We start from the raw sequence: 70,326 nt of genomic DNA, 5'->3' as shown, positions 1-70,326 counted from the left end.
CATTTGAGTTTGCATGAAAGTCAGTAACAGGTGGATTTGTGTAGACTGCCGTCGAATTGTATGTGTTTTCCCTCCAGATGCGTAGCCTGCACCAGCTAATGGAGGGAAACAACGGAGTTGAGGTGCGCATCACCGTGTGTGTGTGTGTGTGTGTGTGTGTGTGTGTGTGTGTGTGTGTGTGTGTGTGTGTGTGTGTGTGTGTGTGTGTGTGTGTGTGTGTGTGTGTGTGTGTGTGTGTGTGTGTGTGTGTGTGCGTGTGCGTGTTATTACCCTTGAGCTTGGACAGGCCCAGAAACGTAATTTGCGTTGAATAGAACAGCATTACGCACACGGTAAATCGAGCTGCAATCAGTTTATTTTCCCTTCGAGAATAATAAAGAGACGAGGTAAATGTGACAAAACGTGTTGGTGTTCCCACTTTGGGCTTTATGTAAGGCACGGGTTCGGCTAGACCGTATACCTGTCAATGCGCCAGTGTCAAATTATAGACGGGCTGATTTACATTATCAGTGGATAAACAATTTACTGTTTTCTACAAACAAACAAAAATTCAATAATAATAATAACATAAATGGTATGATGATAAAGGGTTTTAATGTTGTTACCCCAGACATATCTAGATTAAAATATGCATCAGAAATTACAACTTGCAGGCCAGGCCTATGCATGAATTGATCTCATGTACAACCCAATCTCACACTCAATTCGTGCAAATATGTAAAACATGTAATATACACCAGCTTTGTGAAATTATTTCACAATTTTCGGAGATATATGTTTGCCTCTGGTATTTGTATCTCAGGCCCTGTAAAGATAAAACAATGTTATTTTTACCAACTTTAATTATTCCGTTATTACTATTATTATTATTATTGTTATCATTATTACAACAGCCTACTGCTACTTGCTGTTGATCTAGCCTACACGATTTATTTTAAGGGTAAAATAGAAACGTCTATCCAAATCATGTATTTACCGAAATGTTATGAGACTTGGTTGGGTTACATTGTTGTATGTACGTTGAATAAATGACGTCTCATATGAATAATTGAGTTTGTGCTGTAGCCTGGGTGACAGTGTGTTACTGTTCTCTTGCCGTACACGTTTGGCTTGACAATGACAACGGAGTAGGCAAAAACACAAAACAGCTATTGAACTGTGACTGTACCTGGTGAAGACGTCGGGGTAGTGTGTCTTCCGGAAAGCCTTCTCCAGCTCCTCCAGCTGATAGCTGGTGAAGGTAGTCCTGTATCTTCTTTGCTTGCGTTTTAGCATCCCTTCGTCCGAGTCACTGCCTGCCGACAGACACACGCTGTCTTCGCCGTCCCTCACGTCTCCATCCCCGGCGTGGATGCTCTCCCTCTCCTCGTCCTTCGGGGAGAGACCCATCGCCTCCCCACAGCTCTCCTCTTCTTTCCCCGCGTCCTCGAACTTCATCAGCCCTAGTCTCAGCCCGGGTCCATCCTCCGGCACACCAGCGGGGCTCTGACCTCCCTCTCCCCGGCTTAGGGACGCGTTCTCCCGGTATGACTTGCTCCGGCTGATGCTCACCTGTGGAGCCTGGTTGATTTTGAGACTCTCGCAGGCTTGGTCCACCAGAAGCCTTTCCCTATCCAATTTCTCCTCGAGGTCGTGAACTAAAACCCGTCCGTGGTCCAGGTACTTCCCGCCTGGTCCGTAGAGACGGCGCAGCTTTGGTGGAAGGTGCATGTCTGTGTCTGTTGATAGGTGGTCTTTAGTTGAGCCTACGGGGAGGGTGACAGAAGTATGGATAGGTTGAAGCGACATGTGTCAACAAGCCTGCGCATAGTTCAACGCAAAACTTCGCACAAGGCATCATTGATAATGTTCGAATAGACTTGAACATGTATTATTTCTGTCTACATTTTCATGATAAAGTTAACTTTTGGTCTCTGAAAAAGTGCTTAAAAGTGACAAATATCCTATCCTATCCAGACACTTTCGGTTCTGATGGATCATTATTTGCTAACTTTAACTTCCACTCGGCAGTCAGCTGAATGCTGTTGATGGTTTATTAACATGTTATAGACACACACCGTATTGCCTATATTCAACACCAAAAACGTTTTCCCGGAACATGTAGCAAACCTTTCCCCAGATGGAAAGCCATGCATGTTTTCATGAACGTTTAGCGGTGGTTGTCTTACCTTCGGTCTGCTTGTCGTCCTCCTGTCTCCCGGGTAGAGCTGTCAAACTTTGCGCCCCTATCAGCCTGACTTTACAGGGGCTCGGTCGGCCCAGAATACTGTCGATGCAGTAGGAGGAGAGCAGAGTGGGCGGTTTACTCTTACTGTCTCCCCGGTCGTGGATATCTTCTTCGAAATGACTAGTCATTTTTGATCCGTTTAGTGAAACGCTTATTTGGAAGTAGCATAAATGTGTTTCTCACTCCCTCACTCACTCAACCTCGCTCTCTCTTTTCTTCTCTCTGTCTGTCGCTCCGAGATCGTTCCTCTCTCTCACTCTCTCTCTCTCTCTCTCCCTACCCAACCTTTAATTAAAGACACCGTTGGCTGGCTCTCAAACTCCGCTATCTGCTTGCTCACATTGACGTGTGTTATAGCGTCCCTGATTGGTTCATTTGTAGGGGAAAGAGCAGCTTTATATATTTTTGTATATTAAGGTAATTTTGGAGAAACGGGGGGGGGGGGACAAAGCTCGCGATGAAACCCTGCTCCCATGGACTGAACTCATATTTGATTTTCCTTTAGGATTTCAGAAGGATAATAGTCAGGTGTGGCCCATACGGTTTAACTGCAATTAATGATAGGCTGCTAATAATGATCATAATAATTATATTTATAACAATATTAATAACAATAGTCATAATAATCATAATATTAATATTAGTGTAATAATAATATGCATACTAATACATATCTTCTTTTGAAATATGTATTATCTTGTTGAGTTAAATAATCACATATCACAATTCAGCGCTTCAGTTAAGTGGAACCCGTTTGGCAATGTCAAATCTAGTCCATAGTTTACTGTAAGTCTTTTTCCATACCTCTGTAAACTTCAGTGAGTCTTTTTCCATACCTCTGTAAACTTCAGTGAGTCTTTTTCTATACCTCTGTAAACTTCAATGAGTCTTTTTCTATACCTCTGTAAACTTCAATGAGTCTTTTTCTATACCTCTGTAAACTTCAGTGAGTCTTTTTCCATACCTCTGTAAACTTCAGTGAGTCTTTTTCTATACCTCTGTAAACTTCAGTGAGTCTTTTTCTATACCTCTGTAAACTTCAGTGAGTCTTTTTCCATACCTCTGTAAACTTCAGTGAGTCTTTTTCTATACCTCTGTAAACTTCAGTGAGTCTTTTTCCATACCTCTGTAAACTTCAGTGAGTCTTTTTCTATACCTCTGTAAACTTCAGTGAGTCTTTTCCCATTCCTCTGTAAACTTCAGTGAGTCTTTTTCCATTCCTCTGTAAACTTCAGTAAGTCTTTTTCCATACCTCTGTAAACTTCAGTAAGTCTTTTTCTATGCCTCTGTAAACTTCAGTGAGTCTTTTTCCATACCTCTGTAAACTTCAGTAAGTCTTTTTCTATGCCTCTGTAAACTTCAGTGAGTCTTTTTCCATACCTCTGTAAACTTCAGTAAGTCTTTTTCCATACCTCTGTAAACTTCAGTGAGTCTTTTTCCATACCTCTGTAAACTTCAGTGAGTCTTTTTCCATTCCTCTGTAAACTTCAGTGAGTCTTTTTCCATACCTCTGTAAACTTCAGTGAGTCTTTTTCCATTCCTCTGTAAACTTCAGTGAGTCTTTTTCCATTCCTCTGTAAACTTCAGTAAGTCTTTTTCTATGCCTCCGTAAACTTCAGTGAGTCTTTTTCTATACCTCTGTAAACTTCAGTGAGCCTTTTTCCATTCCTCTGTAAACTTCAGTGAGTCTTTTTCCTCTGTAAACTTCAGTAAGTCTTTTTCTATGCCTCTGTAAACTTCAGTGAGTCTTTTTCTATACCTCTGTAAACTTCAGTGAGCCTTTTTCCATACCTCTGTAAACTTCAGTGAGCCTTTTTCCATACCTCTGTAAACTTCAGTGAGCCTTTTTCCATACCTCTGTAAACTTCAGTGAGTCTTTTTCCATACCTTCCATAAGGCTTTTTACAGTATGTGCTTTTATAGGACTACACTCTTCCTTTCAACTAATAATTGCCTTAGATTAGCTGTAAATAGGACCAAACGATCCCTGCAATAACTACCAGAATTATCATAACAATTTGATAATTTGATTGCTATTGATTACCCAAAAACGCTCTCAAACACTTCTGTAAGCCTTGTCACCTTCCATCTCTCTCGCGCCACACACACACACACCCACACGCGCACCCCCCCCCCCCCCCCCCCCCCCCCCTCACACACACACACACACACACACACACACACACACACACACACACACACACACACACACTGCAACAGGCGAACACCGAACACTAATTGCCTGGCCTCTCTCTGGCATTTGCAGAGGCGATCAGATGGTCCGTGCGCCGGATGATTGATTTAAAAAGTGAAGGTGGCGATGATGAGAAGGCGTGAGGGGAGCCGGGACGCCGTGCAGGCTCGCTACAGAGAGGGGCAGATGGCTCGAGAATGTAATTTTAAATGAAAGTCTATTTAACCCGCTGCGAATAGCGTGACCCCATCCTTCGCCTAGCGAGCCCATCACTGTTAAAAATATCATTTTCAGAATTCAATCCCAAAACTTCAACAAGCTGCAATTTACACTTTTTTTCTGATGCTGCTTCTCTCCCTTTGTATAGCTGCCCAGTTACTAAGACTCAGCAGAACATGAAAAATAACAATAAAACATATCTTCAGAAACGTTTTTAAAGTGATAGGTTATAGTTTGAGCTCTCGGTCGTGGATTTCCACGAACGGCATTGATTTTTTTGTGAAAATAAAATGAATGTGTTTCTCTGTATAGGGCGCCAGGGTGATCGATCAAGATTAACGTCGAAATTTGACATCTATCCATGTCCTGAGGATGTCTGGAAATGAGCGCTATTACCATCATTTAGGATTCAGTTTTGCCAGAATGGTGTGGACAGGGATGGTAGATGGGCGTAATCAGAAGGTTACGTGTTCAAACCTGGTGGACAATCCTTGTTTTAACCCTGTCCCAAACTTTAACCATTACTTTAACCATGCTGAATGAGTGTCTAAACTTAAATGTTTTTCACCCTGTCCCAAACCCTTAACCCTTATTTTAACCATTCAGAATGAGTGTCTAAACGTAATGTTTTTAATCCTGTCTCAAACCTTAACCCTTACCTAACCATTCAGAATGAGTGCCCAAACTTAACCTTAACTTCGAAATGTGATGTTTGGAGAAATGGAACGATACAGAGCAGTAGGAGCAACAAAAACACGTTAAAAAGTATATTTCTGCAGTGAGACTGTGAGATCTTGTTGAGGGCGCACGGTAGATCCATGGGCAAGGTTGCCCAAGACTCAGTTCTGTCATAAGACAATATTCACAAGGCTATTTTGAATTCATTGAATTGAATACAATTCATGATGACATTATTTGTAGGCATAATCTTGGGCTATTTCAAAACGATTCAATCATCTTGGTGCAAATTGCAGGCAGCATATTATCATTAATTCATTCCAATCAGGCCTCTGACGCGTGGCCGTAACCAAAGGGCTCTAGCCAAATGCTCCTTACTTACTATTAGGCTACCAACAATTCACCGCGTTTATTGAGTCAGAAACATCAGGGCTCGTTTTCTGCTCTCAGATCAACACAATAATGAGATTTATTAACAATATAAAATGTTCTGTTTTTTCCCCCTGCGCTTCACAAACAGATGCTCGTAATGCAGACGGGTATTTAGCGTCGCTATGTAATTTGGGGGGCAAAATTTGATTCATTTATCCGCGCTCTGTTATTAACCCGTGAAAAGAGAGATGTCAGTCGCCATTTGAGCCAGCAGGACATCCGCGATTTGTATAAACGCACTAATTACGCCAGTACACATTCGCGAGGGAAGATATAAGCGCAATTTTCACCGTTTAAATGTTCCCTCTAATAAGAGCGTTGCATGCGGGTTGCAGAAGTTGGGGGAGGAGTGGAGGCAGTGCTGACCGTGGCTCGTGCTCTTTCCGTTCCCATCTCTCCCCCACTCAGTCACACTTTGCCACAGTGTGGGTTGTATTTTCATAACCCGCTAATTTGATACTTTTTACACCCCCATGCACTTGTGAATTGGGTTGTTTTACAGGTATGGTCCCAATTGGAATTTGTACAAGTGTAGCCTAATGTGCAACACAATACGTACTAGAAACCATTTTCGCCAGAGGGTCATTTTCAAGACCATTCGGGTCAGCAAGTATTCGGGTCAGTTTCAGCAGACTACTGATTTAGGGTCAGTTCTTCCACACCCCATCTCTAGTATGAGTTAAACAGAAACAGGTCCCGGGGCAGTGGTTAAGGACATGGCCTAACCAGGAGTGCCGTTCACAATGCTTAGATGTTGGAACGTTTCCAGCCATGGTTCCATGGGTCACCGCTTAGCCATGTGAGCTTTGTGTGTGTGTGTGTTTGAGTGCATGCCTCTCTATCTCTCCGTGTCTATAGCCTAGTCATACTGTGTCGTCCGCACAGATGCCGTAAAAGGTTGGACCAACCATCTCCATATCATTTCCATCCATTCCAAGGGCGCCATCTTCTGGACTAAACATCCTGTCTGTCATTGCATCTGGAGAGAGGGAGAAATAGATCTGCCTAATAACCCATTAATAATAATCAGAGATTATGAACTGGAGTAACATTTAACTGGCAAGTGCTCATTACGAAATGTGAGGGTTTACGTCTCGATTTTAATTAATTAACATATTTTATTCAGTTGGTTAAGGCTGAAAATTACGCATAATTGCATAATTAATCAACAAACCGATCTGGTGTTTTCCTTGGTAGTTAATGTGGTTTATCTTCTGCCATCAAACCACGTGATGATTCATGTCGCCTTCTACGAATGTTATGTTGGGGAAGAATGATTGTAGAATTTATGCGATTCAGGTCTCATGCTCATTCTATGCACTGTGACTGTCTGAGATATAGGCCCAAGTTTTACATTAATATTTTGTGTAGCCTATAAACTCAAATTGTTTGCATGTCCAAGCAAGCCATGTTTACTTCAGGGGTCATGGCTAAAAGGGATCCAGCTTTTGTCAAATTAAGGTCCAAAGTTTATATATTTTTTTGCCTTTTAGCTAACCCTAACCCTTTTCCAAACCGTAAACTAATGATCCTAACCTGCTACGTTAATTATCCTAACCTGCTACGTTAATTATGCTAACCTGCTACGTTAATTATCCTAACCTGCTACGTTAATTATCCTAACCTGCTACGTTAATTATCCTAACCTGCTACGTTAATTATCCTAACTTGCTACGTTAATTATCCTAACCTGCTACGTTAATTATGCTAACCTGCTACGTTAATTATCCTAACCTGCTACGTTAATTATCCTAACCTGCTACGTGAATTATCCTAACCTGCTACGTTAATTATCCTAACCTGCTACGTTAATTATCCTAAACTGCTACGAAAAGTCAAATCTGACCTTCAGTTGATGAAAGCTGGATCCCTTCCAACCATGACGACTTCAAGGGCTAAAGCCACGTAGCCGTCACAGTTCTATCAGGTCACAGCACACCATTGTAACCAACCAACCAACATCTCTCTCTCTCAATTCAATTCAATTCAAAGAGCTTTATTGACATGGGAAACACATGTTAACATTGCCAAAGCAAGTGAATTAGATAATAAACAAAAGTGAAATAAACAATAAAAATTAACAGTAAACATTACACTCATAAAAGTTCCAAAATAATAGAGACATTTCAAATATCATATTATGTATTTATTCAGTGTTGTAACGATGTGCAAATGGTTAAAAGTAAAAAAGGGAAAATAAATAAACATAAATATGGGTTGTATTTACAATGGTGTTTGTTCTTCACTTGTTGCCCTTTTCTTGTGGCAACAGGTCACAAATCTTGCTGCTGTGATGTCACACTGGGGTATTTCACCCAGTAGATATGGGAGTTTGTCAAAATTGGGTTTGTTTTCGAATTCTTTGTGGATCTGTGTAATCTGAGGGAAATATGTGTCTCTAATATGGTCATATATTTGGCAGGAGGTTAGGAAGTGCAGCTCAGTTTCCACCTCATTTTGTGGGCAGTGTGCACATAGCCTGTCTTCTCTTGAGAGCCAGGTCTGCCTATAGCGGCCTTTCTCAATAGCAAGGCAATGCTCACTGAGTCTGTACATAGTCAAAGCTTTCCTTAAATTTTGGTTATTCACAGTGGTCAGATATTCTGCCACTGTGTACTCTCTGTTTAGAGCCAAATAGCATTCTAGTTTGCTCAGTTTTTTTGTGAATTCTTTCCAATGTGTCAAGTATCTTTTTGTTTTCTCATGATTTGGTTTAGTCTAATATCTCTCTCTCTTAGTTGACTGACTGATTAGGCCTAATTGATTGTTTAAATCCTGACATTGACTGTGTTCAGTTTTAATCTGACAGAATATGAGCCGTTAGCGGAAGTTCCAGTCTCGTGGCCCCGCTGCGGGTGGTTTATCTCCATCCTCTCGCTGGTATAATTGGACGCTGCTCCGCCTGGGAACGCTAGCAGGAGTAGAGAAAGAGAGCGAGCGAAACGGAGGGGGCTTTAAAAGGCGCTCTAAGCAAAGTTAATTAGCGGTTATTAACAGCCCCGCATATTGAGAGCGCGAGGGAGTCAATTTAATGACTTTGTTGGTTCAGAACTACAGGCGATGATCGAAACAACAAAGGCGGCGGCGCACGCAGTCATCATCAAATCAGTAGGCCACATTTCCAACCATAATGCGGTCTGATAAAAAACAAAGGGATCTAATTTCACTCAACTGACTGGATAATTTGTCCCAATAATTGACGATTTAAATATTTCAAACCCAAGATTAGGCTTCATTCAAAGAAAAGCCTGTTAGCTGTATTTCCTAAAGAGGTGCCCATGCATGGTGGCCTTTAATTCGTTGCATATCTGTTTTGTCCTGCATGTGTATCTGGAGGTGAAAGAAACGCACAGCTGTTTAGGCGAGATGCTGGCTAGCGGAGTAAAACACTTGAATAAGAAAAGGAGCATACTAGGAGTTCAGATGCAATAATTTATAACCAACGTTTGGACAGACAAGCTGTCTTCATCAGGATATAATGATACACACTGCGGGTCTCTAGTTTATATAGTTTGAAAAGACACACAGGTGTCTGTAATCATGGTCGGGTGTGGCTTGATTTCATTGGTTAATTTACAGATATAGATAGAACATATACAAATAATGAATGGATAACACACGACCATAGATACAATTTGGCTACATAGACCTACACACATTTACAATGAATAGCAAAATCACAATAATCACAATAATGGCTTCAGATCACAGTCTACATTGGCCTGCATGTGTAAAATCAATTATTCATGGTTTCTTGATTTTAACACTTATTTTGCTTTCATTATTATTATATTTCAAGAACCATTGAGCATTAAAAAGGGGGACACCTAAATCCAGACGTGGGAATGAGTTGGGAATCATTTGTACCTTACCTTGCTGCGTGAGAGGTGATGTTTCTACAGCCTGTGTATTCCCTCTGTAAAGGATCCATCCCTAAGGCAGGGCTTCCAAACCTTTTTTTCACCAGGGTCCCCATTCTCACATTTGAAAATATGTCATTATATGAAAAACGTTATTGTGTATTGAGATAGCCTGTATTAAATACACCACCAATAGCTTGGCTTTGTTTAATTTGGAAAATGTTGATGTTCATTTCCTGCAATTCTGCGTTGTTTAACAAAACTCATTACATATTTTATGTATGCTATTTAATAATAATAATAATAATAATATGGAAAAGGAAAGTCTAGACCCAATTTCCCCAAATGTTATTCTGCTATCAAATAGGACTATTTTTTATTATTAAAATTGATTTGACCCCTCAATCTAATTATACATATTCTATTTTACAGAAAGTATATAGATACATTAATCACACATTAAATGATTACTTCCCAATTTCTTTGACTCCTCGAATTTAGGTCATAGCTCAGTTTCTGGATGCCATAGAGATAAACCTAAGATATCCCCCATGTGCATCAGAGTCACTTACTGTAGGTCGCAAGGGAGCCTACAGATGAGCCGGAGGAAAGAGGTCTGTGGGGTCTACCCAAGCTCCTCTTCCAATCGATGCCAAGGAATTTTAAATGAACTAGAGCCGTGCAATGGCCTGCTCTTAAATCCACTGCTGATGGATAGGTCGGGCACTTGAGCAGCAGAAATCAAATCACATTTTATTTGTCACATGCGCCGAATACAACAGGTTACAGTGAAATGCTTACTTACAATGCTTACAATGCTTACAAATGCTTACAATGCTTACTTACTCAACAATGCTTTAAGAAGTTAAGAAAATAAAGTGTTAAGTAAAACATAGATAAGTAAAAAAACAGAAATAAAAGTAACAAATAATTGTATTTATTTTTTGTGTATTTAACCTTTATTTAACGGGGCAAGACAGTTAAGAACAAATTCTTATTTACAGTGATGGCCTATCAAAAGGAAAAATACCTCCTGCGGGGATGGGGGCTGGGATATATATATATATATGTAACATATAAATATAGGACAAAAGACACATCACAACAAGAGAGACCACACAACACTACATAAAGAGAGACCTAAGACAATAGCATGGCAGCAACACATGACAACACAGCATGGTAGCAACACAACATGACAACAGCATGGTAGCAAAACAAAATGGTAGCAGCACAAAACATGGTACAAACATTATTGGGCACAGACAACAGCACAAAGGGCAAGAAGTTAGAGACAACAATACAACTGTCAGTGAGAGTGTCCATGATTGAGTCTTCGAATGAAGATATTGAGATAAAACTGTCCAGTTTGAGTGTTTGTTGCAGCTCGTTCCAGTCGCTAGCTGCAGCGAACTGAAAAGACAAGCGACCCAGGTGTCACGCCCTGACCTTAGATATCTCTGTTTTTCTATATATTTTGGTTAGGTCAGGGTGTGACTAGGGGGGATACGCTAGTTTTGTATGTCTAGAGTTTTTGTATGTCTAGGGTTTTTGTATGTCTAGCGGTGTTGTATGTCTAGGGGTTTTGTATGTCTATGTTGGCCTGATATGGTTCCCAATCAGAGACAGCTGTTTATCGTTGTCTCTGATTGGGGCTCATATTTAGGTAGCCATTTTCCTCGTTTGTGTTGTGGGATCTTATCTACATTGAGTTGCCTGAGTGCATATCAGTAGCTTCACGTTTCGTTTTTTTTGTTAGGTGAGTTTCAGTTGATTAAAATTATGTGGAACTCTACTCACGCTGCGCCTTGGTCTCGTCTTTACGACGAACGTGACACCAGGGATGTGTGTGCTTTGGGGACTTTTAACAGAATGTGACTGGCAGAACAGGTGTTGTATGTGGAGGATGAGGGCTGCAGTAGATATCTCAGATGGGGGGAGTGAGGCCTAAGAGGGTTTTATAAATAAGCATCAACCAGTGGGTCTTACCACGGGTATACAGAGATGACCAGTTTACGGAGGAGTATAGAGTGCAGTGATGTGTCCTATAAGGAACATTGGTGGCAAATCTGATGGCCGAATGGTAAAGAACATCTAGCCGCTCGAGAGCACCCTTACCTGCCAATCTATAAATTACGTGTCTGTAATCTAGCATGGGTAGGATGGTCATCTGAATCAGGGTTAGTTTGGCAGCTGGGGTGAAAGAGGAGCGATTACAATGGAGGAAACTAAGTCTAGATTTAACTTTAGTGTAACGGCTGTCCTCGCTGACAGACGGAGAGGACCAAAACGCAGAGTGGTTAGTGTTCATTATTTAATGAAAGTCAACAAAACACTTCAAAATACAAAACAACCAACAAACGTGACAAAACCGAAACAGTCCTGTGTGGCACAAACACTGACACAGGAACAAACACCCACAAACACACACGTGAAACCCCGGCTGCCTAAATATGATTCTCAATCAGGGACAACGATTGACAGCTGCCTCTGATTGAGAATCATACCAGGCCGAACGCACAAAACCCCAACATAGAAAACAACACATAGACAACCCACCCAACTCACGCCCTGACCATACTAAATAAATACAAAACAAGAGAAAACAGGTCAGGAACGTGACATTTAGTCTGCAGCTTTGATATGTGCTGAGAGAAGGACAGTGTACTGTCTAGCCATACTCCCAAGTACTTGTATGAGGTGACTACCTCAAGCTCTAAATCCTCAGAAGTAGTAATTACACCTGTGGGGAGAGGGGCATTCTTCTTACCAAACCACATGACCTTTGTTTTGGAGGTGTTCAGAACAAGGTTAAGGGTAGAGAAAGCTTGTTGAACACTAAGAAATCTTTGTTGTAGAGCATTTAACACAAAATCCAGGGGGGGGGGGGCATCTGAGTATAAGACTGTATCATCTGCATACAAATGGATGAGAGAGCTTCCTGCTGCCTGAGCTATGTTGTTGATGTAAATTGAGAAGAGCGTGGGGCCTAGGATTGAGCCTTGGGGTACTCCCTTGGTGACACGCAGTGGCTGAGACAGCAGATTTTCTGACTTTGTACACTGCACTCATTGAGAGAGCAAACCAGACCAAAGACCCCTCAGAGACACCAATACTCCTTAGCCGGCCCACAAGAATGGAATGGTCTACCGTATCAAAAGCTTTGGCCAAGTCAATAAAAATAGCACCACAACCTTTAAGGTTGCAGTGACACATACATAACCTGAGCGGAAACCAGATTCCATACCAGAGAGAATACTATTGACATCTAAAAACAAGTTTTTCCAACACTTTTGATAAACGGGGTAAAATAGAAATAGGCCTATAACAGTTAGGATCAGCTTGATCTCCCCCTTTAAATAAAGGACGAACCGTGGCTGCCTTCCAAGCAATTGGAACCTCCCCAGAAAGGAGAGACAGGTTAAAAAGGTTGGAGATAGGCTTGGCGATGATAGGGGCAGCAACCTTAAAGAAGAAAGGGTCTAAACCATCTGACCCAGATGTTTTTTGGGGGTCAAGTTTAAGGAGCTCCTTTAGCACCTCGGACTCAGTGACTGCCTGCAGGGAGAAACTTTGTAGCGGGACAGGGGAAAAGAGGGAGGAGCATCAGGGATAGTTGCATTAGAAGGGGTGGGAGATGAGGAAATGTTGGATGGGCAAGGAGGCATGGCTGAGTCAAATAGGAATCCTGACTTAACCGTTTTCCAGAATTTATTGGGGTTAGACCCACAGAGAGAGAACTGCTCCTTAAAGTAACTAACTTTGGCCTTCCGGATAGCATGAGTGCACTTATTTTTCATTTGCCTGAACGACAGCCAGTCTGCCTGAGTATGCATGTGCCGAGCCTTTCGCCAAATGCAATTCTTGAGGTGGAGTAACTCTGAAAGATCACGGTCGAACCAGGAGCTGAACCTGTTTTTAATTCCCGTTTTCTTTATGGGGGTGTCATGAGAATTATGTTCTCGATGTTCATAAACTAATTCAATTAAACGGCTGCCTCCGTTTCATTACCACCACCTCGTCGTCTGGATTTTCCCTCTCCCCCTGGTCTGCCAGGGAGGGGTATAATTTGGGTTTAGGTGATGTCTCTGTGGAAGACGTGGGAGTCCTCTCTGTCTGCTCCTGGCTACCTAATTCTTCCTCCTTAGTAGCTCTCTTTTTCTTTGCCCCCTCCGCTCCTTCTCTAGCTTCAGCCAGCCAAATACGAGCGGTGTCGAGCCATTCTGTCTGTTGCTTCTCTACCTTGTCCCCACAAACCCTATTTATTTGTTTAATCATTGATTCCAGTTTTTCTATATTTAAAAGTCCGTCAAATCTGTACTTTTTCCTCCATTTCGGGCCAAAATACGTGTTCCTCTTATCTTTTCCCTGCATATATTTCACTAACCTTTGATGATCTTCATCAGATGACACTCATAGGACTTCATGTTACACAATACACGTATGTTTTGTTCGGTAAAGTTCATATTTATATCCAAAAATCTGAGTTTACATTGGCGCCTTACGTTCAGAAGTCACAAACCATCCTTTGATTTTGCAGAGAGTCACATCAATTTACAGGAATACTCATAATAAAAATTGCTAAAAGATACAACTGTTATGCATGGAATTTTAGATGCACTTCTCCTTAATGCAACCGCTGTGTCAGATTTCAAAAAAGCTTTAAAAAAGCAAACCATGCAACAATCTGAGTTGGCGCTCAGAGCCCAATCAAGACACAAATATAGCCGCCATATTATGCAGTCAACAGAAGTCAGAAGTAACATTATAAACATTCACTTACCTTTGATGAGCTTCATCAGAATGCACTCCCAGGAATCCCAGTTCCACAATAAATGTTTGATTTGTTCGATAATGTCCGTCATTTATGTCCAAATTCCTCCTTGTTGTTCTAGCGTTCAGTACACTTTCCAAACTCACGACGCGCGGGCAGGTCCAGCGAAACTTTCCAAACTCACCTGCCCGCGCGTCGTGAGTTTGGAAAGTGTACTGAACGCTAGAACAACAAGGAGGAATTTGGACATAAATGACGGACATTATCGAACAAATCAAACATTTATTGTGGAACTGGGATTCCTGGGAGTGCATTCTGATGAAGCTCATAATAATATGCATATCTTAGCTTCTGGGCCTGAGTAGCAGGCAGTTTACTCTGGGCACCTTATTCTTCCAAGCTACTCAATACTGCCCCCAGCCAGAAGAAGTTAACAATACCACTGAAAATATCAAAAAAGAAGGTCCAAGCGTCTTCGACTGAGGGGATCAAGCTGATTCTATACCATTTTATAGAGGCCAGTTCATGAAGAAATGCTTGCTCATTAAAGTTTTTTAGCAAATGTCTATGACAAATCAGGACAGGTCGTTTCACTGAGCAGCCATTACGAACACAGGCTGTAAAACAGTGATCACTAAGGTCATGACAGAAAACACCAGACTGATTCCTATCAGGATTATTTGTCAGGATAACATCAAGAAGAATAGCCTTTTCTGGGTGTTTGGAGTCATACCTTGTGGGATTGGTAATAATCTGAGAACGATTTAGGGAGTCCTATTGCTTTAGGACTTGGTCAGGTGGTTTAGCATGTCCCAGTTTAGGTCACCTAGCAGGACACATTCAGACTTGGTGTAGGGGACCAGGAGAGAGCTCAGGGCAGATAGGGTACAGGCCGGTGCTGATGGAGGACGATAACACCCAGAAACAGTCAACAAAGAGCTATTTGAAAGTTTAATACTTAAAACCAGCAAATAATTAAACAGCAGGAGTAAAATAACAAGCGAGGCTATATACAGGGGGTACTGGTACAGAGTTAATGTGCGGGGCACTGGTTACTAATTTAGGTAATATGTACATGTAGGTAGAGTTAAAGTGACTATGCATAGATTATAAACAGAGAGAAGCAGCAGAGTAAAAGAGGGGTCTGGGTAGCCCTTTGATTAGCTGTTCAGGAGTCTTATGGCTTGGGGGTAGAAGCTGTTAAGAAGCCTTTTGGACCTCGACTTGGCGCTCCGGTACCTCTTGCTGTGCGGTAGCAGAGAGAACAGTCTATGACTGGGGTGGCTGGAGTCTTTGAAATTTTTTGGGGCCCCATTGTCTTCACTCCATTGACTGTTGCTTTGATAGCATGAATCAAGGCCAAGAGGTTTCGAGACACCTGCCAAAATACACTGAGTGTACAAAACATTAAGGTTATCTTCCTAATATTGAATTGCACCCCCCTTTTTTGCCCTCAGAACAGCCTCAATTCGTTGGGCCATGGACTCTCCAGAAAGCTTTCTACAGGGATGCTGGCTCATGTTGACTCTAATGCTTCCCGCAGTTGTGTTAAGTTGGCTATATGTCCTTTGGGTGGTCGACCATTCCTGATACACATGGGAAACTGTTGAGTGTGAAAAACCCAGCAGCGTTGCAGTTCTTGACACAAACCAGTGTGCCTGGCACCTACTACCATACCTCGTTCAAAGGCACTTAAGTATTGTGTCTTTCCCATTCCCCCTCTGAATGGCACACATACACAATCCATGTCTCAATTGTCCCAAGGCTTAAAAATCCTTCTTTAACCTGTCTCCTCCCTTTCATCTACACTGATTGAAGTGGATTTAACAAGGTACCTCAATAAGGGATCATAGCTTTAATCTGGATTCCCCTGTCAGTCTATGTCATGGAAAGAGCAGGTGTCCTTAATGTTTTGTACATTCAGTGTCAGTCCATAAACATTGTTTGCTGATATTGTCGTGTCTCTACTACGAGGCAAGCTCGAATCGGGGGGCGCAGGGGTGACTGAACTCACAAGTTTGGGCACATTTGCCCTTTTATTGATTGCGCCTTTGCGGGCGTTGGTTAATTTGACTGCGCGCAAGCAAGAGTGCCAAAAAATTCAGCTGAAGAATCACTTCTCCCCTTAATGAGATAATCAAAGTAATGTATGCAAATTAATTACCTCACAAGCTTATCAAAACGTACCTGCCCATTTAGTCCATTTATTCAGTTAGCGGCAACAACTCATGTGGATGGCGTGATGCAAATGATGGTTGATTTGATTAGGACAAATTAAGTACCTCACTGCTATCTGACCTTGTCTGAGTTTTATGTAAATTATAGAAACAATTGGTGTGATAGAATAAATTGCATTATAATCTGATTTAAAAAAAAAATGTTTTATAAGAAAATGGCTAATCATACATACTTAGAATTAGTGGTGACTCCAGGAACACGGGAGTCCCTCAAGAAATAATTTCTAGTCATTGGTTCATATTTGAACCTTCAGTTAGTTGAAGGGTTCTCCGAGGAACCTTCAACGGTTCAATGTAGCGACAAGTTCCTGGAGGAGTTCTGGAGTGGGGGGGCGTGACTTAGTGGCTTTAAGATTGATATTCTTTTGGGCACACTCGTTCCTATTTGTCTGTTCTGTTGTATTGTCGTCACATGTTAAGGTTGAAAACGGTCAGTTTTGTAGCTTCAATGAGTCTAACAGAGGTGTATGAGTTGGAATAGTTAGCACTTTACTACTGCATGTACCAGGGCTCCCGAGTGGTGCAGCGGTCTAAAGCACTGTATCTCAGTGCTAAAGGCGGCACTACATACCCTGGTTTGATTCCAGGCTGTATCACAACCGGCCGTGATTGGGAGTCCCATAGGGCTGCGCACAATTGGCCCAGCTTTGTCTGGGTTAGAGGTTGGCCGTCATTGTAAATAAGAATTTGTTCTGAACTGACTTGCCAAGTTAAATATGTAATCGTTAATGTTAGTAATTTTATATTTGAAAATGTAATATGCATAAATATTAATTTGCTGTGTACAAATTTAACATGATGAACAGGAAATACATTTACGCTAATAGGTGACCAAAAATAAGTAATATGAAAGCAACTCCTCCAATATGCCACGCCTCCAATAAGCAACTCCTCCAATCTGATAGGCTGCCACCTCTACAATATATTATTAAAAAGGGTCAAAATTGAACCCCTCCAATCAAAAAAAGAAGACCCTTTTCAGAGGGATTCCTCAAGGAAACCCAAAAGATTCTTCCAGACATATTTACTTCTAAGAGTGTACAATAGGCCTATTTTAAAGATTGAGATTTTTTCCAAGGTTTTCAGCTGCTTGGAATCAAGTTACACGGTCTGTCAGAGTCTGCACTGCAGATGCCACAAGATGAAAATGTGAGGTTCTTTTGAATCTGTGTTGAGCAGAGTGTGTGGATTAAAGTAGGCCTGTAGCCTTCTGTGGGCTTCTGTAGGCCTGTAGCCTTCTGTAGGCTTCTGTAGGCTTCTGGAGGCTTGTAGGCTTCTGTAGGCTTCTGTAGACTTGTAGACTTTTGTAGGCTTGTAGACTTCTGTAGGCTTGTAGGCTTCTGTAGGCTTGTAGGTTTCTGTAGCCTTCTGTAGACTTGTAAACTTCTGTAGACTTGTAGACTTCTGTAGGCTTGTAGGCTTCTGTAGGCTTGTAGGTTTCTGTAGCCTTCTGTAGACTTGTAAACTTCTGTAGACTTGTAGACTTCTGTAGGCCTGTAGCCTTCTGTAGCCTTCTGTAGACTTCTGTAGGCCTGTAGTCTTCTGTAGACTTATGTAGGCCTGCAGGCTTCTGTAGGCCTGTAGAATTCTGTAAGCCTGTGGGCTTCTGTAGGCTTCTGTAGACCTGTAGGATTCTGTAGACTTCTGTAGTCTTCTGTAGTCTTCTGTGGGCTTCTGTGGGCTTCTGTAGAATTATGTAGGATTCTGTAGGCCTGTAGGCCTGTAGGCTTCTGTAAGCTTGCAAAAACAAAGTGGTTGGAAATATAGCCTACCTTAGTAAAATAATGGACCATTTCCACTACAGTGAGTTAGCCTGGTGCTTGAACTAAAGCCTCAGACTTTTGTACTCTTTCCATAGCTGAGGCCAGGGCCAAACAAAACCTTCAGGGCTGGCTAGGCTCTACTCTAACAGATTTGTAGCACAAGGGCCCTGGGTGCTTTGTGTTCTCGCGCAGCCATGGGTTAGGGTTATATAGCAGGCCGTGGGTTAGGGTTATATAGAAGGCCATGGGTTAGGGTTATATAGCAGGCCATGGGTTAGGGTTATATAGCAGGCCGTGGGTTAGGGTTATATAGCAGGCCGTGGGTTAGGGTTATATAGCAGGCCATGGGTTAGGGTTATATAGCAGGCCGTGGGTTGGGGTTATATAGCAGGCTGTGGGTTAGGGTTATATAGCAGGCCGTGGGTTAGGGTTATATAGCAGGCCGTGGGTTAGGGTTATATAGCAGGCCGTGGGTTAGGGTTATATAGCAGGTCATGTGTTGGGGTTATATAGCAGGCCGTGGGCTGGGGTTATATAGCAGGTCATGTGTTAGGGTTATATAGCAGGCCGTGGGTTAGGGTTATATAGCAGGCCGTGGGTTAGGGTAATATAGCAGGCCGTGGGTTAGGGTTATATAGCAGGCCGTTGGTTAGGGTATTATAGCAGGCCGTGGGTTGGGGTTATATAGCAGGCCGTTGGTTAGGGTTATATAGCAGGCCGTGGGTTAGGGTTATATAGCAGGTCATGTGTTGGGGTTATATAGCAGGCCGTGGGCTGGGGTTATATAGCAGGCCGTGGGTTGGGGTTATATAGCAGGCCGTGGGTTAGGGTTATATAGCAGGCCGTGGGTTAGGGTTATATAGCAGGCCGTGGGTTAGGGTTATATAGCAGGCCGTTGGTTAGGGTATTATAGCAGGCCGTGGGTTAGGGTTATATAGCAGGCCGTGGGTTAGGGTTATATAGCAGGCCGTGGGTTAGGGTTATATAGCAGGCCGTGGGTTAGGGTAATATAGCAGGCCGTGGGTTAGGGTTATATAGCAGGCCGTTGGTTAGGGTATTATAGCAGGCCGTGGGTTGGGGTTATATAGCAGGCCGTGGGTTAGGCTTATATAGCAGGCCGTGGGTTAGGGTTATATAGCAGGCCGTTGGTTAGGGTATTATAGCAGGCCGTGGGTTAGGGTTATATAGCAGGCCGTGCGTGGGCTGGGGTTATATAGCAGGCCGTTGGTTAGGGTTATATAGCAGGCCGTGGGTTAGGGTTATATAGCAGGCCGTGGGCTGGGGTTATATAGCAGGCCGTGGGTTAGGGTTATATAGCAGGCCGTGGGTTAGGGTTATATAGCAGGCCGTGGGTTAGGGTTATATAGCAGGCCGTGGGTTAGGGTTATATAGCAGGCCGTGGGTTAGGGTTATATAGCAGGCCGTGGGTTAGGGTTATATAGCAGGCCGTGGGTTTGGGTTATATAGCAGGCCGTTGGTTAGGGTTATATAGCAGGCCGAGGGTTAGGGTTATATAGCAGGCCGTGGGTTAGGGTTATATAGCAGGCCGTGGGTTTGGGTTATATAGCAGGCCGTTGGTTAGGGTTATATAGCAGGCCGTGGGTTAGGGTTATATAGCAGGCCGTGGGTTAGGGTTATATAGCAGGTCATGGGTGGGGGTTATACAGCAGGTCATGGGTGGGGGTTATATAGCAGGTCATGGGTTGGGGTTATATAGCAGGCCGTGGGCTGGGGTTATATAGCAGGTCATGGGTTGGGGTTATATAGCAGGCCGTGGGTTAGGGTATTATAGCAGGCCGTGGGTTAGGGTTATACAGCAGGTCATGGGTGGGGGTTATACAGAAGTCTGTGGGTTTTCCGTGTGGCTCAGTGGGTAGAGCATAGTACTTGCAACATCAGGGAGGTGTGTTCGATTCCCAGTCGGTACCATTATGAAATTGTTAATTTAAGTCACTCTGGATAAGAGTGTCTGCTAAATGACAAAAACAATGTGAAAGGTTCGGGTTATATAGTATCGGTGTGGCCATGGGTTCAAGGCTCTCAGAACCTGATTGAATTGGGTGAATTTTGCGGAACCTTGTGGGCGAGGTCGGTACCATGTCAGCCAGATGAGTGAAATAGATGGTAAGGAGAATCAAGAGCCCGACAGTACGAGGCCTTGTAGCAGCATGAATCAAATCTCTGCCTGTAGGATGTCTTCTAAGCTGCCATTAGGATAAAAGAGACAAGTTTCAAAACATTTATGTGGCTCATGTCTGTATTTACTTCAGTAACCTCATAATATATTGTCCTCCAGAGAGAAAGAGGGTAGTAGACACATCACAGTTGGCACAAAATGGCCGCCGCAGTGAGCCCTGTGAGCTGGTAATGGAGGGTGTAGAGCCGCAATGTCTGGAATGGAGCGAATGGAATGGCTTCAAATACATGGAAAGCATTTGTTTGATGTTGGTGATATCTTTCCACTTATTCTACTCCAGCTATTACCACGAGCCCGTCCTCACCAATTAAGGTGCCACCAACCTCCTCTGCTTTGGATCCTGATCACAGTGGCTACCCTGCGGCTCGTCAGACACTTAATCTCAAATGGAATTAGCCCCTCGGGCCGCCACTAAATGGCTGGTGTGGGTGGGACACGTAATGGCATTGTCTGGGCTCTCTGTGTGTGTGTCTGGGCTCTCGGTGTGTGTGTGTCTGGGCTCTCTGTGTGTGTGTGTGTCTGGGCTCTCTGTGTGTGTGTGTGTCTGGGCTCTCTGTGTGTGTGTGTCTGGGATCTCTGTGTGTGTGTGTGTGTCTGGGCTCTCTGTGTGTGTCTGGGCTCTGTGTGTGTGTGTGTCTGGGCTCTCTGTATGTGTGTGTCTGGGCTCTCTGTGTATGTCTGGGCTCTCTGTGTGTGTCTGGGCTCTCTGTGTGTGTCTGGGCTCTCTCTCTGTGTGTGTGTGTGTGTGTGTGTGTGTGTGTGTGTGTGTGTGTGTGTGTGTGTGTGTGTGTGTGTGTGTGTGTGTGTGTGTGTGTGTGTGTGTGTGTGTGTGTGTGTGTGGGCTCTCTCTGTGTGTGTGTGTCTGGGCTCTCTCTGTGTGTGTGTCTGGGCTCTCTCTGTGTATGTCTGGGCTCTCTGTGTGTGTGTGTGTGTGTGTGTGTGTGTGTGTGTGTGTGTGTGTGTGTGTGTGTGTGTGTGTGTGTGTGTGTGTGTGTGTGTGTGTGTGTGTGTGTGTGTGTGTCTGGGCTCTCTGTGTGTGTGTGGAGGGGGGAGGGTTCTCTCCCTCTGTCTTTCTTCGTCTGTATTCCACAGTTATCATAACCTATTTGTAAACATTTGTGGACAATAGAGGGGTCAGGAGTTGCTGGCAGAGGAAAGTGTGTGTGTGTGTGTGTGTGTGTGTGTGTGTGTGTGTGTGTGTGTGTGTGTGTGTGTGTGTGTGTGTGTGTGTGTGTGTGTGTGTGTGTGTGTGTGGGCTCTCTCTGTGTGTGTGTGTCTGGGCTCTCTCTGTGTGTGTGTCTGGGCTCTCTCTGTGTATGTCTGGGCTCTGTGTGTGTGTGTGTGTGTGTGTGTGTGTCTGGGCTCTCTGTGTGTGTGTGGAGGGGGGAGGGTTCTCTCCCTCTGTCTTTCTTCGTCTGTATTCCACAGTTATCATAACCTATTTGTAAACATTTGTGGACAATAGAGGGGTCAGGGGTTGCTGGCAGAGGAAAGTGTGTGTGTGTGTGTGTGTGTGTGTGTGTGTGTGTGTGTGTGTGTGTGTGTGTGTGTGTGTGTGTGTGTGTGTGTGTGTGTGTGTGTGTGTGTGTGTGTGTGTGTGTGTGTGCGTGTGCAGTATCATTAGGTATTCTATCTCGACCTGCAGGTCTGGTGAGGGCCAGTGAGGGAACAGCCCCGACCTGCAGGTCTGGTGAGGGCTAGAAGGGGAACAGCCCCGACCTGCAGGTCTGGTGAGGGCCAGTGTGGGAACAGCCCCGACCTGCAGGTCTGGTGAGGGCTAGTGGGGGAACAGCCCCGACCTGCAGGTCTGGTGAGGGCTAGTGGGGGAACAGCCCCGACCTGCAGGTCTGGTGAGTGCCAGTGGGGGAACAGCCCCGACCTGCAGGTCTGGTGAGAGCCAGTGGGGGAACAGCCCCGACCTGCAGGTCTGGTGAGTGCCAGTGGGGGAACAGCCCCGACCTGCAGGTCTGGTGAGGGCCAGTAGGGGAACAGCCCCGACCTGCAGGTCTGGTGAGTGCCAGTGGGGGAACAGCCCCGACCTGCAGGTCTGGTGAGGGCCAGTAGGGGAACAGCCCCGACCTGCAGGTCTGGTGAGGGCCAGTGGGGGAACAGCCCCGACCTGCAGGTCTGGTGAGGGCTAGAAGGGGAACAGCCCCGACCTGCAGGTCTGGTGAGGGCCAGTGGGGGAACAGCCAGTCACACAGTCACACAGTCCAGTCCACAGTGAGGAATTCATAACTTTACACTCTCTGTCCCTGTGGGAGTCACCCAGGGGTCAAGAAAGGTGGAATTTAACAGACTCATAGACAGAGAAAGAGAGAGAGAGAGAGAGAGCGAGAGAGATATAGAGAGACAGAGAGAGAGATACAGAGAGACAGAGAGAGAGAGAAAGAGACAGACAGACAGACAGACAGACAGACAGACAGACAGACAGACAGACAGACAGACAGACAGACAGACAGACAGACAGACAGACAGACAGACAGACAGACAGACAGACAGACAGACAGACAGACAGACAGACAGACAGACAGACAGACAGACAGACAGACAGACAGACAGACAGACAGACAGACAGACAGACAGACAGACAGACAGACAGACAGACAGACAGACAGACAGACAGACAGACAGACAGACAGACAGACAGACAGACAGACAGACAGACAGACAGACAGACAGACAGACAGACAGACAGACAGACAGACAGACAGACAGACAGACAGACAGACAGACAGACAGACAGACAGACAGACAGACAGACAGACAGACAGACAGACAGACAGACAGACAGACAGACAGACAGACAGACAGACAGACAGACAGACAGACAGACAGACAGACAGACAGACAGACAGACAGACATGGTCCGGGCCTATATCACACAAAAACAACACTATGGAACACAAAGCTTTTACTATCTCATCCTGGAATACACAAGGTCTGAGGTCATCTGCCTTTGGCCAAAAGAACAGGAACCCAGATTTCATCAAAGAAATTGAAATACAGACATTGTCATCCTACAAGAAACATGGTATAAAGGAGACGGACTCACTGGTTGCCTTCTAGGTTACAGAGAGCTAGTAATCCTATCCACCAAACTACCAGGTGTGAAACAAGGAAGAGAGGGGTAACTGGTATGCTAGGGGTATGCTCATTTGGTATAGAGCCTGCTCTCTGTCCATCCCTGGATCCTCTCCCCAGTGTTCTCATTAAAGCCTGCCTGCCTGCTTTCTGTCCATATAGTATCACACACATTATCAACCTCTCCCTCGCCCACGGAAATTTCCCCTCCAACTACAAAACAGCTGCAGTCACCCACATCTTAAAAAAGACAGGACTAGCTACCATCATCCTCAATAACTTCCGCCCCATTTCCACCCTCCCCTTCCTTGCCAAGACTCTGGAATGTACTGGTGCCTTCCAATTACAAACCCACCTGCTAATCAACAACCTGTTTGAGCCCCTCCAGTCTGGTTTCCACCCCCTCCACAGTACTAAAATTGCACTTTTCAAAGTTATCAATGACCTCCTCCCCTCTGCTGATGCTGGTGCCCTGAACATTCTGATTCACCTTGACCTGAGTGCTGATATTGACACAGTGAGACATCAGATCCTCCTCACTAGGCTGGAGGGTCTGGGTGTTGAGGGCACTGCACTCTCCTGGCTACAATCCCACCTCACAAACCGGACCCACCACATCTCCCTCAATAGCCGCACCTCAGACTCAGCTGCAGTTGTACAGGGTGTTCCCCAGGGCTCTGTTCTGGGTCCCTTACTCTTCATCATCTACATCCTCCCCCTTGGTCAGATCCTCTGTCACTTTAACCTTGACTTCCACTGCTATATTCCTCAACCCACCTCTGACCCACATTGAATCCTGCCTCTCCGCAATAAAAACATGGATGCAACAAAACTTCTTCTAGATCAACAGTGATAAAACTGAACCTCATAGGCAACTTCTCCCTTCCTGAAGCTGAAACCCTCATACATGCATTCATCTCCTCCCGTCTTGACTACTGTAACTCACGACTCTCCGGCAGCAACTCAAGCTCCCTCCATAAGCTCCAAATGGTTCCAAACTCTGCAGCCCACCTCCTCACTTACACTAAGTCCTGGGAGCATATCACCGCTGTCCTCCGTGAACTCCCTGTCTCCCAACGCATTGATTACAAGATCCTTCTTCTGACCTACAAAGCGTTTCACCACCTCCCCCCCCCCCCCCCCCCCCCCCCTTACCTTTCAGACCTTCTTCTCCCCTACCAGCACTCAGTTCCACCACAGCAGGCCACCTTGTCATCTCCAGGTGGAAGCTCCAAAGCTTGGCGACAAGGGCCTTCTCAAGGGTTGCTCCTAGGCTCTAGAACTCCCTCCCTCCAGCCATCCATGACTCGGTGTCCATCACTATCTTTCAGTCCCTCCTAAAGCCCCACCTCTTTAACAAGGCCTACCCTTAACCCCCCCCACACACACACACACACACACACACCCTACCTCTTCCACTATAATGGGTTCGTTTCCAAATCCCAACCTGACCCTCCTCATACACTGATACATCACAACCTCTCCGTTCTTTCAGACCACCTCTCTCTTTACTCATGTTTTGTTTAGTCTGATGTTTTATTTTGACTCCTGTTTATTTTTTATAAAAAATAAAAAAAAAAATACAATTGTAAAGGGATTTTGGGTCCTTCGCACGGACACAACACACCGATCCACATATATATTCTGACGTAAATAATTGGTAAATCCAATGACTAACCAGCAGCACGAGTCGTCCACAAAGCGCTAAAGTCTGTTGTGTTTTTGTTGCATTACTTCTCTTTTTTTTTAAGTACATCTTTATAACCAAGCAATTCCAAAGCAATTTTCTCTGTGGGTGGAGAGTGTAATTTTGATTCTGTGACACAGTGATGTGTTAGAAACTGGGAGCCGGTACTAAGAGGCATGTGTAGAGAGTGTGTGTGTGTGTGTGTGTGTGTGTGTGTGTGTGTGTGTGTGTGTGTGTGTGTGTGTGTGTGTGTGTGTGTGTGTGTGTGTGTGTGTGTGTGTGTGTGTGTGTGTGTGTGTGTGTGTGTGTGTGTGTGTGTGTGTGTGTGTGTGTGTGTGTGTGTGTGAGAGAGTGCTTTAATGTGTGTGTGTGTAAGGAGCTGTAATATCCATTAAGCGTGTGTGTGTGTGTGTGTGTCTCAGAGAGGGCATCGTTTAATGACTCCTGAATAATGCGCTTCTCGTTAAAACTATCGTTGTGGAAACCTGAGGGCGTGAACCAGGAGAGAGCAATGCACGGCAACAGTCTTTATCTTCATAATAAGCCATTTGCATAACATTAGTGGAGTAGAACGCAGAAGAGACTCAACTCAGAGAAGGAGAGAGAGAGAGAGAGAGAGAGAGGCAGAGAGATAGAGAGAGACAGAGAGATAGAGAGACAGAGACAGAGACAAAGACAGAGAGAGGGAGAGAGAGAGAGAGAGAGGAGGGAGAGACAGAGAGATAGAGGAGGGAGAGAGAGAGAGAGAGAGAGAGAGAGAGAGAGAGAGAGAGAGAGAGAGAGAGAGAGAGAGAGAGAGAGAGAGAGACTGGCATAGAAGGGCCTTCTTGCCTTGTCTCTCAGCTCGTGCACAGCTTTGTGGAAAATATTTGTGGCGCTGATGTTTAGGCCGAGGTATGTATACTAGTACATGTGCCTGGAAATGGAAATGATTGATTTCCCCTCCAGGATATCCCATATCTACTGGGTGAAATACCACAGTGTGCCGTCACAGCAGCTCGATTTGTGACCTGTTGCAACAAGAAAAGGTCAACCAGTGAAGAACAAACACCATTGTAAATACAACCCGTATTTATGTTTATTTAATTTCCCCTTTGTACTTTAACTATTTGCACATCGTTACAACACTGTATATATACATAATATGACATTTGTAATGTCTTTATTCTTTTGGAACTTCTGTGAGTGTAATGTTTACTGTTCATTTTTATTGTTTATTTTACTTTTGTTTATTATCTATTTCACTTGCTTTGGCAATGTTAACATATGTTTCCCATGTTTCCCATGTTTCCCAATAAAGCCCTTAAATTTAAATTGAATTTGAATTGAAATTTAGAGAGAGAGAGAGAGCGAGAGAGAGACAGAGAGACATCGAGAGTGACACTTGATTTCAGAGCAGGAGAGACAGAGAGGGTATACCAGATGTCCTTGCAAATGTAATCAGCGTTATGTAGAGCTGCTGGGTGTGGATGTGTGTGTGTGTTAGTGTGTGTGTGTGTACAATGGACAATTCGTGTTGCTGGTTAATCAGTGGAGTTACCAATTATTTACATTAGAAGATATTTGTGGATCGGTGTGTTGTGTTTGTGTGTGTATAGCTGTGGATGTTTTCTGCATACATATGAGTAGAGATCCTGTCTTTGGGATAGCCTATGCCAAGGCCTTCTCAACACAAGTGTTTTGTTGTGATCACATTATATATTTTACTTTGTAATTTACATTTACAGTTACAGTTACATTTTAGTAATTTAGCAGACACTTATCCAGAGCAACTTAGGCCATATAACGGTTACGGACAACAAGGAAATGTGTTTCAATATTTTCAATGTTTCAACCATTCAGGTTAAAACGCAGACTTGTCCAGACAAGCTGATCCTGGGTGTGTGTTGGGTGCATTGGGGTTTGTAGCAGGTGAGTTAAGATATGCATGCCATTTCCCATCAATCCATTGAGTCCAGCAGGCCCCTAATAACAAACCATTTACTGCCCACTTACTCATGCATAGATACAACTGCATGATGCAATAGGTTACTTTCCTCCATTCTTCAGTCTTTCAGCCTCTCATAGAACACTACCCGGAGAGGAGACAAATACTGCAGAATTCTATCATCAAACTCGGAGGTGATATTCAAATCTCTCATTTCTTTCTCAATCCAAGGAGCAGATCAATTTCCGCAGACCTGGTCGCGATATTTTCCGCCGTTGGGCTTTCTCGTATGCGACGCGGCACACCGCGGGGCACCCGCGACAACTGCACGCCTCGCTGGAGAACAGTTACTTCTGTCGCGTCGAGTTTATTTGCGCCTCGCTATGAGAATTGCCTTCATTTACCTTTGCCCGAACCCACCCTAAAAGAAAAGAAAAACACAAGAGAGGGGATTGGGATGAAGAATGAGAAAGGGAAATTTATTCTTTTTGATACTGCTGGGACATTAGCTGCGCCCAGTTTGGTCCTCTCCTTTTGACAAAAATGAACTGAATAAATTTGGCCTATAATGTAGATATTTTTCGTCCTTTGTTCTGTATTGTATGCTGTTTAGATGAAAATTCGATTCCATGTTAAATATTTATGTATTAGTCATTTAAATTATTCTGAATAAAAAAAATAGATGTGGTTTAAAGCAGATAAAAAAATAATCAATAATTTGTTATTCTCTATCCCACAGATTGCTTGTCCCTTTTGATTCTATCCACAATGATAAAGGCCTATACCTCTGATTCTTCGATTAGGTCCTATGCTAAACTCAATCATTCATAGGCCTTTATAAACGGGATGGTTCAGCACTGAATGTTGATTGGCTGACAGCCTGACAGCCGTGGTATATTAGACTGTATACCACGGGTATGACAAAACATGTATTTTTACTGCTCTATTTACATTGGTAACCAGTTTATAATTAGCAATAAGGCACAAGGATGTGTGGTATATGGCAAATATACCATGGCTAAGGACTGTATCCAGGCACTCTGCATTGCATCATGCGTACTAACTGCCCTTAGCTATGGTATACTGGCCATATACCACATCCCCCTTGGGCCTTATTGCTTAAACATACCACATGCTCAGCAGGCCGGACTATATTGCCACTGTTGTCCTTTCCAACATGGCCAGCTAAGTAATGGAGTCATCATCTCCTTGGTTTTAGTCATAGAATTAGGAAGTAGAATGGTAATTGAATAAGATCTCTATAATGTCAGTGCATTGTTGTGCATCACCATATAATTCATTATATTCATTATATTTCTACGTGCATCACCATCAGCGCAGTCAGTGCATCCGTAGCCCAGATGTGGATGGAATGTAAACTACACGTGTCATGGCCATTGGACCCATGTTGGATCTAAGAGGTGGCTTGGGGTTGTATTTGCTTTCGCTATGACTTTGGTCCTTGTTTGCTCACTTCTGAGCAAACAGCCTCTCCACCCCTCGGTCTCTATTTTTCTATGCATATCCACCCCTTTCTCCCAGAGAGAACCCCCCCATACGTCATGGACCGGTCTGGTCTTAATTAAAGCCATATTGAGAAAGAGCATAAATCCAGCCCTCCTCTCCTCTTTTTTTCACTCTCTCCATCTCGGGACGTGGGGGTTGTGTGGCGTATTGGTTAGGTATCGTAGACTGAGGCACTGGAGAGAAATAGTTACGTTTTAACCAGCGTGTTGGACTTTAAACACGTATTTTCTTCAGTTGGACAGTTTCATAAGGAAGCACAATGTCTGGGCTTAAGGTAAGGACTAAGGAGGAACAACTTCCGTAAATATTACCTCCATTTATAATGAATCTAAGTTCAGGTTCTATTTTTGCAGAGGGCTGTTATTTCTCATAAATTGTTCTTCATTTAAAATAAGAAATGCTGACATATGGGAACGATAAGCATATATATCGTTTTTTTGTCATTTGAATGTTATACGTTAGCTATCAATCGCATCAACAAATGTCCGAAATCTCATGATATGCAATGCAAGACTAAACTGTGTTTTGCAAAACTAAACTGTGTTTAATAAATCTGGAGCCTACTGCCACGGTCAAGCGGTCCGCTGAAGGGGCGTTCCCTTATGTCCAATCAGCGCGCTGGGTTTAGCAGCTGCCCAGATGCGTCCTAGCCGCTTGTGGAACGCAGAGTTCTGAGCGCAGTTAACACGGTTAACACTGTAATCAGTTGACAGCCATTGTGCCACTCATGTTTCATTCAGCCACTGTCATTTATTGAGAATTTGGGCTTCATTAATCCACACCAAGTAAACTACACTGCAAGGAATGTAATCACGTGAGCGCGCGCATTACTGCAAAAAGACGCGTGCGCTTTTGCAGACCCGCGATGACTTAGCACAATTTCTTTGGTTTGTGGGTGCGCCAAGTTCCAAGCGTGGGCTACTGTGAGGAGAAAGAGAGAAAAGGGGGTCGTGCTGCTGTGGCGTTGCATGGCTACATCAGAAAAGTCACGTAGGTTTGTATTGTGTGCCACGTATGCAAACAGATGACACAAGTACTCATAAAAGCTAAATGTTATGTAAAATGTTGGTCCCGTGTTTCATGAGCTGAAATACAAGATCCCATATAATGTCCATAAGTACAAAAAGCTTATTTCTCTTAAATTCTGTGCACAAATTTGTTTGCATCTGTTAGTGAGCATTTCTCCTTTACCAAGATAATCCATTCCCCTGACAGGTGTGGCATATCAATATGCTGATTAAACAGCAGGATCATTACACAGGTGCACTTTGTGCTGGGGACAATAAAAGGCCACTTTAAAATGTGCAGTTTTGTCACACAACACAATGCCACAGATGTGTCAAGTTGAGGGAGCGTGCAATTGGCATGCTGACTGCAGGAGTGTCCATCAGAGCAGTTGCCAGAGAATGTAATGTTAATTTCTCTACCATAAGCCACCTCCAACATCATTTTTGTCAGTATGTCCAACCGGCCTCACATCCGCAGACTACGTGTAACCACGCCAGCCCAGGACCTCCACATCTGGCTTCTTCACCTGAGGGATCGTCTGAGACCAGCTACCTAGACAGCTGATGAAACTGTGGGTTTGCACAACAAAATCATTTCTGCCCAAACTGTCAGAAACCGTCTCAGGGAATCTCATCTGCATGCTCGTCGTCCTCACCAGGGTCTTGACCTGACTGCAGTTCAGCGTCGTAATCGACTTCAGTGGGCAAATGTTCATCTTCGATGGCCACTGGCACGCTGGAGAAGTGTGCTCTTCATGGATTCCCAGATGTGCAATCCCTAGATTAGGGGCCTAATGATTTTATTTCAATTGACTGATTTCCTTACATGAACTGTAACTCAGTAAAATCTTTGAAATTGTTGCACTTATATTTTTGTACAGTGTATAAGGACTCAACAACATAGACATGATGATGTCATAATATAATGCAATACTGAAGCCAGATGTAAAGTATCACTGTCAACTGTAGTGCCTCTCTCTCAATCTCCTCCAGTACCTGAGTGGGTTTGGGAATGAGTTCTCCTCTGAAGACCCTCGCTGCCCAGGGTCCTTACCTGAAGGACAGGTAACATTCCACACGAGGCCTACACCTCACCTGTTATCCAACAACACCACTCAAACCACACCTGTATAGCCTACATTGTAGGTTCTGTAGCCCCTGCAACACCCCTCACACCTCCGTTACCCCCTCTGGGATGTTGAACCCAGCTCTGTTGTCTCTCCAGAACAACCCTCAGGTGTGTCCCTATGGCCTCTATGCTGAACAACTCTCTGGCTCCGCCTTCACCTGCCCACGGCCAACCAATAAGAGGAGGTATCCAGTCATTTAATAGTGATTGACAGGAATGTATCCTCCTTTCAATGGTCCTCAGTTTATGTGTACAGAAAAGCAATTTTATGCACTTATTCATAGACATGCACACAGACGAACACACTATCTTTGCTAACTTTCTTTCCTCGATTCTACAGCTGGTTATACCGTATCCTGCCGTCCGTCCGCCACAAGCCCTACACCGCAATGCACTGTGGGAACCTAACAGAGAAATGGGACGAAGTGGAACCTGACCCTAACCAGGTACAGAGAGAAATGGAGAGAGAGAGAAAAACAGGGAAATTAGGTCTCAACATTTTAAAATGTTTCCTTTTCGTAGCTCCGATGGATGCCGTTCACCATCCCCAAATCCTCAGAGAAGAAAGTGGACTTTGTGACGGTAAAACATAATCCCTCGTTCACTCAGGCCTCTGGTTTTACTTGGTAGAAAATAGCTGTTTCTGCTGCATAGCCTGTCATCTGTCCTGGATCTGAATGGTTCTCCCATCTGTCAACCATAGGGTCTGCACACCCTATGTGGAGCAGGAGACACCAAGTCCCGCAATGGGATCGGCATCCACATGTTCACCTGCAACACCTCCATGGTTGACAGGTGTGTATGTGTGTGATCATCTCTCCCATATTTGAGCTTTACAACTCTGAGCCCCATGTCAACAATTTTATGTGGTCTCTGCTTTTCAGGTGTTTCAACAATTCAGATGGAGATTTCCTCATTGGTCAGTCAAATATGCAGTTTCTTTTAGTAAAGGTACACATGTTAAGTTAATAAGCAATAAGTAAGTACCCCCCCCATTCCCTCTCTCAGTGCCCCAGCATGGTGAGATTCTGATCACTACAGAGTTTGGGAAGATGATGGTGGAACCCAACGAGATCTGTGTCATCCAGGTGAGACGGCAGCACCAGAGAACTTAAGCCTGTCAATCTTGACAGCTCTCAACGACTAAACCATGCTTCACATGAATCCCTCTCATTGTCAACCTTCACCTGTAACTGTCAACCTGTAACTGTAACTGTCAACCTGCAACTGTAACTGTCAACCTTCACCTGTAACTGTCAACCTGTAACTGTCAACCTTCACCTGTAACTTTCAACCTGTAACTGTCAACCTTCACTTGTAACTGTCAACCTGTAACTTTCAACCTGCAACTGTCAACCTTCAACTGTAACTATCAACCTTCACCTGTAACTTTCAACCTGCAGCTGTCAACATTCACCTGTAACTTTCAACCTGCAACTGTCAACCTTCAACTGTAACTATCAACCTTCACCTGTAACTTTCAACCTGTAACTATCAACCTTCACCTGTAACTTTCAACCTGTAACTATCAACCTTCACCTGTAACTTTCAACCTGCAGCTGTCAACATTCACCTGTAACTTTCAACCTGCAACTGTCAACTTTCAACCTGCAACTGTCAACCTTCACCTGTAACTGTCAACCTGTAACTGTCAACCTGTAACTTTCAACCTGCAACTGTCAACCTTCACCTGTAACTGTCAACCTTCACCTGTCCCCTCGCCTCTATCTGTATGTCCCTTGTGTGTTGCAGCAAGGGATGCGTTTCAGTGTGGATGTGTTCGGGGAGACCAGAGGCTACGTGTTGGAGGTGTACGGAGCCCACTTTGAGCTTCCCGACCTGGGACCCATAGGTGTGTGTGACACCATTCCTCCTCAACGTGACACCTTGACCCTCCCACCTTTCAACGCAATAACATTTGTGAACCTATCATCTTCCTAGGGGCCAACGGACTGGCCAATCCCAGGGACTTCCTGACTCCGGTAGCGTGGTATGAGGACCGTGAGGTGGCCACAGGCTACACCGTCATCAACAAGTATCAGGGCAAACTGTTCTCCAGCCAACAGGTGTGTATGTGTGCGTGTGCGTGACGTGAGTACACGTGTGTCTTTGGGTCATATGTACATGTTCTGTCACAGACATTACAATACACAGCACTATAATTCATGATAGTAGCTTGTAATATATATATGGGACACCACTAATGTTAGCGATTAGCTATCTAGCCGTCCCAACTCCGAGAATAGCTGCACGTTAACATTGAACTGCCCTCCCCGATTATTTAATGTAAAATGCCTGACAGTTCTGATCAGCAGGCTCCCGTCTCGGCTCACTTACCAGCCTTAATCATAATTAGTTAACGCGTCCTGGAGTTCCCGCCAGATACCTACCTGTCTTTTCAGAAGGGGAGAAAACCTTGCTCGAGTTAAGCATTCATTTCAGCATATTTTACCGGGGAATGATTTCCCACCCCGCTCTGAAAGCATCCTGTCGAGCAGGTAATTGGATCGACTCATTTTGTCTGACAGGAGGGGATTTTAAAGAGACAGGGAAGGGGAGGACGAAGGGTGTGTGTGTGTTAGGGAGGGAGGTAACCGTGGAAACACCTGTGTTAGAGGGGATACAGTGTATTCAGGAAGTATTCAGACACTTTCACTTTTTCCACATTTGTTAATTTACAGCCTTATTCTAAAATGGATTAAAAAATATATTTTTTATCAATCTACACACAATATCACACAATGACAAAGCAACAACAGGTTTTTAAACATTTTTGCATATGTATTACAAATAAAAAACAGAAATCTAATTTTCATAAGTATTCAGACCCTTTACTCAGTACTTTATTGAAGCACCTTTGGCAGCGATCAAATCCTCGAGTCTTCTTGGCTATGACGCTACAAGCTTGGCACACCTCTATTTGGGTATTTTCTCACATTCTTCTCTGCAGATCCTCTCAAGCTCTGTCAGGTTGGATGGGGAGCATCGCTGCACAGCTATTTTCATGTCTCTCCAGAGATGTTCGTCCGGGCTCTGGCTGGGCCACTCAAGGACATTCAGAGACTTGTCCCGAAGCCACTCCTACGTTGTCTTGGCTGTGTGCTTAAGGTCATTGTCCTGTTGGAAGGTGAACCTTCACCCCAGTCTGAGGTGCTGAGCGCTCTGGAGCATGTTTTCATCAATGATCTCTCTGTACTTCGCTCCGTTCATATTTCCCTCTGTCCTGACTCGTCTCCCAGTCCCTGCCGCTGAAAAACATCCCCACAGCATGATGCTGCCACCACCATGCTTCACCATAGGGATGGGGGCAGGCTTCCTGTTGACGTGACGCTAGGTATTCAGGCCAAAGAGTAAAATCTTGGTTTCATCAGTTCAGAGAATCTTGTTTCTCATGATCTGAGAGTCCTTTAGGTGCCTTTTGGCAAACTCCAAGCGGGCTGTTCCACAGGTGGACTCCAGTCAAGTTGTAGAAACATCTCAAGAATGATCAATGGAAACAGGATGCACCTGAGCTCAATTTGGAGTCTCAAGGCAAAGGGTCTGAATTCTTATATAAATAAGGTGTTTTTAAATTTTTAATACATTTGCAAATATTTCTAAAAAACAGTTTTTGCTTTGTCATTATGGGGTTTTATGTGTAGATTGATGAGGAAAAACATGCATTTTATCCATTTTAGAAAAAGGCTGTAACGTAACAAAATGTGTAAAAAGATCTAAATACTTCCCGAATGCTCTGTGTGTCTGGGTTACACACCGGTCCCCTCTTTCTTTCATTAACCTCTCTCTACCTCTCTACCTCTCTCCATCCACCTCTCTTTCTCTTAGTCATCTCTGGGTTACACACCGGACCCCTCTTTCTTTCATTAACCTCTCCCTCTCTCTACCTCTCTCCATCCACCTCTCTTTCTCTTAGTCATCTCTGGGTTACACACCGGTCCCCTCTTTCTTTCATTAACCTCTCTCTACCTCTCTCCATCCACCTCTCTTTCTCTTAGTCATCTCTGGGTTACACACCGGTCCCCTCTTTCTTTCATTAACCTCTCTCTACCTCTCTCCATCCACCTCTCTTTCTCTTAGTCATCTCTGGGTTCGGACCGGGTGTTGGGGCTTGCACTTTCGCTCTCCTCCCCACCTAACCTGAAACTGGTGTGTGTCACACATATTGGAAGTGTGGGGGGGCAGGTTCCGTCTCTGTCTCGTCCTGCTGTTTGGTCCCCCTGCAGAGAGATGGAATTGCTCAAATTAACTTATTATTTGCTTGACTGAGCCAATATGTTTGTTTTTTTTTTTTTTTTCTCGCACTCTGTTTTTAATCGAGTCTGGCAGAGTTATCACAGGAACTGTAATGCCCAAGAGATTACCTGCCTTGGGGTACTCCGACCCCCTGGGTGCATGGTGACTGTGTGTGTTTGTGTGTGCGCTTGTACTGCATGCGAGTGTTTTAGTATGTCATTTATGGAGAATGCGTGTGTGGGAGAATGTGTGTGTGCTCGCGCATATTCGAGAGGGTACATGGGTCAGTCCTGAAGACAGCTTCAGCTGTAATGAATAATATTGATTTTAGAACTACCATTGAATGTCTCTTTCACAGTGACATCAGAACTGCTATATAAAATTGCTGTGGTTTTAACAATCAAGATGAAGAAATATCTCTACACCGTCTTCGTGTCTCTCTCCCCACCGCATCTCTCTCCGAGCCGAGGGCCCTGAAAGTTTGGGAAAGTTTGATTGTGAAACCAATTACTGCATAAATACCTGGAGCTGAAGATCACAGTGAATGGGGTGAATGAAAAGAATAGTAGAGAAGGAGAGGAGGCACACCGTTCAAAATCAGCAATTATCCTCACGTTCTTTTTTCCCTTATGCTGGTCTACGTCTGTTTTTCAATTCTGAATATCAAGGGCCCTCTTTCCTGAAATGAAAATTGACTTGAGGTACGGCTATATCTCAAGTTCCAAGGTGCGGTAGACCAGGGGATACTGATGCCTGCCTCACCCCTACTATACATTTGAACATTATTCTATTCCTTCTTGTGTGTGATTGCAGAGTTTCTCTCCCTTCAATGTGGTAGCGTGGCATGGAAACTACACACCATACAAATACAACCTGGAGAACTTCATGGTCATCAACTGTGTGGCCTTCGATCATGCGGTGAGAACCTCACACGCACACATAAGCACGAACACACACACACACCCTAACCCTTCCTCTCCTCCATCTGTGCACCAGGATCCTTCCATCTTCACAGTGTTGACAGCCAAGTCCACTCGTCCAGGAGTCGCCATGGCTGACTTTGTCATCTTCCCCCCGCGCTGGGGAGTGGCCGACCACACCTTCAGACCCCCGTACTACCACAGTACGACCACACACACACTTCTAACCCTAAGAACAAATAACAAACACTTGCTCGTCTTCAGTTCTGATGTTACCGAGAACTTTGTCCTTTTCTGGCATAGCCATCTAGTGACTGTAATGTATTTTGTAGTAGTGTGTGTGTGTGTTGTCAGAGCTCCCCCTGTCTGTGTTCCAGGGAACTGTATGAGTGAGTTCATGGGGCTGATCAAGGGCCACTATGAGGCCAAGAAGGAGGGCTTCCAGCCAGGAGGGGGCACTCTCCACAGCATGATGACCCCTCATGGCCCTGACAGAGACTGCTTCGAGAAGAGCAGCACCGCTCTCCTCAAACCAGAGAGGGTGGCCGAGGGGACCATGGTAACATATGGGAGCACACACGTGATGAAATTATAAAACTGTAAATATCAGTAAGCCGTCAAGTAACATCCCTCTCTCTCTCAGGCCTTCATGTTTGAGTCGTCGTTCAGCATGGCGGTTACTAAGTGGGGTCTGGAGACGTGTCAGAAGCTGGACAAGAGCTACTACCAGTGCTGGGAGCCGCTACGCAAACACTTTGACCCCAACTGGAGACCAAGCAAACAGTAGAGTAGAGAAGCAGAACAGTCATTGCTTCCCCTAGATCACTTTCAAGGCATGGTGCAAAGGCCCATAAAGTCAACATCCTGGACCTCTTTAGCTTCATACCACTATACCGTGGCTCAATTCATTCTATCACTCACAGCCTAATAGAGTGTTTGGGTAATTGGTGTATGCTTGTTTTTTAAGATTAACCGGTTCATTGATTTAAAAAAAAAAGGTACTAGACAAAAGTGAATGAATAAAAATACCCTGGAAGACTTGTTAGCAAGTTTTCACCACTCTGCTGCTCATGCCATTCACAGCCCTTGTATGTTTGTAATGACAGGCAGACACTTCATTTGCTTTTCAACAATAAAGAATGTTTTATTCAGTTAACAATAATAGATACACACTGACATTAACTCTACAATACTTTACAATGGAAGTCTGCAATGAGCAAACTCAGTAGGCAAGCTTGAACTTGCGGTCATATGTCCCAGCTTTGATCTGCTCCTCCTTCTTGTCCTGGGGGAGGGGGGGGGGTTAATGAGGTCACGATGGCAACAGAGAGACAGCATCGTCACCTAAGCCAGGGTTTCCCAAACTCATTTCTGCCCCCCCCCCCCCCCCCTTTTTGTTTTTTTCCCTAGCACTACACAGCTGTTTCAAATAATCAAAGCTTGATAATTAGTTATTTGACTCAGCTGTGTAGTGCTTAGCGAAAACCAAAAAGACTGAGTTTGGGAAGCCCTGCTCTAAGCAACCTCCTCTTGGTGGCGTGTTTATAATATGAACTAATGTCTCATGAATAAATACAGGGATGTTTTTCTTCCTCTCAGTGGAGAAATAGCAGAGGATTTACAGCACAGTGTGAGCCTCGGTACCCAGGTCTGTGACAGCTCTCTCGGATTCAGAGAGAGGATCTTAATAACAATGGAGGTGCCATGTAGACTGTCACAAAGAATGGTGGCGGAGTAGAAGATGAGCTTAGATAGCCTAGCGTGTGTTCTTCTCCCTGACTTCAGTTTCTTACAAAAAAAAACATTTGGCAGAAATCTTGAAACTATTATGGAGTCAGACAAAGCTTCAAAGTGTATTTGCTTCCAATAATGCAAAAATTATAATTTCACCATGTCGATGATCTAAGATGAATTTACTGAGAGTGACTTAATACGGGCTCTGTCTGAGGGCTCATACTCCAATCACTTCTGTATTAGACAGCAAATGTGTCTGTTCAATGGATGACCTTAATGGGCACAGTCTGGTGGCCCTGTACAAATTTGCCTTCATAATATAGATAGGATCACTTACCTAATATTGAGTTACTTACATTTAAGTCATGTTTAAAAAAACCCTGAGTGGTAGATCTCATTTTGTATTTTGACTCAAAGTGATCTTGACTCAGAAAAGGTTGTTGACCACTGGTATAGAGGTTAGGGTGGATTTGGAACAGACCCCTTATGTCAGGGAACAAGTAGGATAAGGGTTGGTGTCATCTCATCCATACCCTGTCCGTCTTCAGTACGTAGTACAGGACGAAGAGGGGAACCACTCCAAAGAGCCCACCTAGCAGTGACGTCTTCTTGGTGGCTCTGAAGTGGTTGTAGGGGTTGGTGCGTGCGTACACCCAGCGTGTCAAGGCAGGGTCTTCCTGTAAACACAAAAAACAGCATGTCAATAATGATGGCCAATCTTTGAGTGGGTGCCAGTCTTATTGCAGTCTACTACTATCGTGGTAAGAACGGTTGAATTCAGAAACAGTCATGTTCCCCCAGAATTCATTTAACTGAATACAACAATGCTTCACAAATTAGTTTAAATAGCAAACTTACTCCGAAATTGTAACATCAACAAAAGTAACGTTAGTTAGCAAACCCCATCAATAGCATTACCTCTGGGGGAACTGTGGGTCTGACATTCGCAAGCTAGCTAGCGTTAGCATGTTATCTCACTCTACTTACAATAAGCTCTTTTCTGTGCGGGTTGTTTAGCTGCATCTGATATTGTCTCTTCAGCTGGGCCCTTAAGCCAGCCCTCTCCTCTTCGGCACGTCTCTGGTCCAGCGAAAGGTTGAAATATTCAGCTGGGTCCAAAGTTTTTGGCCGAGTGGCCAAGGGCGCTTCGCGGTAGTCCGCCATGTTTGTGAGTAGAGACCAATGACAGTAGAGACAGACAACGTGATTAGATTACCACAAAGTATCGCGTTCTCTGCCAGCAGGCTAGTTTTCCATGGCAACATGAAGCATTCCACACGAACTTGTCAATTTTGGGGGGGGGACTGTCAACTTTTGAGTGCCTAAAAATATCCACAAAGACTTCCAGTGGCGATTTTAGCATGTAAATCTTTGTATTGCAAAAAAAAAAAAAATACAAAGTGAGATGCATGCGAGCATCTCACTTTGTATTTTTTTTTTTTTTTGCAATACAAAGATTTACATGCTAAAATCGCTACAAAGTGAGATGCATGCGAGCAAAGCCACAACACTAAACGATACATTAATTGCACTAGAACGGTGACAAACGGTGTCTGTTAGGGCCTACATAAAGCTGTTCCAACAGCAGTCCCAACATCTTATCATTGCTACACCTGTCTATCAGCAGAGCCTTTTCTGGCAGCGAAACAGTTCATTCAGCCTCATTTAATGCCTTTAAAAAAAACATAGCTGATATGGCTGACTTGCTTAAATAAATGTGGTTTCTACTGACAATTGAGATGTACAAACTATGGCATAAAGGGATGACAAGCGGATGAGACAATCCATAATTTCGATTAAGACATTCATGAGCGAGCTAGGACAGACAGTCAATGTAACTATTTGTTCAGCACTTTTGAAATGTACAGCAAACATGTGCCGTTCTTAGTGTTCTCCCAATACGCCAAGTCAGAACTGTAGGATAAATGAAGGGGGCATATAAGTGGACAATGAAAGCTCTTACAAAATGTGATGATTACATTTCTCTAAAACAGGTCATAGGCTACATGTGCACAACAAAATCAGAACAGTAGGCGAAATGAAGAGGGGTAAATATACCAAATTATTAGGGTGAGGCACATGGGCTATTAACAGCTTACTACACAACATACACTTAGTATTACTTTCTTAGCTACAGTATACATATCTCCCTGGCATATTACATTATTTATGCAGCAGCAGACAAGACCTTTTTGGACCCATCTTGTTGTGCTGTGCTCACTTGAACAGGAAGGTGGCTTGGCGGTCCTTCGTGGGCAAATTTTGTCATCAAAGTCTGGCATTCTCTGGATTTATGGTGCTTTCAAGACAACTGTAAACTTGGGGGAAAAAACAAGGCCGAATCATATTGACGTCATTGATCTTCAGTCCGAAGCTCTATAAAGAGGCCCGAGTTCCCGACTTACAATTCCGAGTTGGATGACCGTTCAAAACATATTTTCCAGTCAGAGCTCGTTTTTTCCGGAATTCCCAGTTGTCTTGAACTCACTGAAGTCAAGTTTTCACAGTTACGAGTTAGCAATTGTTTTGAGCGCTGTACAAAGCATGCTTCATTGACAGCATGGCCAATGTTGATTGTTTATCATTTTAAACTTGTTAAAGAGACACTTATTCCCAGATTTTGGATCACACAGCCACTCCACTGAATAGCAGTCTAGTGATTGCTTTGCAATGCTTGCAGTTAGTCACTGTCACTGATTCCTTCCAAATCACTCATTGTTGAATTTGCAACTTGTGTAATGTTTATGTCCAATGAGCACCGATACATGTATCTATAATTTCTCTTAATTATTTATCTTCATATGACAAGGATTAAAAAGGATTTGCCAGTAGATTGTCAACTTGATTCATGGTGATGACTGCTAGCTAAGATTTTGAAAGTATGATGTTGACTTGACCAGTCCAATCAAAGCTACTGTAGATATAACATAATTTGACATCATTTTATCAGTGGCCAATGACCTTGAGTCTTCTTGGATGGGCACTTCTAATGTAACTATGGCAGCACCCATGGGGCTTTAATTTGAGGTCTACCCTTAGACTTGGCAGTGACATACTGTCCCCATGAGTAACAGAATACTGAGCCAATCATGGCGCGAATAGGGGACATTACCCAGCACTTACACTACATATTTTCCACTGGCTGCCCCGCCACCACAGAAAGTACTAAGCTAGGCTGAAACACCTGCCTTTTGGAGCTGCCTTACTCAAGAAAGCAAAAAAGAGACCATGTTTGTATGCGGCTTTATTAACTCAATGACATTATTATTATTATTTTTTTTACATTGTTTGCAAATTGATATGTGACATGTATTAATGCCAAAATAACATGCAAAACAGGTAAACCCCACCCCCCAAAAATACATTTCAACAAAAAATGTGGGTCTCAAAACCTGAATGACGGGTCGCCACTGCTTCCAAACAACCAGCGTACGATATATTTTACCTCGAGTCTGCTACAATTCCCACACTCCGATTATGGCTTTCAATACAGCGAAGCTCCAATCAAAGACGGTTTCTCGCATACCCGAAGTGGTCATTGACTTTTCACCCAACTTCCTTATCAGCATGGGCATGACCAAAACCATGAACTGCTTTCAAACGGAGTGGAATGAGATGGCGCACAAATGTCTGTTTAACGCAGAGGATGTGGGGCTAGTTCCAGATGTGTACACTCAAAACCATTTTCTTGGCAGCGAGATGAAAAACACACAGAAGGTGAGGGGAGAATACAGCCCAACAGCCTCAGCAGCGGGACTCCAAGCTACAAAAAGCCAAAGATTTCCACCGTCTCCAGTACAATGAGTGGGCCAGGAGTAGAAAAGACTGATTGAAGATATTAGAAAGCTGAAGTCACACGGTGCCCCCACTTATGATCTAGCATTGAAACAGATGAACGAGAAACACAAGGCAGGTCTGAAGCAGAAATTTGGGTCAGCTTGGAGAGGCAGGCGACTTTACACAACACCCTTCCTTCTCAACCTCCCCACCCCACCTCCGAGTGTAGCCCAAGACCAGACAACAAAACCTCACCCCAAACAAGACAGGGGTAATAACAAGCCAATTGGGATGGAGTAAGTCTTTACGCTCCTTCCAAAGACCCCAACACCACCAGACAGAGTTTCCACCAGACACCCAGCTGGCCCACAGAGGGAAGAAGTCTGTGTCTACTCAGGGCTCCTTCAAGGCAGCCACATTCCACCTTACCAACACCCTCAAGGTAAGATGTGATGAATACCCTGCTCACCCTTTATGTATCAAGGCATTTTATTTCCCTAATAGCAACTCAAACTACTAAATGTATGTTAAAGTTACTGTTCTTTCTTTTTTCACAATAAAACATCTCTAGGCCCACACCCTGCTTGTCAGCTACCTGGCTCTACACACAAGCAAACTAGTGGTTGCCTCGGCTGGTGACGACCAGCTCTGGAGGCTTCCTGAAGGAGAGCTGATTTCTACAGGCCAGGGGCAGCGACGGCTATCTGGGGTTAACTTCCACCCTGACGGGGCTAAGCTAGGGGCCACAAGTGGGACTCCAGGTTCCAGATATGGGACATTTCTGAGGGCCGTGGTGTGCTGACCCCAGAGAGCCACACTGGAGCCACTTGGGGCTGCACCTTCCATTCTTCTGGAGACTTTGTGGCCTCCTGCTCCCTTGATGACACAGTTAAGGTTTGTTAGGAAATCAATATTTCCTGTTCTTCTACCAAACTTGGCACACACATGCTGACTGTGTTGAGGTAATGTGTGCCATATTTGTAGACATGATGATTATCCATATTATAAAAGGTGTGGGACCTGCAGTGAGAGCTGCCGCTACACAGCCACACTGGTTCTATCAACAGTGTAGAGTTCCTCCCCTCCACTAGCCTGCTCACCTTGTGGGACACCCGGACCGCCGCATGCCTAGACAATCTACGACTACCGCAGCTCCATCAACCACGCCTCACTCAGCCCCACTGGTGACCTCATCGCGTACTGCAATTCCCATGACGCTGTCATGCTGTGGGATGTCAGGAGGGCTGCAGACGTGTTCACTGTGGAGACAGGGACGCAGCCTAGCAACTGGATGGCTTTCTGCCCCGTCGGGCCAGATGCTGGCAGTCGTTGGGGACGAGGGGAGGGTGGTAGGTTGGGCGTACCCACAAGTGGCATGTGTGATGAAGCACGAGGACCTGGTGCAGTGTGTTTCTCTACCACAAGGGGGAGTACCTACTGTCAGGGGCATCTGACAGACATGTGTGGTCGTGATGGATAAGATTCATAAGAGTTAAACCTACACAAATCTTACCTTTGTTTGAAAAGAAAAAAAAGAGTTGTAATGCATCTTGTGCTTAAGTGTGTATTTTTATAACTTCAGTGAACAGGCAAGCACACACCAAAAACACTAGCACACATCTGTAATAGATCAACAACATGGTTGAGTTAAAGGATTTATTAGAAACAAAGGAATCCAACGATACGAAAGTATTGAGTACTGTCTGATATGAGGAAGTGAACAGAGGGTAAACACAAACATCCGGGGGTCTGACGGCTCTCACATCAGGCCCAGCTTATACTCCACCATGATGTGGGGCTCACCCACCATCTCACTTTGGGCTGGGTCTGCAGGGAGATGGACACAAAAGAGTGCTAAGTTCACATTAGTTTAACTTCTTTCTGCTGTTGTCTCGTCTGTATACAGTGTCTCTTACCGTTGAGGATGTCCTCAAAGCTGATGCTCTCATCGTTCCCTTTGAGAGTGTCCAGGGCCAGGTGTGAGCTTTGCAGGAACGGAAGGCGCTGGATCTGAGAAGTGACAGGGAAAGTGGTAAGGGATGTGGTGAAAGTTGCTTATTGCATTTTCTCCAACACTATTCTTTGTTTTCAATAAAGATCAGAGAGACATTTGCGTCTACCTGTCTGGCGGCCCTGTACTCCATCTGCAGTTTCAGGGGAGCGTGGAGGCCCTGGATGTTTCTGAGGGTGGAGAAGTTCATCTTGTCCTGGTTCAGCTGAAACTGCAAGGGAGAGTACAAAAGTCAATGTTGGAGCTAAAGTAGCATTAGTGGTTTATTCGAGAAAAGTTGTATGAGACCTGAAGACTTGTATTAACTCCCAGAACATATACTTAGCCTTTAGCTCAGAACAGCGTATTGTGTCACTCACATTCTTTTCTGACAGCTCCAGCGCATGGCTGGGGAGCAGCTCATTTTTTACACTGCTGAACCTGAGAGAGAGTTCAACTGTCAGTTATGTCTCACAAACTGTTATATAGTTAACGTTACATACTTTGAGTTGAATGAGTGTCCAGCAGAGACCGTTCTCTCACCCGCTCCTGAGTGTGTCCTGAACGCCATAAGCCCCAATGTGTTGACCCATGCCCGTCACCGGTACACTGTCCTTAAGCTGTGATCGTAGTCCACGAGTATTCTGGAGACGAACAAAAGAACACAACTCAGTTAGCATTATAGTAGAGGCATGATGACTAACGTTACCTACTAGCTAACACTTTAGTGTATCCCAAACAACTGAGATGACTGCTACATTGTTAACTACCTAGCTGGCACGAAGCAAAAGGTAGGCAAGACTATTGGCGCTAGTTTAGATAATTAACCAAACTGACTGACACAAACAAACACAAATAGCTAGCTAGAGCTAACGTTGGACATCATCGCTGCTAATAACGCGCTAACGTTAGCTAGTTCACTGGCATGAGTGACTAATCAAAATCCAAACGTCTCTACAAATACAGCAAGCAATAATTTAATAAAACCCCACGATTCATTGGTATTTCGTATAGACAACATAGCTATCTATCAAATATACGTTTTACACATTTAATGTATGAATTAAATAACAAATGTTGGTAATTTGATAGCTACCATTGTCCCTGTGATGCGGCTGTTTCCACTTTTAGTACAAAACTTCCGGTCAGGGTCGCGTTAGTTTGACGACACTTATTTTTCTTCTTCTATGATGTCGTGGCGGTCCGCAAACAAACGTTTAAAGTGTATGCCGCCACCTACTGTGCTGGAATTTACGATCAACCATGATCTGACCAATTATGTACTACCATGAAAATAAAATTCAAAACCAAATAAATTCCTAACTTCTACCACATCCTCCCCAACCCCATTAAACTTGATCTATATCATGCTGAAACACTCCACTCGTAGGATTGTTCAGCATTTCAATAACCATTTCAACAGTAACATCTGTTACCCCCAATATCTCTTTTGTCTTCTCCACAATAACCTTCAACCTGGCATTTCTGTTTTCCACAACCCGAGTTGTACTGATAACCTTACCAATAAAAGCTATGAAGTCAACTTTATTCACTGTCAAGGTGGCCTTTGGCACTGCACATTTATGAGGACAAGATTTCTGAACAGGCCTCGACCATCAGAAGCACAAGCCGACAGTAGGTCCACTCACTACAGGTATGTCCATGTAAGCTCCATCAGTCCGCACTGTAGTTCTACTAACCTATTTTACGGCCTCTGCATATGATACATCATGACTGATCCTATATCTCTGAGCCTCTCTCTATACCTGGCATCCACCAAATGCTGAACTGCCCATAAAATGCTAATCTTGCACTGTTTTTAATCCGTGCAGACACACCAGAATGTTTTCTGCTCATGACGGATGCACCGTCATAGCCTTGCCCCACAAGATTATTTCTGTTGTCCAGACCATGTTTTTCAAGGCAATTGATTATAATTTGTGTGAGACCTGCTGCATCTAAGCTTTCAGCTGACTGAAAGTGTAAAAAGCTATCGTGGATGCCCCCGTTGTAATTGTACCTCACAACTAAAGACATTTGATATTTTTTCTTAAAATCTTTGGTTTCATCTGCAATTACACCAACAACTTCCCTTTCTTTTACTTCTCTTATTATTTAACGTTGTAACATCTCAGCTCAGCCCTCAACAACTTTGTTCTGGATTTGGTGGCTTGTGTATTGCCACATGCGTTCATCTTTTTCTCTATGATAGGATCATGCTTTGCTATTTCTTCTAAGATTGTCAAAAAATGACCCTTGTTGTGAGAGTCATCAGACTCTCGATGGCCTCTCTGCACTATATGTTGAGTGGCAGTTAATAGGTGCACATCTGTAATTGTTTTAATGTAAGTACAGTTTTCCACCACTTTCTTTTTCCGGTCCCCATTTCTGACATCTAACATTGATGAGTTGCTGTCAATAGCCCTTTTATGCTGATTCCAAGCATACTGTACATAGCATTGATATGATGCTCTGCCTTCGAATTGAGCTTAAACCTAGAATCTTTAAACAGCACCTTTTTCCAGTTACAAAAACCTGACTGTGATGTGAAGGAAGATTCAGGTGTATTGGGCAGAGAAAAATGACTGCAGGCAAAACAATAAGTTAAATCTTGATTTACAGAATATTCAAGCCATGAATTGTCCTTATACCAGCTGTTGAAAGCCCTTTTCCTAGTACCATGCTGAGTTCTGGGAAATGTTTTCAAACACGGCTGTACAGGACCCTATGCTCTGATCTTGAAATGTCTGAAATACACATTAAATAATGTCATATCTCTATGGAAATGTATAATTCAGGGATCCACAAGATTAAATACTAACAGCTGCTAACTAAAATGTGTAGTTTAAAGTATAGGCCTGGCCTACCATTGGGTCCTTTAGGGACAGAAGTCTGATTTGAAAAATGCACTGCCACCGAAAATACAAATTATTTCAACAGGAGATGAAATGAGATCAGCATCAAACTGACAGTAGCGAATAACATTTTGGGGTGGCACCCGGGATGGCCAATCAGATGTCAGGGGTGTCCAGAGCCACCTTGGACACCCCTCTGGCTACATGTCCCATTCTTTGGCATTTCATAAGCTGCAGTGCATATGGGGCAAACTCTCTAACATTGTAACTAAGGAATCCTATCTGTACATTTTCCTAGCAAGACTTTCTCAAACCCTCAGCCTCACTGATAAGCTTTCACTTCTTTGACCCTCTTTCCTACTGAACAATCTTTTGGACTCCCGTCACATTTTCTTTAATATAATCAGTGGACATAGATTTGGGACCCTATTATGACTCCCCACAATCTATCATATACACCAGGGACATGGTTTTAATCTTCTTCCCATTAAGCGTTTTCCATTTTCAGAATATTCTCTTGCTGAGCCTGGTTACCACACAATATTAACAATCTACCATGTCCAATGAAACGAACTAATTTCACTTCACCTACCTCTTTTCTAGGGCATTAGTTAGTCGTAAGGCCCTGTGTTGTCATCAAACACTAGTACCACTTTCCTTCCACTCCAACACATCATTACTCTTTCTTCTTACTTTGGTCATATTTATGCTTTCGGGTGCAATGAGTGGGTGGCTTTATTTAATAGACGCTCCACTGCTTTCTGTATCGTCATTTATTTTCTTCCAATGTCTTCCCACTACCGACCTTTGACCCTCATCCTCCCGCTGCATAAATCAGAACGGACACCAATATTGTTCGCATTCCAGCACAGCTGTTTCTTCACCAACTTCTCCATTAAATCTGCACTACCCACCGCCTTTTCCAACCTCTAACCCTCTTTCACCGTTTGACGACACTTCCGAATCAGATGATAGAAATACAAGCGGGCAGGTAGACGTAAATAAAAAGGAAAGTACGATGAATGCTGCTTTTGGAACTACTGTGTCGTTTATATGTATCTATATATAGTTTATCATACTAATATTGTATGTACAATATCCACAAATGAATTAAGATTTATATCAAAATTATTTTCCATATGTTATGAGTACGGGGGTATAGCTCAGTGGTAGAGCATTTGACTGCAGATCAAGAGGTCCCCGGTTCAAATCCGGGTGCCCCCTCATTTTGTTTGATACTTTTGCTCATACTTGAACCTCAATAAGTATAATCTTTAGAAGCGCATTGTATCTGCCTACATCTGGTGTGAGTAGGTCCATTACAGTTTCGAGAACAGTGGAGTAGAAAAAAACACTCCTACCCTTAGCTACAACAACATATAATGTATTATCATAGTTACATTCACCACTTTGCTTTATTGCTCATTACATTTAATCCCACTGCATAGTGTCATAGTAGTAGGGTCTGATGGTTGGTATTGCAATTTTCTGGTCTGGTCAGCGATACAATGCAGTCAGTCAGCCAGCCAGTCAGCCAGTCAGTCAGTCAGTCAGTCAGTCAGTCAGTCAGTCAGTCAGTCAGTCAGTCAGTCAGTCAGTCAGTCAGTCAGTCAGTCAGTCAGTCAAAGAGATTGGCCTTGGAGTGTTCTGACTTGATGAGGCTGGAGACCAGGGGGTGGAGGATACTGCTGTAGGTATCCACCTGGCTGTCCTCCTGCCCCAGCCCTGAGAACTCAACACAAGGCTCCCGGTTGGAAGGTACCAGCCTCTTATCTTGGGAGAAAGAGAAACAGAAAGAGCCTTTTTACTCTCTTTGACCAGAGGGGGGTGCTATAATCTCACGTAAGTTGTTGGTGTGGTTATTATGTGCCTCAGGTCAAGGAATAAATAATTTACCTTTCCAAGACTCAGAGGAATTGCTGGTACCTACAACCCTCCAGTCATTAATATACCTGCAGAAATATTAAAACACATTGTTGCTTTGGGTAACACTGTATTGCAACTGTCTCAATGGGATCACCCGTTATAATGAAGGATAAAAAATAAAAAAAGGTACATATGGTGGTTAGTTACTCGTCAAAGTTGAGAGCGTTAGTCCACTCCAGTAGTTCATCCACCTCCCACTCTACGATGTGGTTGGGTCCCAGCTGCTCCACGGCGTCCATCATGCCCGTGGCTGACCGCTCCACCAGCATGGCTGTCTCACTATGCTCTGTACGTGCATGCAGACAGCCACGGTCATACCTTCGGACAGTTGGTAGAAGGACAGGTAAGGGTGAGGAACAGGTAGAGGGACAGGTGTGGGTGAGTGGAACAGGTAGAGGGACAGGTGAGGGTGAGGGGAACAGCTAGAGAGACAGGTGAGGGGTACAGCTAGAGAGACAGGTGAGGGGAACAGCTAGAGAGACAGGTGAGGGGAACAGCTAGAGAGACAGGTGAGGGGAACAGCTAGAGAGACAGGTGAGGGGAATAGCTAGAGAGACAGGTGAGGGTGAGGGGAACAGCTAGAGAGACAGGTGAGGGTGAGGGGAACAGGTAGAAGGACAGGTGTGGGTGAGTGGAACAGGTAGAGAGACAGGTAAGGGTGAGAGGAACAGGTAGAAAGACAGGTGAGGGTGAGGGGAACAGGTAGAGGGACAGGTGAGGGTGAGGGGAACAGGTAGAGGGACAGGTGAGGGTGAGGGGGGCAGGTAGAGGGACAGGTGTGTGTGAGGGGGACAGGTAGAGGGACAGGTGAGGGGAACAGCTAGAGAGACAGGTGAGGGGAACAGCTAGAGAGACAGGTGAGGGGAACAGCTAGAGAGACAGGTGAGGGGAACAGCTAGAGAGACAGGTGAGGGTGAGGGGAACAGGTAGAAGGACAGGTGAGGGGGAGGGGAACAGGTAGAGGGACAGGTGTGGGTGAGGGTGAGGGGAACAGGTAGAAGGACAGGTGAGGGGGAGGGGAACAGGTAGAGGGACAGGTAAGGGTGAGGGGAACAGGTAGAGGGACAGGTGAGGGTGAGGGGGGCAGGTAGAGGGACAGGTGTGTGTGAGGGGGACAGGTAGAGGGACAGCTGAGGCTATTACAGGTTAGCATTGCTGTTACAGATAAGCAATAATGATGCAGTTTGAGCATACAGGTGAGTGAACAGGTGAGTAGTGCTGTTGCACACAGGTGAGTGAACAGGTGAGTAGTGCTGTTGCATACAGGTGAGTGAACAGGTGAGTAGTGCTGTTGCATACAGGTGAGTGAACAGGTGAGTAGTGCTGTTGCATACAGGTGAGTAGTGCTGTTGCATACAGGTGAGTGAACAGGTGAGTAGTGCTGTTGCATACAGGTGAGTGAACAGGTGAGTAGTGCTGTTGCACACAGGTGAGTGAACAGGTGAGTAGTGCTGTTGCATACAGGTGAGTGAACAGGTGAGTAGTGCTGTTGCATACAGGTGAGTGAACAGGTGAGTAGTGCTGTTGCATACAGGTGAGTGAACAGGTGAGTAGTGCTGTTGCACACAGGTGAGTGAACAGGTGAGTAGTGCTGTTGCACACAGGTGAGTGAACAGGTGAGTAGTGCTGTTGCATACAGGTGAGTGAACAGGTGAGTAGTGCTATTGCATACAGGTGAGTGAACAGGTGAGTAGTGCTGTTGCACACAGGTGAGTGAACAGGTGAGTAGTGCTGTTGCATACAGGTGAGTGAACAGGTGAATAGTGCTGTTGCATACAGGTGAGTAGTGCTGTTGCATACAGGTGAGTGAACAGGTGAGTAGTGCTGTTGCATACAGGTGAGTGAACAGGTGAGTAGTGCTGTTGCATACAGGTGAGTGAACAGGTGAGTAGTGCTGTTGCATACAGGTGAGTAGTGCTGTTGCATACAGGTGAGTGAACAGGTGAGTAGTGCTGTTGCATACAGGTGAGTAGTGCTGTTGCATACAGGTGAGTGAACAGGTGAGTAGTGCTGTTGCATACAGGTGAGTGAACAGGTGAGTAGTGCTGTTGCATACAGGTGAGTGAACAGGTGAGTAGTGCTGTTGCATACAGGTGAGTGAACAGGTGAGTAGTGCTGTTGCACACAGGTGAGTGAACAGGTGAGTAGTGCTGTTGCATACAGGTGAGTGAACAGGTGAGTAGTGCTGTTGCATACAGGTGAGTAGTGCTGTTGCACACAGGTGAGTAGTGCTGTTGCATACAGGTGAGTAGTGCTGTTGCATACAGGTGAGTAGTGCTGTTGCATACAGGTGAGTGAACAGGTGAGTAGTGCTGTTGCACACAGGTGAGTGAACAGGTGAGTAGTGCTGTTGCATACAGGTGAGTAGTGCTGTTGCATACAGGTGAGTGAACAGGTGAGTAGTGCTGTTGCACACAGGTGAGTGAACAGGTGAGTAGTGCTGTTGCATACAGGTGAGTGAACAGGTGAGTAGTGCTGTTGCACACAGGTGAGTGAACAGGTGAGTAGTGCTGTTGCACACAGGTGAGTGAACAGGTGAGTAGTGCTGTTGCACACAGGTGAGTGAACAGGTGAGTAGTGCTGTTGCATACAGGTGAGTGAACAGGTGAGTAGTGCTGTTGCATACAGGTGAGTGAACAGGTGAGTAGTGCTGTTGCATACAGGTGAGTGAACAGGTGAGTAGTGCTGTTGCATACAGGTGAGTGAACAGGTGAGTAGTGCTGTTGCATACAGGTGAGTGAACAGGTGAGTAGTGCTGTTGCATACAGGTGAGTGAACAGGTGAGTAGTGCTGTTGCAAGTAAGGACGCACACTAACTCACATCTGCTTCAACCATTCAATCTTCCTCCTCTTCTTCCTCCTGTCCACGTCCTGACGACGCTGCAGTTTGGAATGATGAAACTCCACCTTCCTGCCATTGGTCTCCAACGTAATGATGTCACCTAACAGAGCAGCCTGAACCAATACAGAGAGAGAGTGCACAGCGCTTCTCAAATGATTATTCTTTCACAGAGTAGCTGAGTACTGCACTAAAACAATGAAGGCAAACAAAGTATCTCTGTTGGCGGTTCCAACCATATCATACTGAACCCACATCTGATAGTGTGATATCATGGAATCAGAACTTCTGCACCACCTTCCCAGAGAGCAGTCTCCAGCCGTTGTTCTCCACGCGGTGGTACCAGCCAGCATGGTCGTCCTGCACCTGGGTCCTCCCGTTGTGTATCTGCCTGGGGACGGGCCTCTTCTGCCTGGGGTGGGTGTAGTCCTTGGGGCTGTTGGCACACATGTCCACGATGGGTCGATGGGTGTAGATCTTATAGTAGATGCTCGGTGGAAAGGTGGTCTGTGAGGGGAGAGAAAAACTCATCTCACATTAGCACGCACACATCTATTTGTATTGCATAAATCATCGCAGATAGATTTTGAAATAAATGCAGGTATTAGTATTGCGAGTATGGGGTGTGTGGTATATGGCCAATATACCACGGCTAAGGGCTATTCTTATGCACGATGCAACGCGTAGTGCCTGGATACAGCCCTTAGCCGTGGTATATTGGCCATATACCACAAACCCTGAGGTGCCTTATTGCTATTGAAAACTGGTTACCAACATAATTAGAGCAGTAATACATGTTTTGTCATACTGGGGTCTGAAGAAAACAGCTTGTCTGTCCAAACGTTGGTTATAAATTATTGCATCGGAGCTCCTAGAGTGTGAGGCTCTCCTTTTCTTTCTCATATGGTCTGATATAACACAGCTGTCAGCCAATCAGCATTCGGGGCTTGAACCACCCAGTTTATAATGTGCATTTTAGCACTGACAAAATGAACTTACCCCTCCCAGTCTGAATCTGATGTGGACTCCTGCAGCAGCATCCAGAATATTTGCCTGTAACAACCATAGTAACATTCATATTGTGTCTGTCTGTGTATCTGTCTGTCCGTGTGTCTGAGTCTGTGTGTCTGTCTGTCTGCATGCGTGTGTGTGTGTCTGGTGTCTGTACCTCTCTGGGGTTGACATTTTTGAGCAGGAGTTGAGGGTCTCCCTGGTTACGGAACCTCACAAGGTTCTTGAAGTACTGGAACACGCGTGTATCCTACACATGGGATATAGAGAGGTTACCCGGTCTGTGCGTGTTAGTGTGTGTGTTGTGGTTCCACCCACCACATGTCTCCTCCATGTCCTCTGTATCATCCTGGCAGCCCTGTGGTAGACTCTCTGCTGCCGGCCGTCCAGCTCCATCATATCCTCCACTAGGGGGGACGAAGGGGCACTGGGAGGGGATTAAAGGTTAAAGGGGTAATTATGGTGGGCTGAGATCAGTGTTTGAAGTGGGGTGGTGTGACTGGTACTAAGAACCTTCACTTTTACTGCTTGAGTGGTGGCACATCATCTTATACCTGCTCTAAAATACTGAGGCATGGTAACTTTAGGTGTTAGGTGGTGAAGGCATATCCTTTTAATATTGAGTTTAGGAATAACTTCTACTAACCTTTCTATTGCGTAATTGTAAGTGTTCTTCTCCATGCTTATGAACTGGACCTGTGCCTGTGACCGAAATGGGTAAATACAAAGAACATTAAAGAACTGTTGTTATGCAACGGTCACAATGGACAGAGACCCTATGCAGCAAAACAGAACACACAGTCTTGTACAGCTAACCTTGTGGGGACATACAATTCAGTCCCATTCAAAATCCTATTTTCCCTAACCCTAACCCGTACTCTTACCCTAACCCTAAACTTTATCCTAACCCTAAACCTAACCCTAAAACTAACCCTAGCTCCTAACCTTAATATTTAACTTAATTCTAACCCTAACACTAATTCTAACCTTAACCCTAAACCCCCTAGAAATAGCATTTGACCTTGTGGGGACTAACAAAATGTCCCCAGCTGGTCAACTTTTTGTTCGTTTACTATTCTTGTAGGGACTTCTGGTTCCCACAAGAATAGTTAAACACGTCCACAGATACGCGTAGAATACACAAAGGCAAAAGACATACACAGACAAGTGACTCACCCAGCAACTGCGTCAGAAAACGAGCTGTCTACATTCGTCGCACTATGATGATCTACCTACCTTTCCAGTTACGCACAGAACTTACCCAAAATGTGTCTGTTCAAAACAGAACGCTTGCCCGTTGATATATATATAACAGTTAGTTAATCCATGTCATCATTTGTTTTCGTTACATATATTTGCAAAACATGCCCTAAACGCAGGGTTTATGTGTTCAGGTTTTCCATGTTTGAGCAAACGCCATTTGGTTACCAAGCAACATGCAGAGCGTGTCACTAGCTACATTTCCATCCAATTGGCGACGTATTTTCAAGCGAATATGCAAAAATTCGCATACAAACAAAATACTACCACAATTGTGTTTCCATCAAATATATTTTGTTTCGATTAAAAGTATGTGCGTGATGATGTAGTGCACATAAACATGTTTGCATTTAAATGAGTTTCCATTGGATTTTCAACTCTATTGATCGTTTTCTAACAAGAGTTTGCGTTTTATAGCGAGTTTGCCCAGGTGCGCTCTAGATCTCTTACCCCCCACAAGATCTCCTAAACTTGTGTTAACCTCGGACTTTATTTTTGGAGAAAAATCCCAAAAATCGATGAAAATAAAAACAAAAACATTAACTACACAACAAACATAAGACGATAAAAAACAGAATAATAAGCCTTTCTATTATGACCATGTGGGTGTCTGTGTGTGCTCATCCATTTGCTGTGTGAGTGTTACCTGTAGGAAGTGGTCTATCTACTGCAGCCAGTGTTGCCAACTACATTTCAGGGGAAGTCGCTAGAGGCAGGTTGATTTGTTGCTAAAAGTTTCTAAATGACATTGTGATGTCATTGCGTGATAACGTAAACTGCGTCATTACGTAGAATACACAATAACGTTACTCAAATTGACTGGCCATCTCGGCCAAAAATATGATTTGACATTTGTTCAGGTACAGACTCCCTCTCGTTTCTGTACTTCTGGCTGTACAATTTTGATTGAGACATGTTGATTGATGTTGTAAGTTCTGTTCAAGATCAAACATTTGTGATCAACTATATTCATTGGGTTTGGCTCGTCGAACCAGTACTACTGCTGCTGCAGTCAGCCAACAATGATTTGCAATTTTTTTAAATTGGTGCTGGCCTGCTGCTGACGTCACTCACAATGCACGTTTGCAGCCAGGCACGTGTGTTGTGACTGAGTGTGTGACAGAAAATCGTTTTTGTGTAATTTAAAGGGAAAATGCGTGCATTTTTAGCGTTTGTGTCACTTTTCAAAAGTTGCCTAAAGTTCAAAATACATTTTTAAAAGTAGCTAAATGTGTTGCTAGGTGCTGTTTGAAAAAGAAGTTGCCAGGGTAGTCTGAAAAGTTGCTAAATCGAGCAACAAAATTGCTAAGTTGGCATTACTGGCTGCAGCAGCTCCATGTCTATGGATGTTCTTCTCTACTTAACGTTTAGGATGTGAGGAATTGCAAGGGACTGAAACTCTGCATCCAGCGTCTCTATGGAGAATGAAGATTCTATACAAATACAAAGTCAATTTAGTTAATCACACATTACACACTGCCCCTGTACCTCTCTAGAAAAAAGAGGGAAATACAGTATGCGATTATACTTTAGTATACACAGAGCAATGCATGCAAGGCAGGGAAGGACAGCTTCAATCTCACCCAGTGGTGCAGGTGTAGGGGTGGCCATGCATACGCCCACCTACTTCTGGGCATACACCCAGAGAGAGAGCGAGAGAGAGAGATAAACCTTGTCAGGGTGTGAGGTAGATGGATAGAAGAGGGGACGATGGGAAGGGAGAAGGGAAGGCCTAACCATGGCAGCACTCAAGTCCAGAATTCTGCCCAAATGTTGAAGCCTATTACTGACAAGATCAGATTTGATAAATGACCATTTCTATTGACATTTTAATAACACATCATTATGCAATAACTATTAGAAGACACCCATTCGAATGTTGTGCTGACAGGTTGAACTGCAGTGGGGAGAAGTCGTTTGAGGTGTAACGACAAAGACAAGCAGGCGCATGTATAAAACGACATGAGTACTGTTGATAGCACCTACGCCCACTGAATATTTATGTAACAACGCCTGAGAGCTATACTTTTCATAACATTGCATTACTTATGAATTATTACTGTGCAAAACAGCATAGAAAGAGACACACACAGACAGGCTTTGAACAGACACACTGAACACAAATGAAAACAAAGCCCTTTTCAATATGGACCTTGGGGGTTTGTCTTGACTCGTCTGTTCTGCAGTCAAGATGACTAATGCATGACAAAACCATTACAGCTTGTACACATTTCTCTGGCTGTGCAGCCATGTGTGTCCTTTCCCAAGTGACATAATAGAAAATGGCCAAAGGGAACTGTGACCAGCTGCATTCTACCATCTGTCTAACCTAACCACACAGACAAGCAGCTGCATCACAGCATAACACTGCATTGATGTAACTGGAATACAGAGAAAAACACCCTCTTTAGTACAATACAGTTAAATAGACGCACCTACACTCATTATATTTAAAGCAACAAGTATGTAGAGAGGTTTTGTGTTGATATTGTTAGTCTAGGTCCATTCTCATAGCTGGAATGTGGTTTGGTACACCTGCTCTTGTGGTATGCAAGGGGAAAGTCACAGCAAACTACTACTGTCACAGCACACAATCTTGTTGGACATACATACGAGTTTGATATAATATCTTGTTGGATATACATACGAGTTTGATATAATATCTTGTTGGATATACATACGAGTTTGATATAAATATCTTGTTGGATATACATACGAGTTTGATATAATATCTTGTTGGATATACATACGAGTTTGATATAATATCTTGTTGGATATACATACGAGTTTGATATAAATATCTTGTTGGATATACATACGAGTTTGATATAATATCTTGTTGGATATACATACGAGTTTGATATAAATATCTTGTTGGATATACATACGAGTTTGATATAAATATCTTGTTGGACATACATACGAGTTTGATATAAATATCTTGTTGGACATACATACGAGTTTGATATAATATCTTGTTGGATATACATACGAGTTTGATATAATATCTTGTTGGACATACATACGAGTTTGATATAATATCTTGTTGGATATACATACGAGTTTGATATAAATATCTTGTTGGACATACGAGTTTGATATAAATATCTTGTTGGACATAATAGTTGGATATAATATCTTGTTGGACTTAATAGTTTGATATGAAAATCTTATTGGACAAAATAGTTTGATATAAATACCTTGTTGGACAAAATAGTTTGATAAAACTATCATATATTGGGCAGATACTCAATTAAAAACGGTTTATTGTTCATCCACATAATACCTTAACTAACCATCAGTGATGGAAACAGTAATTGTCATACTTGAGTAAAAGTAAAGATAATTACTGAGTAAATGACTGGGTAAATTACTGAATAAAGACTGAATAAAGACTGAATAAAGACTGAGTAAAGACTGAGTAAATGACTGAGTAAATGACTGAGTAAGACTGAGTAAATGACTGAGTAAATGACTGAATAAAGACTGAGTAAATGACTGAGTAAATGACTGAGTAAATACTGAGTAAAGACTGAGTAAATGACTGAGTAAATACTGAGTAAAGACTGAGTAAATGACTGAGTAAAGACTGAGTAATGACTGAGTAAAGACTGAGTAATGACTGAGTAAAGACTGAGTAAATGACTGAGTAAATGACTGAGTAAATGACTGAGTAAATGACTGAGTAAATGACTGAGTAAAGACTGAATAAAGACTGAGTAAAGACTGAGCAAATTACTGAGTAAATGACTGAGTAAAGACTGAGTAAAGACTGATTAAATGACTGAATAAAGACTGAGTAAAGACTGAGTAAATGACTGAGTAAATGACTGAATAAAGACTGAGTAATGACTGAGTAATGACTGAGTAAAGACTGAGTAAATTACTGAGTAAATTACTGAGTAAATGACTGAGTAAATGACTGAGTAAATGACTGAGTAAAGACTGAGTAATGACTGAATAAAGACTGAGTAATGACTGAGTAAAGACTGAGTAAAGACTGAGCAAATTACTGAGTAAATGACTGAGTAAATACTGAGTAAATGACTGAATAAAGACTGAGTAAATGACTGAGTAAATGACTGAGTAAATGACTGAGTAAATGACTGAGTAAATGACTGAATAAAGACTGAGTAATGACTGAGTAAAGACTGAGTAAAGACTGAGTAAATGACTGAGTAAATGACTGAGTAAATGACTGAGTAAATGACTGAGTAAATGACTGAGTAAATGACTGAGTAAAGACTGAATAAAGACTGAGCAAATTACTGAGTAAATGACTGAGTAAATACTGAGTAAAGACTGAGTAAAGACTGGGTAAAGAATGAGTAAAGATTGAGTAAATGACTTGAGTAAAGACTGAGAACATTTCTGAGTAAAGACTAAGTAAGTGACTGAGTAAATGACTGAGTAAAGACTGAGTACAGACTGAGTAAATGACTGAGTAAATGACTGAGTAAGACTGAGTAAATGACTGAGTAAATGACTGAATAAAGACTGAGTAAATGACTGAGTAAATACTGAGTAAATGACTGAGTAAATACTGAGTAAAGACTGAGTAAATGACTGAGTAAAGACTGAGTAATGACTGAGTAAAGACTGAGTAATGACTGAGTAAAGACTGAGTAAATGACTGAGTAAATGACTGAGTAAATGACTGAGTAAATGACTGAGTAAAGACTGAATAAAGACTGAGTAAAGACTGAGCAAATTACTGAGTAAATGACTGAGTAAAGACTGAGTAAAGACTGATTAAATGACTGAATAAAGACTGAGTAAAGACTGAGTAAATGACTGAGTAAATGACTGAATAAAGACTGAGTAATGACTGAGTAATGACTGAGTAAAGACTGAGTAAATTACTGAGTAAATTACCGAGTAAACGACTGAGTAAATGACTGAATAAAGACTGAGTAATGACTGAGTAAAGACTGAGTAAATTACTGAGTAAATTACCGAGTAAACGACTGAGTAAATGACTGAGTAAATGACTGAGTAAAGACTGAGTAATGACTGAATAAAGACTGAGTAATGACTGAGTAAAGACTGAGTAAAGACTGAGTAAAGACTGAGCAAATTACTGAGTAAATGACTGAGTAAAGACTGAGTAAATGACTGAATAAAGACTGAGTAAATGACTGAGTAAATGACTGAGTAAATGACTGAGTAAATGACTGAATAAAGACTGAGTAATGACTGAGTAAAGACTGAGTAAAGACTGAGTAAATTACTGAGTAAATGACTGAGTAAAGACTGAGTAAAGACTGGGTAAAGAATGAGTAAAGATTGAGTAAATGACTTGAGTAAAGACTGAGAAAATTTCTGAGTAAAGACTAAGTAAGTGACTGAGTAAATGACTGAGTAAAGACTGAGTACAGACTGAGTAAAAACTGAACAAAGACTGAGTAAATGACTGAGTAAAGACTGAGTAAATGACTGAGTAAAGACTGAGTACAGACTGAGTACAGACTGAGTAAACAACTGAGTAAAGACTGAGTAAAGACCGAAATGACTGTGTATAGAAAATGACTCAAGTAAAAGTTAAAGTCACCTAGTAAAATACAACTTGAGTAAAAGTCAAAAATTATCTGATTTCAAATGTACTTAAGTACAGTGGTGGAAAAGTAGTACATTGTCATACCTGAGTAAAAGTAAAAAGTACAAGTAAATTCTATACATCAAATTCCTTATATTAAGCAAGCCAGGGGAACACTCCAACACTCAGACTTATTTTACAAGCACAGTATTTGTGTTCAGTGAGTCCACCAGATCAGAGGCAGTAGCAATGGCAACGTGTTATATTGCTGTCCTGCCTGAGCATTCAAAATGTAACGAGTACTTTTGTGAGTCTGGGGAAATGTATGTGAGTAAAAAGTACATTATTTTCTCTAGGAATGTAGTGAAGTAAAAGTAAAAGTAATTGAAAATGTAAGTAGTAAAGTAAAGTACAGATAACCCCAAAAAACAACTTAAGTACTTTGAAGAGGACCAAGGTGCAGCGTGGTAAGTGTTCATTATTTTAATTAAAATATGAAACACTTGACAAAACAACAAAAACGATAAACGAACAGTCCTATAAGGTGAACACACAAAACAGAAAACAACCACCCACCAACACAGGTGGGAACAGGCTACCTAAGTATGATTCTCAATCAGAGACAACGATAGACAGCTGCCTCTGATTGAGAACCATACCAGGCCAAACACACAGAAATACAAAACAAGGACAACATAGAATACCAGACATAGAATGCTCACCCAAACTCACGCCCTGACCAACCAAAATAGAGACATAAAAAGGATCTCTACGTTCAGGGCGTGACAACAACGTTTCCTACTGGTTTCCTCGTGGTTCAGTTTGAAGTCATGTTCTCAAATGGTTCCAATAACGTTAAGAAACATAAACACAAGTTCCCATCTGGTTCTATTTAACCTGTTTGGGCTGCAGGGGCAGTATTGAGTAGCCAGATAAAAGGTGCCCATTTCAAACGGCCTCGTACTCAATTCTTGCTCGTACAATATGCATATTATTATTACTATTGGATAGAAAACACTCTCTAGTTTCTAAAACCGTTTGAATTATATCTGTGAGTAAAACAGAACTCATTTGGCACAAACTTCCTGACCAGGAAGTGGAAAGTCTGAAAACTATGCTCTGTTCTAGGTCCTGCCTATAAATGGGCATGATACGTATTAGTATACATGCACATCATACACCTTCCCCTAGATGTCAAGAGGCAGTGAGAGAAGAAATGGAGTGTTTATCCTGGTCTGAGGTGGAATAAATCCTCTTGGAATGACGTGTCACCCATTTCCTGTTTTCAGGAAGGCGCGAGAAGGAACCGGGGATTGCCTTCTGAAAAGCTGTCGTTATAGGCGACTACTATCTCCGGCTTTGATTTTATTTGATACATGTGACAATATCATCGTAAAGTATGTTTTTTCAATATAGTTTTATTAGATTATTGAAATTTATTTGGGACGTTAGGCGTGTTGCGTTGTGTGCCTTTGTTCAGGAAGGAGAGCTTCGCGCCACTTGGCTAGTGCGCTTGCTAATTCAAGAGGGAAAAAGGACGTTCTAAATCCAAACAACAATTGTTCTTGACAAAGGACCTCTTGTACAACATTCTGATGGAAGCTCATCAAAAGTAGGACCCATTTTATGATGCTATTTCATATATCTGTCGAACTGTGTACTATTAGTTTTGCGCCCAGGTTTTGGGCACTCGCTCGCCATAACGTAAGCCTTATGTCGTAATGAAGTTATTTTTAGAATTCTAACACGGCGATTGCATTAAGAACTAGTGTATCTATCATTTCCTATACAACATGTATTTTTTAGTTATGTTTATGAATAGTCATTTGGTCAGAATATGTGTGTCAGAAAAAGTGTCAGAAAAATATCCGGACGTTGTGGGAAAAACATGCTACTTTAGCACAATGTATAACCACTGATTTCAGCTCTAAATATGCACATTTTCGAACAAAACATAAGTGTATGTATAACCTGATGTTATAGGACTGTCATCTGATGAAGCTTATCAAGGTTAGTCAAAAATTATATATCTTTTGCTGGTTTGTCACGATCGCTAACTTTTACTACTGGGGAATGGCTTGTGTTTCTGGCTATTGTGGTAAGCTAATATAACGCTATATTGTGTTTTCGCTGTAAAACACTTAAGAAATCGGAAATATTGGCTGGAATCACAAGATGCCTGTCTTTCATTTGCTGTACACCATGTATTTTTCAGAAATGTTTTATGATGAGTATTTAGGTATTTGACGTTGGTGTCTGTAATTATTATGGCTGCTTTCGGTGCAATTTCTGATTGTAGCTGCAATGTAAACTATGATTTATACCTGAAATATGCACATTTTTCGAACAAAACATAGATTTATTGAATAACATGTTATAAGACTGTCATCTGATGAAGTTGTTTGTTGGTTAGTTTGGTTGGTTCTTGGTTAGTTAGGTTGGCTTTGTGCATGCTACCTGTGCTGTGAAAAATGTCTGTCCTTTTTTGTATTTGGTGGTGAGCTAACATAAATATACGTGCTGTTTCCGCTGTAAAACATTTTAAAAATCGGACATGTTGGCTGGATTCACAAGATGTGTACCTTTCATTTGCTGTATTGGACTTGTTAATGTGTGAAAGTTAAATATTTCTAAAACATATATTTTGAATTTCGCGCCCTGCACTTGAAGTGGCTGTTGTCATATTGTGGCCGGCCTCGGGCTTGCAGCCAGAAGAAGTTTTAATGTCAGTTTTACTATATTCTGGTTAAGTTCTCAAAAATGGTGACTTAAGCAAGATTCTCAGAACTTTCTTGGCAATATTCTGGGAATGTTCAAAATAATTGAATTGTCCCACTGGTTGGTGGCACCTTAATAGTGGAGAACACCCTTGTGGTCATAACTGGAGCGGAGTCAGTGGAATGGTATCAAATACATCAAAATCAAATCAAATGTTATTTGTCACATGTGCCGAATACAACAGGTGTAGTAGACCTTACAGTGAAATGCTTACTTACAAGCCCTTAACCAACAATGCAGTTTTAAGAAAATACCTAAAAAAAAGTAAGAGATAAGAATAACAAATTATTTAAGAGCAGCAGTAAATAACAATAGCGAGACTATATACAGGGGGTACTGGTACAGAGTCAATGTGCGGGGGCACCGGTGTCGAGGTAATTGAGGTAATATGTACATGTAGGTAGAGTTATTAATTTCCATCGCCGCTAACCATATATAAAAAGTAATTCACAAAAGTTGAATAACAATGATCTGTTTATAATGCACACATATGCATTTCACGAAAATCGTTCAAGGATAACCAAAAAAGAAACGCAAACACTCATTCCCGTTAAAACAAAAACGCTCAAAGATATTTACCCTGTATATCAATTAGGATGTTATCTTAAAGCCTGTTGATAAGCAGCAATTTAAATGTAGACGCCACGCACACTGATTATGGTAGGTATACCTCTCACCAGGTGCAGGGCTCAACCACAACAGGGCCTGTATTCACAAGGAGTCTGTGTAGGAGTGTTGATCTAGGATCAGTTTTGGCTTTCAGATCACAATGAATACGATCATATGTACCAGGGGGACCTGATCGTAGATCAGCACTCCTACTCAGAGATGCTTTGTGAATACAGGCCCTGATCAGAAAAGGATAGAATAGCTTTACAGAGCCCATTGTTAACTCATTTTGTGTAGCTGACTAAGTAGTACAGTCAACCCAGCATGTACACTGAGTGTACAAAACATTATGAACACCTGCTCTTTCCACCTGCTCCTTCCAGGTGAGGAAAAAAAGGGGGGGGGGGGGTAACAATATTAGGAAGGTGTTCTTAATGTTTTGTCCACTCAGTGTACACTTCCCACTGATCATTTAACAAATATCAGCACATGAGAAAGTCAAGTGAGAGGCCAATATCTAAGCAGCCTGTGACATCTTGACAAAACAAACAAAGAGCCATGGTCTTGGATGTGGTGAGTTCATGTGATAAGCTGCTGTTTGAGTACCTGGATGACATGAGCACCATGACATTTAACCTGTGATATGATATCATGTTCACTCTGACAGTGCAGTCTTATTTACTGTCAGCCATGGACACCAAATTAAGTCTGTTTTTACTGATCATAAATAGGGAACGGGAAGGAAAGGGGAGACCTAGTCAGTTGTACAACTGAATGCATTCAAACCAAAATGTGTCTTCCGCATTTAACCCAACCCCTCTGAATCATATGGTAGTTTAATAGGTTTCCTTTCTATATGAGGAAACCAAAAGGAGACAGACAGACCCACTTTAGACTATACATTGTCTCCTCTCACAGTTCTGTTTCCTTCTCGCCGCTGTCACCTGCCAGGCAGTATTCATCGTCTGTGGTTGTGTCAGAGTCCATGTCAAAGGCTGAGTCTGAGTCGGACTCCTCGAAGGGAGCCAGGCTGGAGACGTAGCCCCTGGAGGGTAAGCGCCCCCTGGGGGACAGACTGTCCTGTGACACCCTGCGGTCTGTGGGGGAGGGGGAGGCAGAGGAGGAGGAGCTGGTGGGGCGAGATATGCGTCTGGAGGCTGGGGACCAGAGAGGGGACGGAGGGGTGGTTGCAGGACGCTCTGTATCCCACAGGAACTGAGAGGTCTCCAGGCTGCCGGGATTCCACATGCGACCGGTGGTGGTGGATGTGGTGGTCGGAGATGGGCAAGTGACCTCTGAACCCCAGGATACATTTCTGGGTAAGGATTTGGATCTAGACTTGCTTGGATCTATAAAGTTAGCTGTGATTGTTTTACGCTCATTTTTGGAGATCTGGTCACTAATGACGGACCAGTTATTTACAGCTTGGCTGTCACCTGTGGTTTTTACAGCTTGGCTGTCACCAGTGGTTTTGTGGCTAGTGGTTGTGTGTGTGTCCCACATTGGTATTATCCAATCACCTTTGACCCTTTGGTCATCCCAAGTCATGACTTCTTCTCCAAAGGTCAGACCGGGGTCAGTGAGGTAACTGCTGACACTGCTGATCCTGGGGCCGGTGGAGATGCGTCCAGGACCAGAAGGTCGGCTGGAGAGCACGGAGCTCACAGAGAAGGAACGTCCGGCCTCCAGACCGTATTTGAGATCAGCACAGGAGGAGAAGGAGGCCATACATCCCTCACTGCCACGCTGGCCCACCCTGGAACCAAACCCTCCTTCCCCTGGCTCACAGAGAATGGTAGTCTTCTTCGTCTGAGGAAGCCTGGGGCTGAGTAACACGTTGTTGTTCTTGGAGTCCTCGTGGTTGAAATGGAAGACATTGTCGTTCTTGGAGTCCTCGTGGCTGAAGTGGAAGACGGAGAAAGTGTTCCTGGGGCTGCCTGAGGAGGATCTGTAGGCAGGGAGGCTTGCAGAGTGGCTGGGGTCCCAGGGTTGATGCCTAACGGGGCTGAAGTCTCTCTGAGGAGGTTGCTTTCTGGCTCTACTGATCCTCTCCTCTTTGTAAGCTTCAAACTGTCGCCTGGTTGGGCTGATCTCTCGACGAGAAGGTTGGTTTCTGGGTAGAGTGAAGCTTTTATCGTTGTAAGCCTCAAATTGAGGAGGGTCCATAACATGAGGCTGGTCTCTGTTTCTAGCCGCTTTGTTGTCTTTTAAACCCTGTGAGTGTTCACATCTAACATTTTCCTTAGTCACATCTGATGTGCGCTCACTGCCAGCCCAGAAAGAGGTTGAAGGTTTGATAAAGCCATCATTCTCCCTCCATCTGTCCTTTCTGTCCTCCTCTGCTTGATTGCTAGATTCGCTACAGTCAGTGCCATCACTAATGTCACTTACTGTGCTGACAGAGGGAGGCTGGGGTGTCCTCTCCCTCCTCTCGTCATCCAGATGGTTGACTCTGAAGGTCTGCTGGAGTCGACTCAGCACCAGGTCCATTTTGTTCCTTCCCTTCTGCCCCTTCTCTGTCTCTTTCATTGGGCTCTGAGTTTGTAATGGGACCACTGCACTCTTAAGGAAACTTTCCATTTTACACACAACCTTCTCAGTGTCTAATGCTCCACTGTCATTGGAGCTTTGGTATGATTGACATCTGGGTCTTCCTATCACCTGGCTGTGTTGTGACGATTGTGAGAAGTCAGCGGTGAGACGGGAGAGTTCATTTGACTTGATATCTGTGACGACTCGTGTGTCTGGAGTGTGTTGAGGAAAACGGGGCTGTGCAAGTCTAATACTGTCCAATATGGTGGAGGAATCGATCTCAGAAATCCGGTATACAAGTGTCTCAACATCGTCGTCACTGGTCTGTTTGGAGTTGTTGATGACACTATCCGTTTCCAAGGCAACAACCTTTGAACTGTCCCGTGACCCAGTCCTGCGATGGCTGTAGAAGGGGTAGCGTTGGGGTGAGGTAGAGGGTGAAAGAGGGGTTTGGGGTGAGGTAGAGGGTGAGGGTGAGAGAGGGGTTTGTGGTGAGGTTGTGTGTGTGAACTCACCCAGGGTTGTGCATGAAGACTTGAGGGTGGAGTAGGGCAGGGAGCTAAACCAAGGCTTGTAAAAGCTCCCAAAATCAGGAAGGGAGAGAGGGGCAGACGTCTTCCTCTGTGGTCCTAGTGCGGTCAAGTCTGTTCCTTTGTGGTCGAATGTGAACCGTGAAGTGTGGTCGCTAACACGCTCTGAGAGAGCTCGCCCTCCCTCCTTCACCGTTGTATCAGGCATTATGGATAAATTATTAATTGAGTCTCCCCTCCAGACTTGTAGTTTGGTGGTCCTGGGGGTTTGGGGAGACAGAAGTGACATAGTCCAGGTGGGGCTCCCCAATCTCAGGGAGGTGAAGATGGCGGGACACCCTACACTACGGAGGGGTCTGGTTAGGGCCGTAGAGCTGGTCAGGTCAGCTGGGCTCTGACGTGAATGAGACTGTGACAGCCTCCTGCTGGTTTCCTCAGAGCGTTGTAGCTCCAGAGACTCCTGCCGCGCTCTATGTGCTGTTACCCTCTCTTCCACCGGGTACTGGTGTTTCTTAGGGGAGCGGGCCAGGCTGCCTGTGAACGTCCTCTCCCCAAGAGGTGGTGTGCTGAGTGGGGAGAAGGGAGGAGTAGAGGGGTCCTGCGTGGTGGTCATACTCAGGGATATGGGGGTGTAGCTGGCTGGGGACAACGGTTGGGTGTAGAGGGTAGGGTTACTGGGGACGTAGCTGGTTTTAAGTATTCGTGGTTGGGGGATTGTGGTAGGGGTGTAGGAGGTTTTAGGGGACTGCAGTTGGGATGGGGCGGTGTGGGTGTTTTGCACTGTGTTATTGGTGTTATTGATGTTGCTTTGGGGATTAACACCTGTGATATCATTGGTGCTACAGGGGCCTGTGTTTTTGTTGCTAGAAGTGTTTGAGAGGCTGGATGTGTGGTTGTTGTTGTTGTGGTTGATAGTGGTGGTGGTAGTGGGACTGAGGAGGGGGGAACTGGGATTAGACACACTGTCCTCTAGACCGGTGTATTGTCTCCGGCTAGTAGACCTTCCTCTGGGAAGAGGCTGACTCCTTAGAGAATCCAGGTGGCCATTTTGGGATGTTGGAGAGGAAGACAGATGAACGGTGGTTCCACCTGATCTCTCTAAGGGGGGACGTCTCTCTACACCACTAAACAAAAGAGTCTGCTTAGTGGGGAAGGTTTTGTTGGGATAAACCCTGGAAGTCTGGGGAAGGTTGGTACGGGGTGTGCCCTCTGGGTTTTGGTATTTGGACGAGGTTGAAAATAGGTGAGTCCTGTGTGCGTCTGTTTCTCTGTGATTGGAAGTTAGTAAGGGGAGGGGCCTTGACCTCTCTGTTGTCCTGTAAGTGGGGGAAGCTGAATAAGGGAGGGACTTGGACCTCTCTCTGTCTGTGTCATTGGATGAGGTTAAGGAAAGGTGTGCCCTAATTGTGTTTGATGCTCTGTCATTGTTTACAGTTGGAGAGAAATGTGGACCTGAAGTCTCTCCATCCCTGTGATTGGTTGGAGAGGAGATAGAGGTCTCTGAGTGGGTGGAGCTAGCAATAGTGTTGAGCCTCCTCAGGGAGAGAAGGTGGCTACTGGTTGTTAGTTTGGAACTCAGCAGTGACGGCTGGTCTCCTTGACGACCAGCCTGTGACACTCCCCTGTGTACATTCAGGTTTGGAGAGAATGGAGAGGTGGGAGTATCAGGGAAGACAACTCCACCCTCTACCCCTCTGTTGTCCAGCCTCCCCCAACTCACATCCAGAGAGACAGAATTAGAAACTGGGGCCTTTGTTGGGTGATCTAGTTTGTGGCTGGGGGTGCTCCCCTCAAACCAACCCCCCACTGTGCTTCTGCTGCTACCCAGGGTTGAAGCCCTCTCATGGGCTTGAGATCCGAGGGTCAACCCCCTCTCCCCAACATGTTGGTTCTTGGTCTCCAAAAACTGTTGTTGGTGCTGTTGTACTACAGAGTCAGTCCCAAGAGGGTCGTGCAGCTTCAAAAACGTTCCCCCCTCGCCCACTTCCGGTCCACTCCCTTGGGGTTCCTGTCCGGGCCCGCTGGTTGCCGTGCCAACCACGCCAATGTCGGTGCAGGCGACACCCCGCTTGTTCCTGCGTATTCGGACACTCCAGTTAGGGGCGAGAGCTGACGCCAGCGTGGAGGAAAACATGTCTGCCTTGGAGTCCTGTTCCTCTTTAACAGGAAGTGACGTCACTTTCTCTTCCTCTGAAGGGGGATTGGCTGGTTCTATGAAATAATCTCTGTTCACCTGTCGAGAAAGTTCAATGTTCAAATCAGATTATACTGATATCAACAATTAGGGACATATCTGTTAAGCTTTAAACTTACATCAAAGGATGCACTATCTCAATCTACTATCTCAATCTACCATTGAACTGATTTTCAGTTGATCTATTTTGCTTTTAGTCCAAAAGATATGCAACTTCAGAAATGTCCATTGTTCTAGATCAAACTGCAGCATGTAACGGTGTTCACGTGTCAACCCTGGCTCGTCACTCCATGCTTACTGAGGCTATGTGGGCTGAGCGGTAGAGGCTATCTGGGCTGAGCGGTAGAGGCTATCTGGGCTGAGAGGTAGAGGCTATCTGGGCTGAGAGGTAGAGGCTATCTGGGCTGAAAGGTAGAGGCTATCTGGGCTTAGAGGTAGAGGCTATCTGGGCTGAGAGGTAGAGGCTATCTGGTATAATAGGTAGAGGCTATCTGGGATGATAGGTAGAGGCTAACTGGGCTGAGAGTTAGATGCTAACTGGGCTGAGAGTTAGATGCTATCTGGGCTGACAGGTAAATGCTATCTGGGCTGAGAGGTAGAGGCTAACTGGGATGAGAGTTAAATGCTATCTGGGCTGACAGGTAAATGCTATCTGAGCTGAGAGGTAGAGACTAACTGGGCTGAGAGGTAGAGGCTATCTGCGATGCTAGGTAGAGGCTAACTGGGCTGAGAGTTAGAGGCTAACTGGGCTGAGAGGTAAACACTATATGGGCTGAGAGGTAGATGCTATCTGGGCTGAGAGGTAGAGGCTATCTGGGCTGAGAGGTAGAGGCTAACTGGGCTGAGAGGTAGAGGCTAACTGGGCTGAGAGTTAGATGCTAACTGGGCTGAGATTTAGATGCTATCTGGGCTGACAGGTAAATGCTATCTGGGATGAGAGATAGAGGCTATCTGGGCTGAGAGATAGAGGCTATCTGGGCTGAGAGTTAGAGGCTAACTGGGCTGAGAGTTAGATGCTAACTGGGCTGAGAGTTAGATGCTAACTGGGCTGAGAGGAAGAGTGTGGCTCAGTTGGTAGAGCATGGCGCTTGCAAAGCCAGGGTTGTGGGTTCGATTCCCACGGGGGGCCAGTACAAAAAAAGTATGAATGTATGTACTTGTAAGTCGCTCTGGATAAGAGCGTCTGCTAAATGACTTAAATGTAAATGTTAAATGTAAGAGGCTAACTGGCCTGAGAGTTAGATGCTATCTGGGATGATAGGTAGAGGCTAACTGGGCTGAGAGTTAGATGCTAACTGGGCTGAGAGGTAGATGCTATCTGGGCTGAGAGGTGAAGGCTATCTGGGCTGAGAGGTAGAGGCTATCTGGGCTGAGAGGTAGAGGCTATCTGGGCTGAGAGGTAGATGCTATCTGGGCTGATAGGTAAACACTATATGGGCTGAGAGGTAGATGCTAACTGGGCTGAGAGGTAGAGGCTATCTGGGCTGAGAGGTAGAGGCTATCTGGGCTGAGAGTTAGATGCTAACTGGGCTGAGAGGTGAAGGCTATCTGGGCTGAGAGGTAGAGGCTATCTGGGCTGAGAGGTAGAGGCTATCTGGGCTGAGAGGTAGATGCTATCTGGGCTGAGAGGTGAAGGCTATCTGGGCTGAGAGGTAGAGTCTATCTGGGCTGAGAGGTAGAGGCTCAACGTGTGAGACAACAACCTTTAATCTGACAGGGAAAAGCAAATAGTGCACTAATTGAAACTGGAGCAGGACTCATGTTACTGTTGAGGAAAATTCGATCCAAAGATTAATGCAGAGACTATATAATTGTATAATAGAAAAATCTTTAATACAAGCAGCTGCAGGGGAGATCTATCTCTGATTTCACAGGGAAGAACTCAGGGAGGAAATGGTTCCATGTCCCTTATATAGTGAGACGGTAATAATACAATCATATTGTTCACACAACAGTTCTTTCAATATATCAACAGTTCCGGAACACAATGGCCTTGTGTTAGGGTGCAAACATACCAGGAGTCTATGAAAGGAATAACATCACAGTTCAACAGAACATATCGTTGAGAGCTCATCCCAAATTCTGACACCACATTCCCATGGAAATGTTATGAAGAGAATTAGTCAAGAACAAACAGGTTTATTTCCAACAGGGTTGGATGTCAATTCCATTTCAATTCCAGTCAACTCAAAAAGTTAACCAAATTCCAATTCAATATTGAAAAGCATGGAAGACGTTTAGAATATCAGTGTACTTCCTGAATTGAAATGGAATTGACCCCAACCATGATTTCCAAGTACATGAGACGTCCACGGAAACACAACTCTTCTTCTCCTCCCCAAAGAGGCAGTCATGGTGGTTGTTTTCAGATGACACAACCTACTGACATTCATTATGAGGTAATGTCTTCAGTGAATTCATAACATGGCCCCCATGACGCCTCCATAATGCCATATAGCAGACAGATAATGTTAGCTTATGGCAACACCCGTAATAACAACAACGGGTGACGTGAACTATCATCCCGACTGTTAATAACATGTGTTATGTCATTATTATGACAGTGTTCTGTAGGCTTTATAACAGAGGGGTCAAGTAAAGTGTCATTGATAACATTGTCACTAAATGGTAATGCCTTGTGTTTACCTGCGCATGCTGAG

General features: G+C 43.9%; 5 protein-coding genes and 1 non-coding gene across 8 annotated transcripts in view; 2 read left to right on the top strand and 4 right to left on the bottom strand.

Moving 5' to 3' along the window:
* The window catches only part of LOC120050485 (aristaless-related homeobox protein-like), a 7,220-nt gene extending 4,865 nt beyond the window's left edge, over positions 1-2,355 (bottom strand). The window contains exons 1-2 of the mRNA XM_038997070.1: positions 2,169-2,355; positions 1,169-1,745 (exon numbers count right to left, since the gene is read on the bottom strand). Of these exons, the coding sequence (XP_038852998.1) occupies positions 1,169-1,745; positions 2,169-2,355 (764 nt within the window). The remainder of the gene's footprint in view (positions 1-1,168; positions 1,746-2,168) is intronic.
* A 26,536-nt stretch (positions 2,356-28,891) lies between these two features.
* On the top strand, positions 28,892-37,263 carry LOC120050927 (homogentisate 1,2-dioxygenase-like). Its single transcript, XM_038997463.1, has 14 exons — positions 28,892-29,080; positions 30,807-30,878; positions 31,039-31,127; positions 31,283-31,388; positions 31,465-31,524; positions 31,646-31,737; positions 31,827-31,861; positions 31,951-32,030; positions 32,695-32,794; positions 32,884-33,008; positions 35,989-36,093; positions 36,172-36,298; positions 36,473-36,654; positions 36,739-37,263. The coding sequence occupies exons 1-14, from the start codon at positions 29,066-29,068 to the stop codon at positions 36,880-36,882; spliced, it is 1,332 nt and encodes a 443-aa protein (XP_038853391.1). The 5' UTR covers positions 28,892-29,065; the 3' UTR covers positions 36,883-37,263.
* On the bottom strand, positions 37,195-39,021 carry LOC120050928 (NADH dehydrogenase [ubiquinone] 1 beta subcomplex subunit 4-like). Its single transcript, XM_038997464.1, has 3 exons — positions 38,817-39,021; positions 38,363-38,506; positions 37,195-37,380 (listed from the first exon to the last, which is right to left on the bottom strand). The coding sequence occupies exons 1-3, from the start codon at positions 38,991-38,993 to the stop codon at positions 37,318-37,320; spliced, it is 384 nt and encodes a 127-aa protein (XP_038853392.1). The 5' UTR covers positions 38,994-39,021; the 3' UTR covers positions 37,195-37,317.
* Positions 39,022-43,229: 4,208 nt separating this feature from the next.
* LOC120050302 (proteasome maturation protein-like) lies at positions 43,230-47,279 on the bottom strand. Of its 2 annotated transcripts, none has more exons than XM_038996881.1 (6): positions 47,044-47,279; positions 44,140-44,240; positions 43,977-44,037; positions 43,727-43,828; positions 43,523-43,616; positions 43,230-43,433 (listed from the first exon to the last, which is right to left on the bottom strand). In XM_038996881.1, the coding sequence occupies exons 2-6, from the start codon at positions 44,187-44,189 to the stop codon at positions 43,366-43,368; spliced, it is 375 nt and encodes a 124-aa protein (XP_038852809.1). In that variant the 5' UTR covers positions 44,190-44,240; positions 47,044-47,279; the 3' UTR covers positions 43,230-43,365. The 2 variants fall into 2 exon arrangements, with proteins under 2 accessions (XP_038852809.1, XP_038852808.1); XM_038996880.1 differs by lacking the exon at positions 47,044-47,279 and adding an exon at positions 44,693-44,802.
* A 324-nt stretch (positions 47,280-47,603) lies between these two features.
* trnac-gca lies at positions 47,604-47,675 on the top strand. The gene has a single exon. It is a non-coding gene; the product is annotated as a tRNA-Cys (tRNA).
* A 186-nt stretch (positions 47,676-47,861) lies between these two features.
* On the bottom strand, positions 47,862-54,221 carry c7h11orf65 (chromosome 7 C11orf65 homolog). 2 transcript variants are annotated; one of them, XM_038996878.1, is made up of 10 exons: positions 54,134-54,221; positions 52,874-52,929; positions 52,546-52,654; positions 52,385-52,477; positions 52,216-52,269; positions 51,514-51,723; positions 51,199-51,332; positions 48,525-48,695; positions 48,348-48,403; positions 47,862-48,224 (listed from the first exon to the last, which is right to left on the bottom strand). In XM_038996878.1, exons 2-10 carry the CDS (start codon positions 52,906-52,908, stop codon positions 48,070-48,072), a joined length of 1,017 nt encoding a protein of 338 aa, XP_038852806.1. In that variant the 5' UTR covers positions 52,909-52,929; positions 54,134-54,221; the 3' UTR covers positions 47,862-48,069. The 2 variants fall into 2 exon arrangements, with proteins under 2 accessions (XP_038852806.1, XP_038852807.1); XM_038996879.1 differs by lacking the exon at positions 54,134-54,221 and adding an exon at positions 53,404-53,413.
* Positions 54,222-70,326: the final 16,105 nt, after the last annotated feature.

Source organism: Salvelinus namaycush, chromosome 7 (genome assembly GCF_016432855.1).
Source record: "Salvelinus namaycush isolate Seneca chromosome 7, SaNama_1.0, whole genome shotgun sequence".
NCBI classification, from domain to species: Eukaryota; Metazoa; Chordata; class Actinopteri; order Salmoniformes; family Salmonidae; genus Salvelinus; species Salvelinus namaycush.
This window is presented reverse-complemented; position numbering and strand designations above follow the sequence as displayed.

Coding starts and splice junctions, on each gene's coding strand:
- c7h11orf65 (XM_038996878.1), bottom strand. CDS start 52,908: ATGGAGAAGAACACTTACAATTACGCAATAGAAAG. Junction 52,655..52,873: donor TACAATTACGCAATAGAAAG/GTTAGTAGAAGT, acceptor ATCCCCTCCCAG/TGCCCCTTCGTCCCCCCTAG. Junction 52,270..52,384: donor AAAATGTCAACCCCAGAGAG/GTACAGACACCA, acceptor TGGTTGTTACAG/GCAAATATTCTGGATGCTGC.
- LOC120050927 (XM_038997463.1), top strand. Junction 30,879..31,038: donor GGTCCTTACCTGAAGGACAG/GTAACATTCCAC, acceptor TTGTCTCTCCAG/AACAACCCTCAGGTGTGTCC. Junction 32,031..32,694: donor ACGAGATCTGTGTCATCCAG/GTGAGACGGCAG, acceptor TGTGTGTTGCAG/CAAGGGATGCGTTTCAGTGT.
- LOC120050928 (XM_038997464.1), bottom strand. CDS start 38,993: ATGGCGGACTACCGCGAAGCGCCCTTGGCCACTCGGCCAAAAACTTTG. Junction 38,507..38,816: donor CGCACAGAAAAGAGCTTATT/GTAAGTAGAGTG, acceptor TTGTGTTTACAG/GAAGACCCTGCCTTGACACG. Junction 37,381..38,362: donor ACGTACTGAAGACGGACAGG/GTATGGATGAGA, acceptor CCCCTCCCCCAG/GACAAGAAGGAGGAGCAGAT.
- LOC120050302 (XM_038996880.1), bottom strand. Junction 43,829..43,976: donor TGGAGCTGTCAGAAAAGAAT/GTGAGTGACACA, acceptor TCTCCCTTGCAG/TTTCAGCTGAACCAGGACAA. Junction 43,617..43,726: donor AGTACAGGGCCGCCAGACAG/GTAGACGCAAAT, acceptor GTCACTTCTCAG/ATCCAGCGCCTTCCGTTCCT.